The 72089-nt window shown below is 36.6% G+C and overlaps 4 protein-coding genes and 1 pseudogene across 8 annotated transcripts; 3 read left to right on the forward strand and 2 right to left on the reverse strand.

Moving 5' to 3' along the window:
* Nucleotides 1–10969: 10969 nt before the first annotated feature.
* Nucleotides 10970–13946, forward strand: LOC137712658 (zinc-finger homeodomain protein 2-like). Of its 4 annotated transcripts, none has more exons than XM_088686994.1 (2): nucleotides 10970–12022; nucleotides 13624–13946. In XM_088686994.1, exons 1-2 carry the CDS (start codon nucleotides 11200–11202, stop codon nucleotides 13635–13637), a joined length of 837 nt encoding a protein of 278 aa, XP_088543120.1. In that variant the 5' UTR covers nucleotides 10970–11199; the 3' UTR covers nucleotides 13638–13946. The 4 variants fall into 4 exon arrangements, with proteins under 4 accessions (XP_088543120.1, XP_068307882.2, XP_068307891.2 ...); XM_068451781.2 differs by lacking the exon at nucleotides 13624–13946 and adding an exon at nucleotides 12684–13083; XM_068451790.2 differs by lacking the exon at nucleotides 13624–13946 and adding an exon at nucleotides 12198–12537.
* A 2160-nt stretch (nucleotides 13947–16106) lies between these two features.
* Nucleotides 16107–18789, forward strand: LOC148690625 (uncharacterized; annotated as a pseudogene).
* Nucleotides 18790–23497: 4708 nt separating this feature from the next.
* On the reverse strand, nucleotides 23498–24912 carry LOC148690626 (uncharacterized). Its single transcript, XM_088686727.1, has 3 exons — nucleotides 24805–24912; nucleotides 24648–24709; nucleotides 23498–24384 (listed from the first exon to the last, which is right to left on the reverse strand). Exons 1-3 carry the CDS (start codon nucleotides 24845–24847, stop codon nucleotides 23881–23883), a joined length of 609 nt encoding a protein of 202 aa, XP_088542853.1. The 5' UTR covers nucleotides 24848–24912; the 3' UTR covers nucleotides 23498–23880.
* Nucleotides 24913–45656: 20744 nt separating this feature from the next.
* LOC137745928 (ATP-dependent 6-phosphofructokinase 5, chloroplastic-like) lies at nucleotides 45657–51177 on the forward strand. The gene is made up of 13 exons (XM_068485963.2): nucleotides 45657–46198; nucleotides 46287–46377; nucleotides 46711–46784; nucleotides 47433–47544; nucleotides 48063–48158; nucleotides 48317–48418; nucleotides 48522–48596; nucleotides 49046–49186; nucleotides 49304–49420; nucleotides 49510–49614; nucleotides 49883–49963; nucleotides 50333–50461; nucleotides 50611–51177. Exons 1-13 carry the CDS (start codon nucleotides 45903–45905, stop codon nucleotides 50776–50778), a joined length of 1587 nt encoding a protein of 528 aa, XP_068342064.2. The 5' UTR covers nucleotides 45657–45902; the 3' UTR covers nucleotides 50779–51177.
* Nucleotides 51178–67226: 16049 nt separating this feature from the next.
* On the reverse strand, nucleotides 67227–69816 carry LOC137712504 (cyclin-D4-1). 2 transcript variants are annotated; one of them, XM_068451587.2, is made up of 6 exons: nucleotides 69070–69816; nucleotides 68613–68699; nucleotides 68394–68492; nucleotides 68100–68301; nucleotides 67879–68006; nucleotides 67227–67692 (listed from the first exon to the last, which is right to left on the reverse strand). In XM_068451587.2, the coding sequence occupies exons 1-6, from the start codon at nucleotides 69391–69393 to the stop codon at nucleotides 67606–67608; spliced, it is 927 nt and encodes a 308-aa protein (XP_068307688.2). In that variant the 5' UTR covers nucleotides 69394–69816; the 3' UTR covers nucleotides 67227–67605. The 2 variants fall into 2 exon arrangements, with proteins under 2 accessions (XP_068307688.2, XP_068307682.2); XM_068451581.2 differs by having other exon boundaries at nucleotides 67227–67742.
* Nucleotides 69817–72089: the final 2273 nt, after the last annotated feature.

Consider the following 72089-nt stretch of genomic DNA (forward strand, 5'->3'; position numbering starts at 1 on the left):
TGGATTTTGTCATGCAAAGGTTTTTAAAAAATAATTTTTTATTTTTGTAAAGACTTTGCGCGACGAATTTTAAAATTTCGTCACACAAAGTAACTTCGAGCAAGGATGTTTGTTTCGTGGTTCAAATTTTCATCATGCAAAGTGACTATGCGCGACGATGTGTGTTTCATCGTGCAAAATTTCGTCATGCAAGGGCTTTTTTTTACTAGATCTTGCCACATGCATATGCATGTGACAATTGACCTTTTTATATAGTTTTTTTTTTTTTATGATTTAGGAAATTAAGTTTTTTATATTTATAATTTTTATCAAAAAATTATTCAAAAAATGGAAACTGAAGATGTTTGAAGCTTTTGATACTTCAGAAGTAAAACACAATGTAACAATAAAATGTCATGATTGATTAAAAATAAAACAAGAAAGGGAGAAAGAATTAATAAAAGAAGAGAATGCATCCATGGTGCTTTGGTGCCACCGCAACCACAATCGGCCTAGTAAAAGTTCTTATTGGATAATGCTTAGGTAATTCTTTCTACGTACTCACTTTTTGATTCGACCCAATTGAAATGTCATGTGTTTCTTGTTTTTTAAAGTCCAAGAAGAATTAATGTCATATTCATTATTGTTTTTTAAACAATAAAACATGTGTTACTTTATCATTGGACAAGATCAATAGATACTCACTCACTAGTAAGTACCCAAATATTATCCGTTATTATAACAGTAACCTATCTCATAGTTGTTTGGTTGGTTGGAGTGCTTTAATCAGACTTAACCTAATGGAAATGGATAAGTGAAATTAATTTCTACAGTTAAGAACAAAGCAGATGACATACAAATATGAGAAAGAAGAAAAAAGGGGGAGAAAAGTGATGAGGCGAAACCTAGCCGTGAGAAGTAGAACATGAAAGATCTAATTCTTGCAATTAATTCGAGAATTAAGAAATTATGTTTTTTATGGTAATGTTAGGAATGTTAGAGATATTAAGTAAATAGGTTAGATGATGACAAGTGTCAAAGGATTAAAAGTAGTTGTTAGCTTTGTAGTCTGTTGTGTTTGTTGTATAAATACTCAAATACAGTTGCTTACACATTAAGAAAAATAAGAAGAAATACATTTTGATACAGTTTTACTTCTCTTTCTTCTTTCTCTGTCAAAGCTCTCGAATTCTTCTATATCAGGAATGTTATAGAACTTCATCTACAAGGTTAACATGGTATCAATCACCGTCATAGCTAATGCTTGATCTTCGATCCTTCTGCTTCTGCTACTGTGTAGAGTTCTTCTTCTTCGTCTTCTCTGTGCTCGGTGTTGCTGCTCATCGTCTTTTGGCAACTTCGACTTCAAGTTCTCTCTATGCGATTCTAGGGTTTCATCAACTTCTGGAATTTGTTCTTCATATTCTCCGAGACTTCATCCTTTGCCTACCAAGTGTTTGTTATAATTCCCGATCACTAGTTCTTCTTCAATTCCAGAATTTGCAGCTTATTGATTTGCAATCATGGTAAATGCTTCTCAATTACAACTTCTTCAATCTCCAATCACTGCAGTTATTTCATCAATTTTCACATATGTGAGTGTTAAAATTGATGACTCGAATTATCGTAATTGGAATTTTCAAATGCAATTACTACTTGAAAGTAATGGGATTATGGGATTTGTTGATGGTACGAATCCATGTCCTGCTCGCTTCAATCCTCAATCTGGAGATTTTAGGGTAGTTTCTAATTCATTCACATCTGCTGAAACTGATGAGTATCATATATGAATTATGCATGACAGAGCTCTTACGCAATCGATTACTACTACTTTATCCCCTATAGCCATGTCGTGTGCAATTGGTAGTACTTGTTCTTAGGATCTGTGGACTCACTTAAAGGAACAATTTTCTACTGTTTCTCGGATTAGCATATTCCAAATGAAGTCTAATCTTCAAACAATCAAGAAAGGTTCTGATTCAGTTGCTCAATGCTTACAAAAGATTAAAGAAGCAAGAGATTATTTCTCAGCTGCTGGTGTTCCTTTTGCTAATAAAGATATTGTTATCCTTGCACTTAATGGCTTACCTGCTGAGTACAACACATTTAGGTGTGTTATTATAGGTCGTGAAAATGTGATCTCAATGAAGGAATTCCAGTCTCAGTTGCTTGCTGAAAAGACTATAATTGAATCTAATACTCAGGCTTCATTTATATCTCCAATGATTGCTAATAATTCCCCTCAAGTATCACAAGGGTCATTCTCTGGTGGAAATGGACAATCTCAAACACATGTTCTTCATACACCAGCTCCTGAAGTTCTTGGTCAACCACCAGGCCTTTATTCTTCAAGTTCTTCAACTCCCCAAATGGTTATTTGCCAGTTATGTAACACTGAGGGTCATTTTGCAACTTTTTGTGTTTCCAAACCACCCACAAGAACTTAGTGTTAAATCTGTGGTAAAACAAATCATGCAACTTGGTTTTGTTTTCATAATGATGGTTTTGTTTACATAATGATAAAGGCCCTAACTATATTGGTTCTAGTTCTGGAACCTCATATCAGGAAAAATCTTCTTCATTTTCTCCTTTCAGTGGAGTACAAGGTTATCAGTCTTCAGTGGCATCTCCTCAATTTCCTCAACAATCTATGCAAGCTATACATACTGTTCTTTCTCAGCACTCTTAGCCTACTCCACAGTCTACTCCTCAAATTTGGCTTACTGATTCGGGAGCAACAAATTGTATGACTGTAGATTTGAGTAATCTTGCTCTAGCATCTCCATATCCCTTTAATGAAGTCATTCAAATAGCCAATGGTGAATGTTTGCGTGTATGTCATGTTGGCAATACTACACTTAAGTTGAATTCTGTTCAGCCTATTAAACTAAACTCTGTGTTATATGTTCCTCAGTTAACTCAGAATTTGTTGTCACTGCATAAAATTTGCCTTGACAATAATTGTTGGCTCATTTTTTATGCATTTGCTTTCTGGTTTCAGGACAAGGCCACATGGAGGATACTATTCAAAGGGCTGTGTGGTAATGGAATCTACCCCATTTCATTTCTTGACACTTCCAATCTTGGGGTTACCAAACCAATTCACCAAGCTAAAGCACTTCTTGGGCAGCTAGTTAATTCTTCAATTTGGCACCAAAGATTAGTTCACCCTTCTAATCCCATTGTTACCGTAATGTTGAATAAAGCCAACTTATCCTGTATTAAGGATTCTTCACCCGTTATGTGTCAAAGTTGTTTACAAGGAAAGTTTTGTAAAATATCTTTTCCAGTCAATGTTAATAAGTCTGTAAAACCTTTTGAGGTGATGCATAGTGATCTTTAGGGTCCTGCACCTTGTTTGTTAGTTGATGGCTTCAAATACTATGTTACATTTGTAGATGAATGTACCAGATTTTGTGAATAAATCTGATTTTTGTGCCACTTTCATTACGTTTTATTCTTTTATCCTCAATCAGTTTTCAACAATCATTAAAGTTCTACAAAGTGATTTTTTTTTTTTGGGGGGGGGGGGGGGTGGTTGATTATATTTCTCATAAACTTCAAACCTTTCTTTTAAACAAAGGGATCTCACATCATAAATCTTGTCCTTGCACCCCTGAACATAATGGTTTAGCTGAGAGGAAACATAGGCACATTAGTGAAACTAGAATTACTTTACTTCAAACAGCAAGGCTACATTCTCAGTTTTGGTCTTTTGCATGTCAAAAAACCATCTTATTAATAAAATGCCATCACCTGTTTTATCCAATAACTCACCATTTCATAGTTTATTTGGTATTGATCCTGTTATCTCTCATCTTAAAATATTTGGTTGTACCTGTTACCCTATCCTTAAGCCATATAATACCACAAAGTTACAAGCTAAAACCATTAAATGTGTTTTTTTGGGATATGCTTCAAAACACAAAGGGTATATTTGTTATGATGTACTTCACAAGAAAGTGTATATTTCTAGACATGTGGTTTTCTTTGAACAAGAATTTCCCTATAAAGACTTATTAACTCTTCCAAAATCACAAATCTCATATCCACTTATACATCTTGAACATGTATCATGTCCTGTTCCTTTTGTGACTCCCAATAATTTAATAGTGCCATCTTCATTATCAAGTCCAAATTCAACATGTCATGTGCTTACAGAGATTTCATCACCTTCCCCAGCCTCATCTCATTCCCCTAGTTCCCCTACAACATCTACTAATGTTTAGTTCCATTCTCAACCCCAACCTACACCTTCTTCAGCCACTTCTATTAATGCTTCCTCTCGGTCCATTACTGATGCAGTACATGTATCTTCTCGGCCTCCTATTGTGCTTAATCATTGTCCTGAGGTTCTTCTAGTGGTGTTAGATATTCCACCACTCAATCTCCATCCTATGCAAACCAGGAGTAAAAGTGGCATTATTAAGAAGAAAGCTCTTTTGTTTGCATTATTTGCATCTTCTTCAGTTGATTTATCAGTCATAGAACTAGCTACATATAAGTCTGCTCTTAAGTGTCCCCTTTGGTTCAATGTTATGAAGGAAGAAATTGCAGCATTACATACACAAGGTACTTGGAGTTTGGTGGATCTACCTGTAAACAAGAACTTGTGGGTTGTAAGTAGGTGTTCAAGATAAAAAGACATGTTGATGGTCCTGTTGCAAGGCATAAAGCCAGATTGGTGCCCAAGGGCTTTAGTCAATAACCTATACTGAGACATTTAGTTCGGTAGTTAAGCCTATAACAGTAAGAATGGTTTTGGCATTAGCTACTCATTTTGATTGGCCTTTAAGGCAACTAGATGTGAAAAATGCATTTTTACATGGCATTTTGCAGGAATAAGTTTATATGGCCAACCACCTAGCTTTGAGGATCCATTACATCCTCATTTGGTCTGTAGGCTTCACAAATCACTTTATGGTTTGAAACAAGCCTCAAGGGCTTGGAATGAGAAGTACACTGCATTGCTTCCAAAATTGGGGTTCCAGAATACATATTCAGATTCATCTCTCTTTGTGAAAGTTATTGGTTCTGATATTGTAGTTCTCTTACTTTATGTCGATGAAATAATAGTAACTGGCAATGCTTCCACAGTTATCTCACAAGTGATTTCAGCATTGACTACTGAGTTTGATATCAAGGATTTAGGTTCTTTGCATTATTTCCTGGGAATACAAATTACCAAGACTGCCAATGGTTTATTTCTTTCCCAACAGAAGTATGTTTAAGACTTATTAAACAAAACTGAGATGCTTGATTCTAAGGCTTGTGATACTCCCTATCTTCCTTACAATAGGTTGCTTAAGAATGATGGTGATCTTACAATAATCCAATGTTATATAAAAGTGTTGTAGGTGTTTTACAATACATCACTTTCACTAGGCCCGATATTGCCTTCTCAATTCATCAAGAGTGTCAGTTTATGCAAACACCAATGAATGTTCACTTCACTGCTGTCAAGAGAATACTGAGGTATTTGAAGGGTACCATGAACTTTGGCACTACTTATACTAGAGGTGATCTAAGTTTGAAGGCATTTAGTTACGCTGATTGGGCTGGTAACCCTAATGACCGAAGGTCAACCACTGGTTTAGTGGTATTTTTGGGTAATAATCCTATTTCTTGGTCTTCCAAGAAACAGCAGACAGTTTCTCAATCTTCTACTGAAGCTGAGTATCGGGCACTGTCATCCACTGCTGCTGAGCTAGATTAGATTAAACAACTTCTGATTTTTCTGCATATTCCATTACTGTCTCCTCTTATTTTGTTTTGTGATAATCTTTCTGTTATAGCGTTGTCATTAAATCCTATTCAGCATCAAAGAACAAAACATATTGAGATCGATGTACACTTTGTTAGGGAGAGAGAGTTGCCAATCATCAGTTTAATGTGCAATTTGTTTCATCTCAGAAGCAGTTTGCCGACATTCTGACAAAAGGATTAAGTTCCACTTTGTTTTGTATACATTGTAACAATCTCATGCTAGGATTCTCTAAGCATGAGATTGAGGGAGGATGTTAGACATATTAAGTAAATAGGTTAGATGATGACAAGTGTCAAAGGATTAAGAGTTGTTGTTAGTTTTGTAGTCTGTTGTGTTTGTTGTATAAATACTCAAGTACAGTTGCTTACACATTAAGAAAATAAGAAGAAATACATTTTGATACAGTTTTACTTCTCTCTCTTCTTTCTCTGTCAAAGCTCTCGAATTCTTCTCTCAGGAATGTTATAGAACTTCATCTGCAAGGTTAACAAGGAATACCAAAATTTTAAATTAAATTGTGTAAATCAAATAATGTGATTGTTGATGATTAGATTATTAATCAAGTGTCGGTTAAGGTAATTATTTGTTATTGATGACACATCATTTAACTTATAAATTTGGTTTAAAAATTTAATCTCCCTAATATTATCCTTTTTATTAAAACGTAAAAAAGTCCTTATTAATCACAAATTCAATACAAATAAATCAGCCAAAATTTTAGGAATTGATTACTTTAGTAGTCATTTTAGGGGTAAATTTGACATGTTAGTATCAATAAGGAATTCCTAATCATTCGACTTATTTTAAAAAGTGGACTATTGTTAAAAAAAAAAAAAAAAGAAATAAAAAGTGGACTGTTCTTAATAGTAGTTCAAAAAATTGGACTTATTACATGTGCATTTTGCATGAAGTAAAAAAAGTAATTTTTCATAATTCACTTGACATTTGACTAAATGATTGGTTCCAAAACATTTTTACTAAAAACGATGTTAGGGGATTTTTAGGTCAAGGTGGACTTCGGCTTTGAGAATGTCCTCTTATCTCCCTTGGTTCGATTTCGTACCAAGTCTTGAATATCTGGAAAGAGTTAGCTCGTCTTAGGAAATATTCCGGTTAGATCAATGACTTGAAGATTAGCATGATTAAACAAATAATGGCTTGATCAAGAGAAACGTTCTGTGAAAGCTAGAAGTTCATCAGTTTTTGCATGAAAGAGAGAAAGATTGGGTGGTTGTATGGTGTTCTCTATTGAATAATCTGGATTCCCTAGGGTGGTAACAAGGCTTACAATGGCTCGAATACTCAAAGGGAGGTCATGGGAAATACTAAGGTTGTAGAGTAATGCCTCATAGGTTTCTTTGGTTGTCTATCTTATGCTGGGGGATTGGGATCACTCTCTAAAGTTCTTGACCTATATTTGTAGTTGAATGATTCATTCCCAAGGAATCTTTAGTTATGGCTTGTTTCTTTCTCCCTTCTCTCCCTAGTTCTTATGCTACCCTCTATTTGGGTGCAAGATGGCTAGGTGTTGTCGACCCATGAAATCTATATCATGTCTCCTTCCCAAGGCACTGTTTTCCAGGTCAACTTTCCACAAGCGTTACTTTTGGTAGCACGTCTCATGGCTTTCGCGTGTTGAACTTTTTTGTGAATTGGGAAGGGAAAGTTAGCCTCTCTCTTCATTAAATGTATGTTTTGCTGGGGTTTTCACATGAGCCTAGGGTTAGGAATTGGTTCTTTTCTGATTGGATCGGTTAGCTTGCTAGGAAAATGGGTAAACGAAGTCTGTTCTCTCTTAATGCTTGCCTATGTGGGCTACAAGAGTTATGGGCTTTGATTTTTGCCCTCCCCCCCCCCTCAAGCATCCTAAAGTTCTTTATAATCTTCACTCCACATGGCCCCATAAACTCCCGTAACCATCCACACTACAATGCACTTGACAAGCCTTGAGCATGTGACTTGGGCTTATTTTAGCGTGACAAATAGGTATAGGCATGACATGATTTATATAAATGTCTGACCTAATTACCATAGCATGGCATGGTCGTGAATATATTCCTTCCTTGATCCCGCACATTTGCATGTGTTTCGGCTTAACTTGGGGCTCTCATGGCAGTTGGCCTTGCTCATGACATTTTTGGGCCTCAACATTATCCCCTTGATTGTTTGGGCTATGAAAAATCTTGAATAAAGCAATCAAACCCAGGCCCAAATGAATATTTTAAAGATAGTCTTTCTAATGGGACTTTTCCCCTTCCCGCGTGCCTACAAATGGTGTCATGACAATGTGCGCCCTTGTTTCCCATGCATGTCTCATCATCTGAAGGAAAGGCTGGGTATTCGCTTACCTTTTTATGGTAATCATTTTAAACTTCCCATCTTTCTAAGACAGGCATTTAATTTGTCATTCCTTCTTCTTTTCTTATCCAACTCTTTTTTTTTTTTTTTTCTTTTCAAATTCCTCTATGCTTCATCTTTCTTCCTCTATCGCTCAACATCCTCTGCGTTCTGGACTTCTTGTGTGCTTTGCTTGTGTTTTGCCATCTTTTGTGCCGAGCTCCTTTCAGGTGAGGAAAAATTTTACCTTTTTCTTTTCGTATTTTCTTGAAGGCTTTGGTGGTGGATTTTGAACGCATTCCTGCCCATTTTCTCTTGCACACTTGGAACACTTTAGGGTTTTGTAGGTGAAGGGTATGATTTTTCCGCACGAAATATAATTCATATTCCTTAGCAGTTTTCAATTTTGAAACTTTGCATGCTTGCCTTTGTAGACTTCTTCTTGTTTGTCATGCATATTGTGCAATTGTCACTTAGCCCCGCTTGATTGCTTGTTGGTGTATAATCAAACATGATTAATTGATTGCATTGTTTGGCTTAAATCTTCATATAACATGCTTTTTTCGGCTAGATTTTCTATATTTTGTGGCTGGTTGGCATGGTATGGGCACGTTCTATGTGATAGCATATAGGGAGGCTAGTCCTATGTTAAAGTCTTAGGCTTTTGCATGTGTATGTTTGAGTTTCTAAAGATTATGCTTTCCTCTAGGCATATTTGCTTGTCTTCCTAGGCTAGATTCTCACATTTTGCCCTGTTGTGCTTCTCTTCCATATGTTTAGGTGCCTTATCTTACATGGCTTGGTGGATTGCAGCATTTAATAGTTTGACGTTCGTGTCCTATACGCGAACCATGGCTTTGGAATCCTCAAAGTGCTTGACTACAGTAGAGCCACCTCTTCCCCTTGGTCCTCAAAATAAAGCTTTAAGGAGGATGAGTCTTCCCTGGAGTTGGCGCCTCTTATCGATCCTAGATGTATTTCACGCTGCTACATAGAGAGTGTGATGTTTCCTGCGATCCGTATTCATTTCGACTTCTCGTGCAACGAAGCTACCGGCTGGGCTGAGTGGGTAGACGCCGAGCTTGGATTCTCGAATTAGTGTGAGGTCTTGAAGAGGAAAAAGGTATTGGACTCTGCCTTCTTGACAACGAAGCAGGTAATCCATGTGGAACTAGACTTCTTCAGGCATGTGGTTAGACGCTGGAACATAGAAGCCTACACCTTCGTCTGTGCTTAGGCGAATTCACCCCTACCTTGGAGGAATTGGCCAACATTATGCATTTTCCTATCTCGGGGAACAAAGATCCCTTTTGCTATACCTGTGGCTGATGCTAAGATATTCAAAGTGTTGCAGAATAAAGCCCCACCTTCCTCGAGTAAGGCCATTCATTTCAACAAATGGATTAAACATTTATGGTATAAATTCTAGGAATCAAACTGCAAGTTCAAAGCTATGGTATGTTTGTAAGGACATAGATGCGTGATTCCTTTGGCTCTTGTGATTACGCGAGGTCACGTAGTTCCATTAACCTTATTATTCCTTGGTTTGTTGTATCACGAGTTAGATGAGATCCATGCTTTCGAGAAGCAGGTTGCCAGCAGCGTTCCAATCAAAAGTTTCTTATGTGTGAGCTTCCTACAAATCTTTCTCTTAGATTAGATCCATGCTCAAGTTGTGGTACATGCTCTCAATTTTACAGTTCAACAAGACTACGTGAAAGTTATTTTTTTTAGTCTGATTCTAAGGAGGTAATCGAATGTATCAACACTAGATTGAAGTCACCACCATGGGTGTATTTTCCCTGCAGTTAGCCTAATTCGACTGAAGAGTCTCCTCCAGCACCACAAATGGGTGCGGGCTGCACGACAAGCTAACTATGTGGCCAACCTGGTCACCTCGCTAACTGTGAAGAAGACGTGCCTGAAAAATTGGGTCAAAAGACCCCCATCTTCTCTAATATTCATGCTGTCTAGTGATGGGCTGCCTTGCTTCACCCCCCCCCCCCCCCCGCGGGCGCTTTTTGCCTTCATAGTCGTTGTCGCCTTTCCCCTTCTATTTTCTATTTCCTTGTAGTGTCTTATGTTTGTTTCTGTCTTTTTTTGTGTTTTCGTGGTTTGGCGCTTTTGGCCTTGTTTTTAATGAAAGTTTGTTTGATCAAAAAAAAAAAAAAAAACAGAAGCTTACCAATTGGGCCCCGTGTGTGTAAAAACTTATGCATTGGGATGGGAAGGGGAAAATATGAGATAGAAAGAATGCCCCTCCTTTTCTAAGACAAAGATTATTTCCCTTTAGAAATTGGTTGGTGACAGGTCTTGTGGAACCAAAAGGGTACAAGTTCAACACACCAAACCAAAGACGAAGAGTAGTATTCTAGTGTAGTGTTTTTTGTTACAAAAACACCCTCCCAATATTTTGCTCTCTTTTCTCAGACAGAAACACATGAAAAAAATCCAATATAAAATGCAAAATTTTGACGCCAATAAGCGCGTCACGCATGTCGGAAACGAGTGCACGTAGCCCAGCTGCCTTAAATGTCGACAATCCCCCACCCTCTCTCCCCCGTATGCGACACCCCACGCGCCTCCACCTCTCTTCCTGCGGGAATGAGCCCAGCACCACCATCCCGGCTTCAGCGCGTGGGACACTTTTGAACGAAGGAAATAAATATACAATTAAATAATTCTCTTGTTTTTATTTCCAGAGTATAAACAACGCGTACGGGCAGCGGTGGTCTGTCTGACACTCCCCCACAGCTCTCTGAAACTTACCGCGCGGTGTAAAAACGGAGGGTGAAAGGTGAGAGTGACCGGTTCAACCGGGAGTAGTCGGTTGGGAGTAGGAAATGGGAAAGTATATCTAGGGCTTTCAGGGAGACAAGCTATTTTGTTCGCAGGGAGAGGTAGTGAGGGACTGAGTTTATACAAAAATTTACACCTGACACACACACACTCTCACTCTCTCTCTCTCTCTCTCTCTCTCCCCCTCTCTACTTTCTCTCGCTAAACTCACTCAGCCCTCTCTTTATCTTCTTCTTTCTGGGTTGATTCTCTTTCATTAATTGGTGGGGTTTTTCCGTTTTTCTCTAATTTTAATCAATATATATTAATTAATTGAGATGGAGTTTGAGGATCAAGAGGAGCACGAGGAGGAGATGGAGATGGCGGCTAGTTACGACTCGCTCGGCAACTCAGCCGGAGGCCGAGTCAAAATGTCGAGTTCTGGACCAGATGGTTTGGCGCTAGCAGCGGCAGCTGCGGCGGCGGCGGCGTCTGAGCAGCAGCAGCAACCGAGGAAGGCTGTGAGGTACCGGGAGTGCTTGAAGAACCACGCGGTGGGGATTGGAGGCCACGCGCTGGACGGGTGCTGCGAGTTCCTGGCTGCCGGCCCGGACGGCACGCTCGACGCGCTCAAGTGCGCCGCCTGCAACTGCCATCGGAACTTCCACCGAAAGGAGGGCGACCCGGCCGGACACGGTCTCGGAGTCATAACCGACGCATACGGGCAGCTGGTGCCACACCACGGGCAGCAACACCACCCGCAGTTCTCACCGTACTACCGGACTCCAGCTGGTTACCTCCACATGGCGGCGCACCACAGGCCGTTGGCTTTGCCGTCTACTTCGGGAGGGGGAGGGACCTACAGCGGGGGGCAGGAGCAGGATGACGACGTGTCAAATCCCAGCGGGGGCGGTGGCGGTGGCGGAGGGAGTGGGGGTTTGGGAATGGGAATGGGTATGCTCGGAACGGCGTCATCTGGGAAGAAGAGGTTTCGGACAAAGTTTAGTCAGGAGCAGAAGGAGAGGATGTTGAGCTTGGCGGAGCGGCTCGGGTGGAGGATTCAGAAGCAGGACGAACCGGCGGTTCAGCAGTTCTGTAACGAGACCGGGGTGAAGCGCCACGTGCTCAAGGTTTGGATGCATAACAACAAACACACTCTGGGTAAGAAACCCTAGCTAAGCTCTTAAGCTTATGTGCTTATAACTTAAGCTCGAAACAAAACAAACCCCCAAAACCAAACAATGAACATGAACAACAACCCTCAACAAGTACATCGTCGTCATCATCGACGTCGTCGTTTGATCTCTTCTGATGTTTTGTATTTATCATAATTTAGGACAACATCGTGACTTGGTTGCTAGCAAGCTAGCTACCATGTGGTAGTAGGATTTTATCAGTTATGGGGCATTCTTCTTCTGGATCACTGTGCCTGCAGCTGACTTTGTTGAGTAAAATTCTACTACTTTCTCCGGATTTTAGTGTTTTAGCTTTTTAGCTAGGGTTTCGTTTAGTTTAATTGATCCAGTAGCTAGCCGGTGTTATTTGAACACTTGATTTAGATAAATGAGGCCCATTAATTTGAACATTTTATCAGTGCTGCATGTAAAATATTTATCTTAATTTGTTCATCTAGCCACCAAATGGGTTGACATTATCAATGTTTGTTGAGTTTGCAATCTTTAGCTGCGAATGCTGATCAAGATCATATCAATGTTTGTTGATTTTACAATTTAGAGAAGAACTTGCACCATGACGTCGTGTGGTCCAATATAATACAATTTCATTTGTAAGTTTATTTCTATATGACAATATTGCATTGCAGGATTGCAATGTCACGTGCTTGTAAACCTGTTCCATGCATATTGTTCTCCGCAATTTGTGTGTGATGACTTGCTGCTCTCTCCGCAATTAGTATGTGTGTGATGAGTTGGTGGAAGGGAGGATCAATCGAGCGTGTGATGGATTTTTGCATTTTCCTGTTTGATTTAATGACTATCGATCATGCCCATCTTTTCTCCACATGTTTGTACATTTCTGCAGTGTGTCTATGCTGCTGCTTTTTCTTCTCTTCTCATCAATTATTCAATCCCCCAAACCTTTCCGTTTTGGTCCACGAATCAGACTTTCTGTATTGGTATTAGTAAATGTTGATAAGCATTAATTGTATGATTGTATGGATGTTCCTCATTGACTGCAATGCAATGCAAACCTTTTTCTCTTTATTCATACCTACATATACCTATATATGATGAATGCTTTCTATTTCCTTCCTTTTCCCCTTCAATTCTCTCTCTCTCTACCAAGTAGTACTCTTTGCTGTTTCTTGCATACATTGCATTTACTTTTGCGGTCATCATCTGTACTGCTGCAGAATGAATAAGTAAATATATATATATATATATATATATATATTATATAATACTTACATGAACGATGAATTTCTTTTTTCTTTTAATTTCCAAGAAAATTTATTTTTAAATGAAAGAGTATTTTATACACATTGATCCATGTAATCATATGAGGGAACTTGTCTGCTGCAGTAGAAGGTAAAACCCAGATGATGATGATGATGGGGTCACCTTGGGAAGGAAACAAACTAAGACCTCAAAGTTATATTTAATTATTTGAATTTTTTTCTTTGGACAATTAATTATCATATATATGTATTATCATATATATATGTATATATATATATAGATACACACACACACACACAGAGCTATATGTTTCTTACTGTTTTTGTTTTCTCTTGGGAATTGTAGATATAATCAGATAGTGAAACACTAGTTTTTGTTTTCATGGAAACTAACTCAAAACCAAAATGTGGAGGGGTTCAGTCGAAGATCGATAGATCCAAAGCTTGGTCCCTCTGCGGCCGATATATTAGTTACTATTTTTTTCATTAATTTCTTCTGCTTCTCTCTTTGTTTCCAAGTTTCAATAATCTGCTTCGAAGGGAACATGTGGGCACTCTAGCAGCAAAATAAATGTAAAAAAGAGGGACACATCTTTTGTCTGCACCTACCACAACTTCTACCATGTACATTCATCCGGAAGGAGGATCTTTCCCCTCCTAATCTCTCTCTTTCTCTCATCTTCTATTTGAACGGTTACAGTTTAGTCACGTCAACATCTAATGTTGATTTTTTTATAAAGACAATAGACAAAAAACAATATGTGAAAGGAGGGAAGGGAAGGAAATGGGAATAGGAGGGGAGAAGATCTTACTCCATTCATCTGTTGGTTGATAAAATATTTAATTATATGATTCCTTCCAAGAATCTCTAGTAATTAACCCCATTAGTGTTTAAGTATATGTAACGATGGAAACTAACTCAGATAATTAACAAATAAAGGGGCCTGTTGTAAGGTATTTGTGGCTACGTACTGAGTACATGTAATGATGTATGATATCCATGGCTTCTGCGTAAGCAAAGCCACGGATTGAATCCCGTGACCGAACCCTTAAGTCACGGTTGAGCTTAATTTTCCAGTTGGACCAAATTCTGTTTTCAAAGCTTGGGTCCTTTTACTTGTTCGACTATTTTTAGGGTTTGATGTTTCAAGATTACCAGCAAAACCAATATATAAAAAGAAAAAGATGAAATTTAGTTGGAAGTTTTGTTTTAATTTGTTTGCGAAATAAGAGCCAAGCTTCCCTAGATGACGAGTTCGTTTGAAGATGCTTTGCTTGTTTTGGTGGAACCCTAACGTCAGATTAAAGCTGCACTGTGGTCCATATACGTATATTTGGAATCTGGTCAAACTTCAATTTAGTAGATTCATACAGTTGTAAATCATCATCTTATATATCCACTATTCCTATCAATTTATGCTCATTAATTTTATGGACCGTCTTTTGGAGCTTTGGACGTTCAAAGTTAGGCCAAGAAAACTTTCGGCCAAAAATAAAATCGCGTTTTTGTTACTTTTTATATGTACTATATTATGCGCTCCGAACGATTGAGAATAACAACTCTTTACATTTAAGGAGTCAATCAAGCAAATATTCAAGTTTTATGTTCATGCAACAATGAAAGAGGTTGAGGTTTGATCATAAATCAATTGGTAATACAAAAAGTAGTTTAACTTCTCAGATATAAAATTCATACTCACAAAGGTGGAGTCTTACGTGATCAATTCAAAGATGCAAGGGCTTTTAGAGAGAATTGAATTCCAGATTGGATAAGAATTTCTATGTATTTATTGTACTTTTGAGAATTTGAGAATCCTGCTTTCGGATTATGGATGTTGTCATTTCTGCTACTTCAAAAAAAGGCCAGAGTGCTGAGACACAAACACCGAAACACAAAGCAAAAACTAATATTTGATGTATGTATGTATATACGTATGTGTGTCTGTTAATTAACCAAAGCTTGTATGATTATGTCGATTGTTAACTTAACTAAAAAAAAAAAAATAGACGATTCGGATCGTTAAAATTCGATGTGGTATGAGCTCCATAACTAATTTTATTTTAAAAAAAAAAAAAAAAAAAAAAAAAAAAGGGAGTTTTAATAAAACACTCCCGGTATGGTTTACTTTTAACGAAAAATCACAGTTTTAACTTTCTTTGGTACTTACTATTCACTACACCTTTATTTGTCATTTTTCATTAAAACTAAATTATTTTTTTTTTACTTTTCGTTAGTTTTTCTATAAAAAAAAAAAATGAGAATCCCTTTCTTTCAAGGCTTTTTGTATGTATATTACTTAACCAAAGCTTGTATGATTACGTCTTTTGTTAACTTAGCTAAAAATCAATATAATACGAGGAAAGAGTGAATCAATAAAACAAACAAAAATAGCAAAGTAATAAATGAAACATGCCCCCAAACCCTAGCATTTGGTGTTCGTGGTGAGATCATAATAATTCTGGTTTGATGGTCAAAAAAAGAACGAAAATAAGGTATTAAAGCTGATAACTGACGTTGACTATAATGGTTGGGTGTAGGCCTTGTTAGAAATCAAAGTCAACATGAATCAAAGCTTGATTTGTGGATCAAATATTAGAGAACAAATCAAACTGTAGTAATTAGGTCTTAAAGTTTAGTTATTTGTCTACTAGTTTCCTTTTTTTTTTAAGCTAAATGTATTCCTATATAAGTATTGTAAACAAGTTGTATATATACATAGAAATATACAAGAAAGCCTTTTCTTCATTATCAATTTCTTTATGGTACAAGAGTGCCATCCTGGTGCCTAATATTGCCCACTTTTGCTTTCGCCAATATCATCGACCATCATGTCTGAAACTCCACCAAAGAAGTCAACCACCATCACCTTGCCTACAGAGGATATGGATTTCAATGATCCCTATTATATTTACCACTCAAACCACACTGGGCACTCTCTTGTCACTCAACTCTTGGATGGTGACAACTACGTGATGTGGAGTCATGCCATGATGATTTCTCTTGAGGCCAAGAACAAACTCAGCTTTGTCGATGACTCAATCAAAGCGCCGTCAGAGGATGATCCCAAATTTGGAGCTTGGAGAATATGCAATCAGATTGTGAAATCATGGATCCTCAACTCAGTTAGCCTAACCATGAACAATATTGTGATATTTTCCAATACAGCCTCTAAGGTCTGGTCAGACCTTAAAGATTGGTTCTCACAAGGTAATCTTTCCCGTATTTTCAAACTTAAACGAGGGATCGTTAAACATTGTCAACAACAACAGTCCATAACAGCCTACTACACAACACTTAAGTCCTTTTGGGATGAACTGGGATCGTAGAACCCTCTACCTTCATGTAATTATGAAGGGTTGAAGAAGATTTTTGAAAGGTCCAGTTCCTTATAGGATTGAATGACACATATTCTGCTGTTCATGGACAAATCCTTTGGATGCAGCCACTTCCAAATATCAGAAACATCTACTCCCTTCTACTCCAAGAAGAAAAATAGCAGCAACTTGATGATGCTTGTGACGCAACTATTCATGCTATGAACGTGACAAAACGCACAAAGAACACAGGAAATAAGCAGCTAGCAAAATCACAAGACAAAAAAGGAAATCTTTTCTTTGCACACACTGTGATGGTGATACACACACAGTTGATCGTTGTTTCTACATTATCGACTTTCCACCAGGGCACAAGTTCCATGGCAAGGCAATCAAGCCACCAAATGTTTCCTTTCATCCTAATAAGCATTGTGAAATTTGCCCGATGGCAAAACAAACTCATTTACCTTTCAATTTAAGTTCAATTTCAACACATGCGCCTTTTGATCTTATACATCGTGACATTTGGGGTCCCCATCGTACTCATTCACATTTCGGTGCCTGTTATTTTTTAACTATTGTGGATAATTTCTCCCGCTACACTTGGATGCATCTTATGGCTTTTAAATCTGAAACACAAAACTTACTAAAATCCTTTATAGCCTTTGTTAAAACACAATTCCAATGCAACATTAAACAAGTCAGGGCAGACAATGGAAATGAGTTTCCTTTGATGCATCCTTTTTTTAATGATTTGGGAATTCTTTTTCAACATTCTTGCCCAGCAACACCACAACAAAATGGAGTCGTTGAGCGCAAATATCGTCATCTCTTAAACGTTGCTCATGCTCTACGATTCCAAGTTCACTTACCACTTACCTTTTGGAGGGAAAGCATTCTTATTGTTGCTTATATAATAAATAGATTACCCTCACTTGTCATCTCCAAAAGCACACCATATGAAAAGCTCTATAACACCCACACCCTATTACAACCACATGAAAGTCTTTGGCTGCTTGTGTTATGCCACCAACACTAAACCTTCACACAAATTTGATCCAAGGGCACGCAAATGTATTTTTGTGGGCTACCCTTGGTCAAAAAGCATATCGCCTATATGACCTCTCTACCAAAACATTCTTTGCCAGTCGTGATGTCACATTACATGAAACAATATTTCCATTTTCTACCCAGCCACGAGACACACAAACAATATTTCCAAGATTACCAGTGCTCCAACGCTGTTTTGCTTCCCTCCGAGTCGTCAACTTCTCGTCGAGGTACGCATCATCCTTTATCTAATTTTATTTCCTATGATCATTTGTCTACTTCTTACCGTTGCTTTATCGCTAGTCTTTTTGCCCATAACAAACCAAAATCCTTTGCACAAGGTGATTCAAACCCAAAACAGAAATAGGCTATGCAACCAAAATTGACAGCTCTTGAACAAAACAAAACATGGGTTTTATGCCCCCTATCACTAGGAAAACGAGATACTGGGAGCAAATTGGTCACTCTCAAATGTTTACTTGATGTTGCTGTTGCCCGACATTGGTCCTTGCATTAACTCAACATCTAAAATGCCTTTTTCCACAGCAATTTGGATGAAGGGGTCTATATATTGCCTCCTTCTGGCCTTCGTCGAAAGGGGGCGAATATGGTTTGTTGACTTCAGAAGTCATTATACGGTTTAAAATAAGCATTGCGTAACTGGTTTTCCAAATTCTCCATAGCCATCAAGAGAGTCGGATTCCAACAGTCCAAGGCGGACTATTCCTTGTTTACCAAGATACGAGGTAATTCATTTACAGCAGTGTTGCTTTATGTTGACAGTATGATTATAAGAGGAAACGACAACATTGCCATTGATGAGTTTAAAAGCTTTTTACACAACAACTTTCGAATCAAAGACTTAGGGCATCACAAGTATTTTCTTGAGGTTGAGGTTGCCCATTCGAAACAAGGTATTGTTATTTCCCAACGTAAATACACTTTGGATATACTTGAGGATGAAGGTATGATTGGGGCCAAACCAACTAATTTCCAAATGGAACAACATTTGAGGCTTACACCTTTAGATGGTGAACTACTCAAAGACCCATCACAATACAGACTCCTTGTTGGTCACCTTATATACCTCACAATCACAAGGCCGAACATCACCTTCTCAGTTCATGTTCTAAGCCAATTTATGTAACAACCAAAGAAACCCCACCTTGAGGCAGCGTATCGTGTCTTACGTTATTTGAAGAAAGCACCAGGCCAAAGTGTTTTATTCCTAGCACATGGTAAGCTACAATTGAAAGGATACTGTGATGCAGATTGGGCAAGTTGCCCAACAACCAGGTGATCAGTTACCGACTTTTGCGTCTTTCTTGGAGGTGACACAATGGATTGTTTCTTGGTTTTCCACTAAGCCACTCAGCAGTCCATTATTTCATACTCTCATTCGCAAGTTAGGAACCTTGGACATCCACGTTCTAACTTGAGGAGGCGTGTTAGAAATCAAAGTCAACGTCAATCAAAGCTTGATTTGTGGATCAAATGTTAGAGAATAAATCAAACTGTAATCACTATAATTAGGTCTTAAAGTTTAGTTATTTGTCTGCTAGTTTACTTCTTTTAGACTAAATGTATTCCTATATAAGTATGGTAAACAAGTTGTACAGATACATAGAAATATACAAGAAAGCCTTTTCTTCATTATCAAATTCTTTAGGCCTGGCAATTTCTGATACAACTTGTTAACTCGATACGACACGACACAACATGAAATTACCAGGTTATCGGGTCGACACGATAACGAATCGGGTCGTTATCGGGTAACCTGATAAACACCTGTTAAGATAACGAGGTTGGTCTGGGTATACACGTGGGTAACCCAATACACGATAAGCAAAATATTAATTTTATAATTTTATACCTCTAAAATACTATAATAATTATATATATAAATATATATTATATATGAGATAGGATCAAGGGACAAAGATTTTGACAAATATTGTTACACTTCTTCCCAACCTTTAGATCTAGTTTAATCTAGCGGTCCCTAATTAAAACTTAAATTGTTCTCGTTGACATGGCAGTATCATGGAAATAGATAAATAAACTAATTTAAGTAATTTTATTCTTACCAAAAAAAAAAAAAAAAAAAAAGAATCATGTAAAGAGAAAGGGAAGTGTTATTAGCACTCCAAAAATCTCATTCTACACTCCTCACAAGTGTATTTTTCTTTCCTAATATAGAAAGTTTGGAGTGTAGAATGAGATTTTTGGAGTGCTAATAATAATTCCCAAGAGAAAAACCTCAACAATCCTTCTTCTTCCTCTTCTTCTTTCAATTTCCATATTTCTGAAACCCCATATGTCGTAGATTATAATTGATTAATATATATATATATATATGCACAATGAAACCAATAGATTTTTCTTAAGAAAAAAATAAGAGTAGAATTTAATTATAGAAGTGCTTATGGTTTTAACTCTTGAATTGCAAGAGCACCGTCCAAAAATTACTGAGGATATAACTTGTTCATCAAAACCTAATCCCAATGTCATGATAAACAAGTTTCCAATGCCTTTACTAAATGCTAGTTTAGTTCGATTCATACAATATTCTGAAGCACACAAAGCATATCAAGCTATCACTCGATCTCTTGAATCTTTTGTTAAATAAACAAAATTAAACCCTAAATTAAGTCATCATTCTTACTATCTTTGGGTGAGAATTGGGGTTATGGTAAAACTTTGATATTTTCAATTTTAGATAGTTCTTAAGTTGTAATTATCACCCTTTATTCCTTTTGGTCAAATTGTCATGAAGAAAGACCAAATTCGGTTGTTCTGGGCAATCACGAAATCAATGGAGGTCTTCATCCCTCCCTCCTACGTTTTGCAGATTTTATTTATTTATGATTATTTATATTCCATGTCATCATTCATGTCATTTATTGATTTAAATCCTCCACATCACTTTTAATTAGGACCTTTGGATGATATAAAATCTAAAGGTTAAAAAGAAGTGTAAAAAAATTTGTCCCTTGATCCTATCCCTATATGTAATATACATATATATATATATATGTGTGTGTGTGTGTGTGTGTATGTATGTATGTATAATATTATATATATATATATATATATTAAACTAAATTGAGAAAATTTGGAAAAAAATGAGGGAATATATTTTATATGGTATAGTACTATTGTTTTATTTCTTTTCATAATTATTTTGGTAAACTTCTCCTAATTTGAATGGTTCAAAATGTTTGGTATTTCTACACTTAGTTTATGCGAAAGAGAGTTCTAATGTGGAAAACCTTATTGAAAGCATCATCAACATAACTCTTGAAGGCAATAAATCAAGCGAAAGTTCCAATACAATTTCTCCATGATGATCGATGAAAATTGAATGATTTTGTAAAAGGAATGACATGCAAGCTTTGAGTTTCATTGGCAAGGTTTTAACTTCTAAGAAAGGCTTCACAACTTTGAAAAGAAAAACTCATTTATTTTTCATATCCTTGCACCTTTGATATTTTGTAGTAGACTAATAGTGTATTGATGCTTTCTTATTAAACTCTTATTTTAGAGAATAGGTGTAGTACTTAATGACAAATGTGTTTTTATGTTTTGAAGTAATATTTATGTGGCAATGTAGTATGTGGAAATTTAAGAAAAAAAAATTATTTTTCTTAATGGGTCATAACGAGTCGGGTCATTTTACATGTTGGGTAAAGTGACCCGACCTGTTAAAGACCTGTTAAGATAACATGTGTGATACGACACAACCCGTTAAGATAACAGGTGTTACACGAACATGACACGAAACATGACAAACACAACTTGTTGCCAAGCCTGACTTCGATCTTTGACTCTTTGACAACGGCCTGGCGAGTTTGAATTGTTAGAAATTCTATGACATATCAACTACTATTAATACAAGCAATTTATGAAGAGAGTGATTCAAATTTAAGATCTCGGGTATAAGGTTTTTGGTCCAAATTACAATAATTTTCGAATTTAATTTGTTTTTCAAGTGCTTTTCTATAAGTTTACGGTTGTCATGGTGTTTCTCCAACTTCTAGCTTATGTTTCTTGTATTAGGAACTTTTTTGAAATGTCATGAAGTTTCACACAATTTTTCAATTTGTCATATGAATTAATAATTTAGGCAAATTGTCATATCTATTTTCTTAAATATTTATTAAAATAAGTCATATGCATATGTCTTGTGTTCGGGGTTATTCCTGACATTTCAACATAATATGATGACACGGAAAAATCTTGAACAAATTTCTTACCAACTATAGTCCTCATATGTACACATGTTCTTGAAGTATAGCTGTCCTCTAAAACAATGATAAATATCAAACTTGACATTGCTTTTACTAAGTGATTACTCGTGGCAAAGCAATGAAATGAAAGAGATAGCCATTATTTACCACGTTAAATTCTCAAATATTGCAATAAGCCACAACTCCGTGTTTGTGAATGAGTCCTATGTACATTCGTAGTTGTTCACCAAAAGTTTTTTTTTAAACAAACACAAAATTAATATCTACACTAGTAAAAATTCATGGTTTCAAAAGTAAGGAACTTATGAAAAAAAAAAGTTGAAATGTCCAAAATAACTCTAAAAATAAGTCATGTGTTTACGCATGCCTTATTTTGGATGAAAAACTTAACATAGTAAAAGTCAAATGACGAATTAATAATTTCAAAAAGTTCATATGACAGTTCGCTTAAAATCTGTATTCATGTGACAAATTAAGTTTACAGGACATTCAAAAAATTTCCCAGTTTGTAAAGTTTGAAACTATTCAGAGTGGTTTCATCAAATCTCAAGGTCTCATTGCATTTTTTCGGTGGCTTGAAACCGAACGTATTGCTTTGCAACTTTATTTTAACACATGCAGCTATAACGTTTAAAGAGTACTGTAGCAAAATATAAAGTCGCAGAGGAGTGAAGCAGGTGCACACTTATAAGACATTGTAGGGCCTCCTGAGATTCTTTTGGATGATCCAACTTTTGGAAAGCAAAAACTTGATGAGGATTGGAACAGAAAAGCTTGAAAGAAGTTGGCTTTGGCACCTTATTTTAGAGACACCTTTTTGACAGTTCAACGATTAGGACTATTCAATGAAAAGTGAATACGGGTATACCATTACAGTGACATCTCTTGTAAAAAAAAAAAAAAGATACGTGTAAGTTTTGTCTACATATCTTTGTTCCATTGGCGTAGTACGCTCCGTGACAGTGCATTCGTGTCATGTAAGTTGTTCTCCATTAAACGATTCTTGAGGCCTGGAGGCTGACCAATTAATTCTTGTACCTCCTCAATCCAAGCTCGGAAGAGTATTCTCTGTCTGTTCAACTTTTGGAGGTGTTGATTCTAGTAGTAGTAGTTGCCTTAAGGAGGTGCCAGCCCCACACACTACAAGAAAATTAAGTGAACAGAAGTTACCATTTTATGAGACATTTAAGGCCTTGTTGCAATTGCTCATCTGATGGAGTGGCAGTACTAGTATGAGATAGGTGAATAGAATTTCCCTTTAAAAAAATTTTAATTGTTTTTTATTCTTAAATTTTTTTAATTGTTTTTAAGGAATTATTATTAGCACTCCAAAAATCTCATTCTACACTCTTCACAAGTGTATTTTTCTTTTTAATTATAGAAAATTTGGAGTGTCAAATGAGATTTTTGAAGTGCTAATAACAATTCCCTTGTTTTTATTATTTTCATATCATATGATTAATTAATAGTTTTCTATTTCAAAGTTTTAATTAATCAATAACTGTCAATTTGTTCAATACCTTTGGATCAGTAAACAATTTTCAAATTAAATAAATAATTCTCAAATGATGATAAAAAAAATAAAATAAAAAAAAACTAATAATGTAGATGGTGAAATAATGTCACGTCATAGTGACTCCTTACATATTAGGAGCATAGTATCCATGAGACAACCCACTAGTGTTCCTTTTCCTTGCAAAACAACTTCATTATTTATTTTTGGGGTTCGGCAAAACATATAAAAAATCACAATTACAGTCACTTACAACAATTGATGTTTTCATATCTCCCAAAACATTCGCAACTTACTCATGTCTCGTATAAAATCACACTGGTGAAGCTACCTGTGAGTAACAACACTAGCAGTGGTATTATTGTCATTCCCACTACGTCCAGGGTTTGAACGCTCTTCCTCCCGTTGGTGTAGCTTAAGCCTTAAAGATGTAATATCAGTCATAATTTAAATATATAAACAAACCAAGGAAATCTCAAACTTTCCAACCCAGTTCACGTGGGCCGCTATTTTTGTTAGTGACGAGTGCAGGCCCAGCACTCGAACGCAGCGACTTGGCCCAATCAAACTTCTTGGTATTTCTAGCCATCTTTGTAACTGGTTGATAACATTTCTCTGATATTCCTGAACTAGTCCAATTAGGGCAAACCTTTTCAGGCGCTGGTTTTTTGGTCTCTTTAATTTCAATCTTGGTTCCTCCTTCCATTTTGATGTTAATATTAACCTCACAAAATGCTTTGTTATTATTACTCTTCCTTCCATTCGTAGCAGCACTTCGTCTTTCCTTTTGGTGTTGATAGAGCCTCTGCAATCTCAGAGCAAGATGGCAAATCCCATCTTTGATTTCTTCCTCCATGTTTTTTTCGATCTCCATTTCAACCTCACTTCGAATCTTCAGCTCTTCTTCTGATATAGCCCCGGCGAATCCCTTCTTTTTGCTCGGTAATTCCTCCCATCGATCATCATCGTTCATATTTAACTACACCATAATACAACGATAGGTTAACACACAAAACAAAGACTACTACTATTCTCTTGTTCAGACTTGCCAGACTAAAATGAACGGTGTTTTTCTGGCAAGAATCAAAATGACTCTTAATGATATCCATATATGTGATACTGTAACATAAGCAGCTTATATTGCTAGACAATTTGATAAGATAATATTTCCTATAAAATTAATTTACTAAAAATTAACCAAACAATAACAAACAAAGGAAAAATTAGTTGTTTATGTGTCACCAGCCAGTTATTGGTGTCGTTGATTAAATTTGTAGCCTCGCCGGAATCCAAAACTGAAAAATCTGCAAAATCCCACATAACAATAACATATGAAGCTGAAAAACGACGACTTTGAATGCCAACTTATTACTATAATCTGGGAACTGATCAAAAGTACCTAGTATATCTTGTGCTTTGTTGCATTTTCCTTGCTGATCCATCACTTGTACTTTATGCTATTTCCTTCACATGTCTTGTTGTGCTTCAAAACCGACCCATTTTTAAACCCTAGGAGAGAGATTAAGACTGCTAGGAATGGGACCTCTGCTATGGACGTTTATAGTTGGAACGAAGACGACATGACTGGGTGGTCTAGTTCCAAATGACCGTTAGAGACGTTATTTCGGTTAATATATTCGTATTTAGGCGCCAAATATCTCAGCCCAAATTAAAAGTTATTGGGAATTATTTGGTTATGTTTGGACTAAGAAAAGAAAGATTGTTTCCCGAGAATTCAATAGTACTTTACTTGGAAGGAAACAAAAGTTTAGGTTGGCCTTGAAGCATAATTAATCCAGTCACACATGACGGGACTATATATGGATAGTTACCCTTCCCGTGGGCAAATATATAGGCTTCTTATACTCTTAGTTTTGAATTCGACCCGTAGTGCCTAAATGTTGCAAACAACTAATCCATTTTTTATTTTTTATTTTTTATTTTTTATTAAGGACAAGTAATAAATGGCAGCAAACCTAAATCAACAATTAAATGTACGTAGATCAAACCTAATTAGCAAGAGGCTTGTAGCTCATCTTATCTACATGGATGGTGTATGAGGTGTGGAGTTCGTGGAGCTTGCATAAATTGAGCAATTGTATTGACGACAATATCAGGGCATGTAAGAGTGAGTTACTGCAAGTTACCAACTATTGATTTCCTTTGATTGATTTGAGTGTGAAGAATACATTATAAAGACGTACAATGACTCTTCATATTCGAAGATACAAAGAATACTTCCAATTGCTAAATACAAAGAACAAAAATAAATAAAGAACTATACAATTAACTACATTCATTGTTGGGTTGTATGTTCCTCGCATAATTCATAGTTTCCCAACCCTAACACTTCCCTTTCTTGTCATCTCCTCGCAGGTCTGCTCCCTCATCATTTCTCTTCCTTCTTCATCTCCTCATCCGTTCACATCTCTATGGCCCTTGCCACTCTTTTCTCCATCTCCTCATCTTCCATGCTTCCGCCCTTGGATGCTGCTCCACCTGCCTAACAGGCTCATATCAGATAAAATTGAAAGCAAATTTAACCTGCTAGCTAGCTAGTTTCGACGTAGTTTGGTTTTCTAACAATCATGATTTTGTCAGAGAACCAATTTAATTTGACCATTTTAGGGCTACAATTCAAGTACTGATAATGTTGTTGAAAAGGACTAAATGGATCTCTGCCAACCCTTAGTTGTATACTTGTAAAAAGTTTTAAATTCAAATATCATGTACGACAATTGTTGAATATATATATATATATATATATATATATATATATATATAGATGTATATGTTGTTGAAGAGTATCACATCGGCTCTATGAGAAAATAATATACAAAATATATGGGAGTTTCCACCTTTAATATCACTGAGGCCTTTTATAATAAAACTCAACACCTAGTAATAGGTGGCTAAATTTGAACAATACCTGCAATATTTGTGGTAGACTATACTTGGGCCTACAACATTCATCATATATACACAGATTACAAATATGATAATAGGGCCTACATCTAGACCTGGCAATTTATTACACGACCCGTTAACACGACACGAAAATAACGGGTTTCGGGTCAACACGATAACTAATCGGGTCACACGATAATAACCCGTTAATAACGGGTCCTTAACAGGTTTACACGAGAATAACACGCGGGTAACCTGTTTCGACACAATAAGAAAAATGCTATTTTGATGATTTTAATTTTTTAAACTACTAAAAAAAACTTACTATAAAATGCAATAGATATAATGAATATGTATATATTGTTTATTAATTATTATTCTATATAAATTTTAAAATTTAAGTTTTATTTATTTATTTTTATAGTATATTATAGGCAAAGATTGAGATTAAAAATCATAAAACACATTAAAAATAAAAATATCAAGTAATTTAAAAATACCAAAAACATAAAAAAATTATAATAATTAATTTCCCGCCTAATGTTTGGGAAATTTTGTAGCCTATACCCATCCATTTCCCGCCTAATATAAATAAATAAACTCTTAAGTGTTAGTTAATGTATCGTTTTAATGGGATACGCATCCTATGAAACTAATTTAATGATCCAACCGTCAAACTTGTTTATATATGCTTCGAGATCGCATACACCAAAAATTGCAAAAAACAAACATTCAGAAATCAAGTAACGGGAAAAAACTTTTCGACGGTTATAAACAAAAAATCACGATTTAACGGTTATTTTAACTTTGATTTTGATGATTTTTTACCGCTACACTCCTTGACCTTATATGAATACAATGAATGAATTCGATCTTCAATTTAAAATATTACACTAGTGGATACCACAAAATCTTATGTTATACTTGATGAAAGTATAAATAAACTCTTAATTGTTAGTGAATCTATCGTTTTGATGGGATACGCATCCTATGAAACTAATTTCAACGATCCAACCGTCAAACTGGTTTATATATGCTTCGAGATCACATACACCAAAAATTGCAAAAAACAAACATTCAGAGATCAAGCAATGAGACAAAACTTTTCGACGGTTATAAACAAAAAATCACGATTTAACGGTTATTTTAACTCTGATTTTGATGATTTTTTACAGTTACACTCCTTGACCCTATATGAATACAATGAATGAATTCGATCTTCAATTTAAAATATTTACACTAGTGGATACCACAAAATCTTATGTTATACTTGATGAAAGTATAAATAAACTCTTAAGTGTTAGTGAATCTATCGTTTTGATGGGATACGCATCCTACGAAACTAATTTCAACGATCTAACCGTCAAATTTGTTTATATACGCTTTAAGATCGCATACGCCAAAAATTGCAAAAAACAAACATTCAGAGATCAAGTAATGAGACAAAACTTTTCGACAGTTATAAACGAAAAATCACAATTTAACGGTTATTTTAACTCCGATTTTGATGATTTTTTACAACTACACTCCTTGACCCTATATGAATACAATGAATGAATTTGATCTTCAATTTAAAATATTTACACTAGTGGATACCATAAAATCTTATTTTATACTTGATGAAAGTATAAATAAACTCTTAAGTGTTAGTGAATCTATCGTTTTGATGGGATATGCATCATATGAAACTAATTTCAACGATCCAACCGTCAAACAGGTTTATATATGCTTCGAGATCGCATACGCCAAAAATTGCAAAAAACAAACATTCAGAGATCAAGTAACGAGACAAAACTTTTTGACGGTTATAAACGAAAAATCATGATTTAACGTTTATTTTAACTCTGATTTTGATGATTTTTTTATAGCTACACTCCTTGATCCTATATGAATACAAAGAACTAATTTGATCGTCAATTTAAAATATTTACAGAAGTGGATACCACAAAATCTTATGTCATGATGATCTATGAAAATTGAGGATTTTGTAAAAGGAATAACATGTAAGTTTTGAGTTCCATTGGCAAGGTTACATGGTCGTTTAGATTTTTAAAACCCTCCAAATCTCATGAACAATGTTATTTATTTGAGTGAAAAATTAATAATAATTATTGTAGAAGTGTGAAAAATGTAATCACTCGTAATGAAAAACTTTAAAACTTTCATTAAGGGGTCAACTCCGAAATTTAGTATGTATATACTAATTTAGTATTATATTTTACATTTTTTTGGTTTTTCATTTTCATTTTTATTGATTTAAAATATAATTTTCTTAACGGGTAGCGGGTCGGGTCATATTACCTGATAATATTAACGGGTTGATTTCCGGTCGGGTCATATTACCCGTTTACTTTAACGGGTATTACACGACACGACCTGTTAAGCCACGGGTATGACACGAAAATGACACGAACACGAAAAATACGACATGAATGCCAGATCTACCTACATCGTTCATCATATATACACAAATTACAAATATGATAATAGGAAACATTTTATCATCAAACACTTTAACGATACAAATATTTATGTTGGCAAACTGTTATTACAGAGACGTATGATTATAATCTTAGCGACTTTACATTTCTGCTTTTGGATGTGGGAATAATTCCATTTCAAAAAGTATATTTGTAGAGGTTGATTCAACAACCCTATCCTCCATTCAGTGCACTCCTCTTGTTAGGCTTACGATTACAAGCACGCGAACTCATCAACTACGCAACTATTTGTATGGTTGTTGTCAACTCTTATTGATCTTATAATTTTATCCTTTTTTAAGCATCAATCAAAAGAATCTTATACTATAAACTATATATACACACACACACACACACACGCATGCCACAATGTGTAACAAATTAACTAGGCACGTCAACGTCAAATACTGCACATGATTGAGTCATCCATTTCACTTTTCTTGGACATGTAAAAAATTCGAACACCATTTTCTTAAGATTTTCTTACCAACCGAAGATTGTGGCTATTTTAGTAACAAGGAACTACCCGCTAGAAGTAAACTAAAACCAAGTACGTTTAAAGATAGCTGCGAGCTGGTGCTTGAAGTAGGCAGCTTTGACAGTTTGATCGAAAGACAAGAGATCGAGTCATGAGTTTGGTACGTGTTCACGTGTCTCTGGATTGCTAACCAACCCATGTGTTTGTGTCATTGGAATATATACAATTAGCTTAGCCGTTAAACTTGGGCAGTCGTAGTTACAATAACATATTAAACATTGTTGTAAAATCGATGGTGTGTGCAGTGGAATAAAATAAACAAGACACAAAATTTACGAGGTTCCTCTACAGTCAATGTGACTGGAGTACGTCATCGGAGCAATAGTGGTGCTTCCATTATAATTTAGAATAATAAGATTACAAAATAACTCTCTCTCTATTATCCCCTCTCCTCTTCCTCTCTTTTCTCTCTTCCTCTTCCATGAACTTCTTACTTTCATCCTTAGGTGTGTTGGTTCCATAAGACTTGCTTTTATAGAAGCAACGAGCAACATAGTGATTAGTGGCCAGCTATCCAGTCACCTTTACAACACTCCCCCTTGGATGGCCACAAGTCTTCGATTGACTCGTTAAAATCTTGATCTGTTTTTGGATGCTCCCCCTGATTTCAAATCATTTAGGCTGATAGTTGATCATTCTGCTTCAGTCTCTTAGCGAGAAGAGTTGCCAAAAGAGGTGCTTTACTTGTTGTTAACTTTCCACAGGCTTGTTTTTGAACTGGGCTGGAAAGTCTTATGATTCCCTCCAAAAGTCTGAATTTACTTCATTTATCTGGAGCTAAATTTGATTCAAGGGTGGTGGACACTTGATCTTGAATCGGACTTGTGATTTCTTCAAGGGTTGTCTAGGGTTGATCTTGAATGAAATTAGACCATGAGGAGCTTCATGTGACAAGTGATCTTAGGCTTTGTTGGGGATGAACTGGCACGTGTTTTGTTGTGCTTGTCTCCACATGTTTCAATGTATCATTTTCACTTGCCTTATCTGTTCCCCTTGCAGAAGTGGTATTTTCCCTATGCAGGTTGGCATATTCTCTTGTAGTATTTGTCCTTTGATGCAGGAGTGGAATGCAAACCTTGCATTTGAATAGTCCTTCATTTCTTGGTGACTCATCCATGCATGGCAGCTTTAGTGTAAAAAGCCAACAACGAACCAATTATTCTGTGGTGTTGATGACTTGAGGCCCAACTTCATCAACAGTTGAAGATGAGTACTCGAGAGCAATTCTAGGTAAGCAATCAGGAAAGGTTCCAAGCAGTCAGTTCTTACCGAAAGTTTGAGTGGAAGTTCCGACATATTGCTTTCCTTTGTCCTTGTTCTTATAAGGAAATGACAGGGAGATTGCATGATATGAAATACTCTTGCTCTCATCCCTGATGATATGAGGTAATCTTACTCTAGTGTGACTGGTTTGAAGAGGTATTCTCGGAGGAAGAAAACTGAGTATTTCTAGATGCTTTGTTGAAGATGCATTCTCGAAGATGAGGAAGAGTTAGGTATTCTTGCAAGTCTACCTTGTTATGGAGAACGAAGGTCGACATATATAGAGATTTTTCAATAGCAAGTAGTGGTGTTGTGCTTTTACTCTTGTCAGCAACTGTGGTGTAATTAGAACAGTAAGATTTACGCTTTTTCAACTTTGTCAAAGATCTTTGACAAAGTTGTACGCGATATCCGAAAAAGCTGAGATTGCGTCTGAAAAATGCCAATAAACTTTATTCAGGAAAATCTGGGCGGTGCCTCTTCGATCTCTGAACAAGTGGCTCTGTTGCCTCTTCTTTTATAGAGACATCAATTGTGTTCAAGGGTATGCTCAGAAAGTTGATGCCTGTAGAAATTTTCCCTTTCTTGCACTTCTGAGATTTTATTTGACCTCATTTTTCCTTCATCATTTCTGAAAATGGCTTGCCCATCTAACATTTACTTAGATTTGAGTCCTAGGAGTGATATAGACGAGCAACATCAGGATCATATACGGCGCCCGTCCTTCTTATCTTCTAATGGTCCTCTTACGATTGGGGACTCTGTGATGAAGAATAACATAACCACTACTGTGGTGGCTAGGAATCTTCTCACTCCAAAGGATAACAGAATCCTTTCAAAACGGTATGATGAGTCGGCCGTTCAAGACTCATTGGCTCTGAGTGTTCAATGTGCGGGCTCTGTATCCAATATGGGCCAAAACCTACTTGCTCGAACTCGCGAAGTTGAATCATTGATGGCTGAGGTGGCAAGTCTTAAACAAGAGATCAGAGGGCTCAAGCAAGAGAATAGAGTGTTACACATGCTTGCAAATAATTACTCGACGAGCATGAAAACAAAGCTCGACCAACTACAGGAATCTGAAAGTCGGATTCAAAGTGATCACCAAAGGTTCGTTGCTAGATTTCGAAGGCAACTGATGTCTTCCCCTTGTGGTCTTTTGCCAAGTACTGGGGCGTCACATGATCAATCTCTAGTGTCTCCCCCTTCTGAGGTATTGCCGAGTAATGAGGCTTCACATGAGCAACCTTTGTGAAGGCTTCATCCTATTTATTTTTAACTCATGTGTATGTACATGTCTGTAATTTCTCGGAGATATTAATGGATAAGCTTTATTTCATTCAATGTATTGTGTCAAATACAATAAAGCATATACTTCACTAAGATGTGGTACTTCTGGAACAAATATCAATTTATCATTACCCTCTCGAAGATAAATGATTGTTCTTAGTGTCTACATCATTTGAGTATTCATCTCATAATCTTAATATCATAAACATCATGGATAAGATTCGTGTTGGCATATTGTACGATCTGCAGTTCGAGACAATATTTCTCTCAACAATTTATACTCTTTCTAAACTCGTCAGGAGTTTCAATTTAATATCATCAACTATTGCAAGAGATTTTAGTATGTTGCAACAATATCATAATGAAAGTACTCACTAAGACAATTTATACCATCCATTGGTATTGAATACATATTTTATCCTTTACGCTTCCGGGGCTTACTTCAAGCAATTTGAATCCTTCAGGGATTTTCTACACTTCATGACATATTTTTCTTTGGAATTTGTACAGAGCAAATTGCTTCCATGTATACTTGAGGGATTTACTTATGGAGATATGATGTGGGCGACTCATAGCCCTTCATATATAATTCTCCATTCATATAAACTTGTTTATAACCTTGTGTCATATCATGTGAGTGTATTTCACGGTATTACAAATGCCCATATGTAACCTTCTAGGTTCAACATCCTTTGGCTATTTGTATTGTATTCAAGTATATAGGTCTATTTTTCCACATTCTTACAAAATTGTAATGGAATTGCCTTTCTCCATTTTGGTCAATAATTTTGTTGATGGAAAAAGAAAAGGACTCAATATCAACACAGCTTATTGATGAATTTAGTAGCTACTTGTAAAAACCAAAATTACCATTGGTTGTCATCAATCATTGATCCCATATTCTTATGTGCATGCACATGCACATGCATAAAAGTTTTTCATTTCTTTGGATATCCATTGCCTCTTCAAGGGCATTACACTCTTTTCCAGGATAGTCATAATTTAGAGAATGCAGATCATAACCTCGGCTTGAGCATTATAGAGCTTGGATAGTAATCTCCACTTTCGGGAGTTGAGTCATTGGAGCCTATACGTCTATCATGCTTCTTGCATAAGACATCAACATTCCTATGTCCGCGGATTGTCCTTTCTGGGACGTATATCCATGCGACGACTGTCATGCTTCTGGCATGCAACAGTTATGCTTCGGGAATGCAATAGTTCAGTAGTGCCATATTCTTCTTCTTTCAAATAACTAAACCTTTTGAGTCTGAAGGTTTGCCACGCTTCAGGCGCGCAATAGATAAATCATTTATTGCCTCATTATATTGTCCAATAGGGACATTAATTCTTATAGGCACATTTGTAGCAAGTATATGTGATTTCATCACTTTCGTTGCATCATTAAATGCATCTGGCATTTGATTTACATATCGTTGCATCATTCAATTATTCTCACTTCGTTTTTATATTGATTGCTTTATGAATCAAAATAAGACAAATTCTCTTCGTTCTTCTGGAATAGTTTTTTCTCATCATTCCTCTGGAATGATATTTTCTCATCGTTCTTCTAGAACGAAGTTATTTTCTCCCCTTAACGGCGGAAAAATTGTCTTATCAAAATGATAGTCCCCAAACCACGCGGTAAACATATCCCTAATCAAGATTCCAAATGTTGAATGATAGATGGTGAATCAAATTCAACATAAATTCCCAGTTTGTGTTGATGCCTCATTTTAATATATTGTGGCAGTGCAATAGGCGCATAGATAACACAACCAAAAACTCATAAATGTATAATATTTGGCTGGTTCCCAAACACGAGTTGTATTGAGAAGTATTGATGGTTGGCAACAAATCTCAACCGAATTAATATTGCATCATGTAAAATGACATGTCCCCATGCAGAAGCTTGGCAATTTCATTTTCATGAGCAGAGCGTGGGTAATCAATTTCATTCGCTTAATAAATGCTTCTGCTAAACCATTTTTGGGTATGGACATAAGGAACATGGCGTTTAACATCAATGCCCAGTGATATGCAATAATCATCAAGACTTTGAGATGTAAACTCTCCAGCAAATATGCATTATATCATCATATACATACATCAAGGAACTTCTGGTCCTTATTTAATAGCCTATGGATTGAGACTCTTATGTCCTTTATTACAATTAAGTTGTGGTACTTCGACTCTTCAAACTTAAGGCACTCATCAAGGAACTTCATGTTCGATCTTGAGGATCTAGGAACTTTCATGTATGATCTTTTTGCATGATGGAACTTCGGGTCCAATCATTTTATGTGATGAGGATCAAGAAACTTTAGGTTCTGATTTGATCAAGAAACTTCGGGTCCAGTACGTACTCATCATAACAAAAAGAAGTACAATAAATAAATTAAAGCAATAGGCGGTAATTCCAACCATGGTAAATAAATTGCTTTTAAGTAAATAGAGCTTATGACAAAGGCTTTGATTCAGCACCATTCACATAAATATCAAAGCTTTAAAGCAAAGGGTAATAATTCCACCCATTGTAAATAAATTGCTTTAAATAGATAGAACTTGTGATATGGATTTTAATCCAACACCATTCACATAAACATCAAAGCTTTAAAGCAAAGGGTAATAATTCTACCCACTGTAAATAAATTGCTTTAAATAAATAGAACTTGTGACATGGGCTTTAATCCAACACCATTCACATAAATATGTCAAAACAGAAAATGCAATGATTAAGTCCTCATCTTTTGCTTTTTCATTTTCTTGGTATGCCACTTCTTTTGTTTCATTCTTTTTATTTTTGTTTTTATTTCACAACTCTAAGTCCTTTTAGTTACTCAGGAAGTAGTAGTAACAATAAGTTCCAATTGGTGTTCCTCCTCGATGAGTTTCGAAAAAATCGAAATGGTTCCCATAAGTTTAGGAGACAAGAGTGTCAACAACTTATAAGAAGATCAAACCGTTAGATTTAACTCAAATTTTAGTATGATATGGATAAGAGGATACCGAACAACTTTCATGAAGAAATAGTTTCGATCTGAGCTACTGAAATAGAGTTTTGGTACTCATAATGTGCCTGTCTAATTTTCTGCGGAAATTAGAAACTGGTTTGGTATTTCAGGCATCTGCGATGATCGCACCGTTGGAATTTTCTGAAAATTTGATATGTTGTAGGTACTGGGCGGATGAACAACTTTGGAGAAGAAAGTATTTCAATCCGATATCTGCAAGTTAGAGTTCCGAGGCTGTTTACATGGCTGTCGGATTCTTTACGAATATTGAGTCTGTACTCTTTTGCTTCTGCAAAGGATGATATACAGTCATACAACAACATATATATATTTTCTTTAGGAAAATCAGTAGTACAAATATTTTAAGATGAAATGAAAAGATTTTCTTATCTGTGAGATTCCAGGCGACAGAGGTGAATAGGATTTGTGGCGTTGTGCTTTCTACTGACAAGAGAGCTTCTCGTGCTGATAATGTGTTGTAAAATCGATGGTGTGTGCAGTGGAATAAAAGAAATAAGACACAAAATTTACAAGGTTCCTCTACAGTCAATGTGACTGAAGTACGTCCTCGGAGCAACAGTGGTGCTTCCATTATAATTTAGAATAATAAGAGTACAAAATAACTCTCTCTATTATCCCCTCTCCTCTTCCTCTCTTTTCTCTCTTGCCCTTCTTCTCTTTTTCTCTCTTCCTCTTCCGTGAACTTCTTACTTTCATCCTTAGGTGTATTGGTTCCATAAGACTTGCTTTTATAGAAGCAAATCACGAGCAACATAGTGCTTAGTGGCCAGCCATCCAGTCACCTTTATAACAAACATTTGATTATATTTTTCAGTTTTCATCCCATTTGGTGTGGAAAAACTTTGGAAATGATCTTAGAACTTTGAGATTTTATTCTATTTATTTTTCTGAACTTTCAATTTGGCTTTGAACCCTTTTTAAATTTTTAATTCTTGCCAATATCTTGTTAATTGTCAATTTTGTCACAATTTTCCATTAATTTCACCATGCTCAATGTACATGACCAACTTTTATTTGCAACACATCAATGAAATGCTACATTTGTAAAGTAAAATTATTAAAAACTTAGATTGTGATAATATTGTTATATGAGGACAAATTGAAAAGGAATTTAAATTTAACAAATAGTAACCAGTCATAGTGTTTCAAATTGGTAGGGAAGTGTCTTATTAAAGAGTTTAAAATTGTCCTTACCATGATTCTAATTTAAATATTGTTGAAATTAGTGATTTTGGATTTATGTAAGATAAGTTTTTCCGAATAGATTGAGACTATGCTTTGATACATTTTTCCAAATGAATTGAGACCATCTTCTGATACACAAACTGTTTGCATAATGGTGTGATTATTCTTTATTTCAAATTGAGTTTAAGTACTATCATTAGGTTGTGCAATGCCTTCAACTTATGCTCAAGTGAGAGAATCAAGTGTTCGAATGTGAGCATAAGTCTGACGGTATTTAGGTTGGTTAATTAGTTTTGAATTATAATTCTTATGATGTTTTAAAATCATTTCTAACTTAATAAGGTAGTTGGTGGAATTGTAGGATAATCAATCCTAGTGTTGCTTATGAATCTTTTTTAAGATTTAAGTTTAACCATTTCTAGTTAGATGATGATCATGTTATTTAAGGGCCGTCTCTAAGATTTCAGGGGCCCCGTGCCAAATTGATAAAAGGGGCCCTTCTTAAGACAATCTTAAAAAAAATAGAACAAAGTATTGATGCTAAAAAGCAATATTGAAACAAACTTTAAAACTCAAACTAATCATCGGTTTCCAAATATCATTAAATGTAAAGAAAGGTACAAGACTAACCATATTACTAAATAATCAACAACCAGTTCAATCTTAAGAAACCAAATGATCAAAATTTAAAAAAAGTCTAGCATTGAAGTTTCACTTAAAGATGCTTCTGCAAAATCATCAATTAAACATTCATAAACAATTTTTTCTAAAAAACCACTTTCAATCGATATCAAAGCAAGTCCATTCAACCTTTCCTGCAACATGATTGATCACTAGTATGACTTAAACTTTAACTTTGAGAAACTTCTTTTCGCATATGCAACGGTAATAGGTCCAGTCAACAAAATTTTGTATGTAATGCTTGTAGTTGGAAAACAACACATCCTTTTTAAGTAGTTCAATATCTCAGTGGATGTCTTCATTTCTTTCAGCAAACGCTCTCGTAAAAGCTTCAACTCTACAAAATAATACAACCCCATCAACATCAAAGAAGTCACCTTTCTTGAGAAAGTTTTGAAGATGATCACAGTAATCTTTCAATTTATCATTGTCCATCGAATTCAACATTTCTAAAGTGAACAAAAACGTAAATATATCATCATATGCTTGATATTCTTCAAATATTCCATTTAGTGAACCAATAGCTTGATCTATAATATATAAGAAGTAATGAACCATAAAAGATGTTGGACCAATATTAGAAAAAATATGAAAAATAACAATATAATTCCAATGATAATAATCATAAAGAAAATCACAACATCAATAGTATACAAGATTAATATAAACAACTAGAGAGAAAATTAGAACAATTGACAAACTTGGAGATTGAGGCTTACATAAATGCAATGTCCTAAAGACAGAATTTTGCCCTTACTCTTGTGATTGTAGTTCGGTAGGCGTCCGTCTCCCAAAATTCAACAATCTATAATCCGAAGTCGAAGCACTTCAATCGTAGGACTCTGGCGAACTTTATATATTCCGGACTCTCAAGACATGACTCGGAATTTGACAAACGAAGAATGAGAGAAATAGAGTGGGGAAACCCTATTTCTCAAGAGTAAAAATTAACTATAATTTTGTATATTAATGATGATGGATTCATGAGTTTATATAGCACCCAAATACTTCTTGTTAAAGAGACATAACTTTTCATCTATAAGTATATATCATTTGACAAGGGAATGTACCTAATTAACATAACCTTTCTAAGAAATATGGTAAACACTATTTTCATTCAATTATAAAAAATTTATATTATAATATATAATTTCCAACAATCCCCCACATGAAAGAAAAATTCAGAAGAATTTGAGAGTACATGCGGACAAGAGATGCATCGGGAGATGTGTCTTTTGGACTTAAACCTACCTAGTGAATACTTATCGAATTTACTTGGTAACGCAGTGGATGTGGAAGATCTTGAATTGTTCATTGCAACAGTAAACCGAGACAATAAGCAACACACATTAGTAATCCTAATATATTACAGTTCATACGGTTGTGTTCATTTTGATCTTAAACAAATCCTGGATTCATGAGAGTTTTAGATAATTTAGCCATCTCATTCTCATAGAAGCAACCAACTTGTACTCTCACATAGGTGACCACTGATTAAGAATAGTCTGTTTTATTCCTCTTATTTGTAAGATATCATTGTCATTAAGCATAAATATACACCCTAAAACTTCTGCAGACAACACACTTCTTCCATCATAGGAATGAGGTATATAGTGTCTTAACTTCTTTGAATCATGCTCAACCAGTATGCTTATTGAACTTAGACCATAGGATCTCCAATTAACTAAGTTAGGTTTCCACTTGACTGATTCATTAGTTATGTTGGCTTTAGCCTCATTCCGCTTGATGATCAACTTACTCTTTAGTTCAACCTTTAATAATTGGATCCACTACTAGGTTGACTATCTATAATGGTGTGCACAATTCATCGTATGAAATTATATTTCATATGAGAGTAGTTGTTTTACAATGTCAAATCCTCAAAAATACATCTTTGGACTTTAGTAAGTAATTTGCAATCCCTTGAACATACTCCCCCACATTTAAGGTATTTGTAGGAAGGTCTCTAACCTCTTTATACCTTAGAAATCATTTATCATAAAATATGTTGCTTATGATCTCTTTTATCGTGCAAATTACTCTTTTCAATTTAGACATTGTTCTTTCCCATATTCGATAGAGCATCACATTATATGCATTGGACTATATCTTCTAAAAAATATTTTTCATGTCATTGCATGTATACCCACCTATTTACTTTGACGTCACATTGTAAAAAATTCAATTATCTAGCATCTTGAATCATTCACGTACATGTGGATCTACTTTGCGTATTGTAAATTACACTCCATGATAATGTACCTTAAGTACCTTAAAACCATGGCTAACTCGTCAAAACAACCAAACCTAATTTTGCCTACTAAATAAGCCATATTTGTTCTAGTGCACTTCTATAAGAAATCCCCACAGTTTCAATGTCTTATCTCACTATTTTGGCTTTTCTAGACAACATTAGGTTATGTTATGTCTCTAATCCAAATTCATTGACTTTCTTATCGAGACTTGGGTTATGGCAACACTCGATTGGTTTGTAGTTTCCATCACATAACTTCCTTTTAAGAAGTTATTGCCAATCATTCTAGGCTCTACCAATGTTCCATTCATCTCTGTAACTTAATTATGGCACCATACTCTAGGGCATTCGTGCCTCACTAGCCATTATAAGAAAAACTCTTCTTGGCTTGCATCCTTGGGCAGAACCCCCACCATTCACTTGTTATTTTTCTTTTTAAGACAAAGATAACACATCCCAACTGAGTTTATACGCTAATATTCTATGGACAACAATGTCAAATTCATTGCCAAACATGACTAAATCATGAGCCATGGCAAAACTCTTCTTCATTGTGTTTTGCTCAAATGTAATAAAAACCATGTACCTATGGTTCTTAAATAAGGCATAGATCAATCTGCTTTACAAACATGGTCAGGCCTTCCAATTATATCTTTGGCCTTTGATCTCATCTATGGATATCGTCATACTCATTTCATTTCACTTGTATTTGATACATGCTACTGCCACATGCCATTGGGATATTAATTCTAGGTGCAATGCAGTGATCAATCCAAGTTTTTATTTTGGCTGAGAAATTTCAATATGTTGCATACTTGACATATATTCAAGCATCATCTAGAATCCAAACAAGATTTGGATTTGCCACTGAAATGGAGAAATCCATTCAAACTATAGCCATTTCTGGTTTCAGCCTACATACATATATATGCTTCTACTCACAAAATCAAAGTTTAGAGGGTGGTGGTGCTGAATCGAAACAGTATACCCTTTCATTGCAGACATTACAATGGTTAATGAGTCAACAATAAAGTCAAGAACCGCTAAGCGGTTTCCATGCACATTATGCACATGCATTATTTATCCCTACTTCTACCCAACTGATTGGTTAAAGCATCGAATGCCTTCTCATGAAGATATCTAGGCCACTTGTCACTAACTCGTGAAATAATTTAATCTCTCTATTTATATCAAATTTTCAAATGAAATATTCATCCCAAAATAACACAAGTATATTGTATACTGTACTACAAAAGTCATTGACCCCCACATAAATTATGTCAGATGTGCATTTAAGAAAAGTGAAGACAATCGTAAAATTCTTAGACCATCAAACACAAACCAAATAACATCATGGAAATATAGTCCTGCAAATCATATGCAACGCTTCATTTCTACCCAGACATGCATAAGAATGTTAAATATCAGTACCGCAGTTTTATGAGAATTGCTCTATGGGGTTAACGCTTCATCTCTACCCAATTAAATTGCATACATTCATATTTTTTATTGTTCCAAATAATAACTTATGTCTTTAGATTGTTGGAGCAATATTAGAAAATATGAAAAATAACAATATAATTCCAATGATAATAATTATAAAGAAAATCACAAAATCAATAGTATACAAGATTAATATAAACAACCAGAGAGAAAAGTTAGAAAAACTTACAAACTTGGAGATTGAGGCTTGCATAAATACAATGTCCTAAAAACATAATTTCGCCCCTATTCTTGTTCTTGTAGTTTGGTAGGCGTCCGTCTCCCAAGATTCAATAATCTATAATCCGAAGTCAAAACACTTCAATCTTCGGACTCTGGCGAACTGTATATATTTTGTACTCTCAAGACACGACTCAGAATTCGACAAACGAAGAATGAGATAAATAGAGTGGGGAAACCCTATTTCCCAAGAGTAAAAATTAACTCTAATTTTGTATATTAATCATGATGGTTTCATGAGTTTATATAGCACCCAAGTACTTCTTGTAAAAGAGATGTAACTTTTCATCTATAAGTATACAACATTTGACAAGGGAATACACCTAAGTAACATAACATTTCTAAGAAATATGGTTACACTATTTTTCACATCCACTGCGTCACCAAGTAAATCCGATAAGTATTCACTAGGGTAGGTTCAAGTCCAAAAGACACATCTCCCGATGCATCTCTTGTCCGCATGTACTCTCAAATTCTTCCTGATTTTTCATTCATGTGGGAGACTGTTGGAAATTATATATTATAATATAAAATATTGTAATATATAATTTTAATAATTGAATGAAAAATAGTGTTGACCATATTTCTTAGAAAGGTTATGTTATTTAAGTGCATTCCCTTGTCAAATGATGTATACTTAAAGATGAAAAGTTACATCTCTTTAACAAGAAGTACTTGGGTGCTATATAAACTCATGAAATCATCATCATTAATATACAAAATTATAGTTAATTTTTACTCTTGAGAAATAGGATTTCCCCACTCTTTCTCTCATTCTTCGTTTGTCAAATTGCAAGTCGTGTCTTGAAAGTACAGAATATATAAAGTTCGCTAGAGTCCGAGATTGAAGTGCTTCGACTTCGGATTATAGATTGTTGAATCCTGGGAGACGGACACGTACCAAACTACAGGCACAAGAGTAGGGGCGAAATTATGTCCTTAGGACATTATATTTATGCAAACCTCAATCTCGAAGTTTGTCAAGTTTTCCAACTTTCTCTCTAGTTGTTTATATTAATCTTGTATACTATTGATGTTGTGATTTTCTTTATGATTATTATCATTTGAATTATATTGTTATTTTTCATATTTTCTAATATTGCTCCAACAAAAGATTCATCCGCTAATTATTCAGTTGATTGGGATGATTCGTCATCACTTTCATCAAAATGTCTTTTTCTACGAACTTGACGCTTTTTCAAAAACACAGAATCAATTTTCATTTCAATAATAAGTTTTTTGGCATTAATCATGGCCTTCGCAAACCCAGTTTCTCTGTACTTTTTAAAATAAGCAATCAATCATTGTACTTGTTCTATAGCAACATCATTTAGATTGCAAGTCTTTTCTAACCTCATTAACAGAAACCGATATTTTGTACCAAATAGTTGTGCCCAATAAAAACTCAAAATTCCTAATCTCATATGCTGCCAAAGATTTAGATGCACTTTTTGTTACTAAGTCATTGTCACTTTCTGCTAGTTGGAGTAAAACTTTTTTTATTTGTACAGGATTGAATTGAATTGCTTTAACACTTGCAACATGGCTTTTCCATCGTGTGACCGATAATGATTTGAGAGTTATTCATTTTATATTTTCTTTCAGAATCTGCCATCATTTTATAGAATTAGCGAACAAGCTGTAAATACATTGTACTGTTTCAAAAAAGTCTTTAGCTTTGCCACAAGAGTTTGCCATATCACAAAGTGTTAAGCTGAGATTATGGAAACTACATAGAGTACACATTGCCCAAGGATTTATATCCAAAAGCCTTTTCTGCACACCTTGGTGTTTCCCTCTCATATTTAATCCATTATCATATCCTTCCCCTCTCACATCACCAATATCAAGATCAAGAGCTTTTAATACATTTCGTAACTCTTCATACAATCATTGTCTAGATGTGTTAGTCACATTCAGATACTGCAAAAAATATTCTTTTACTTTTACTGGAGTACTATTCACATCCACACATCTTAAGATCAAAGTCATCTATTCTTGGTGGCTAATATCAGGAGTACAATCAAGTATATTTACCTTCTTTTATTTTATAGAATGATTGAAGCTTTGATTTCACTTGATATCAACAATATCAATTCATTATGTATGGTATAACTAAGATAATGGTAACGAATCTCATTATTTTGAAAACATTGAAGATGCTTCTTTATCAGTGAATCAGATTTAGCCATCATTTGAACAAGGCCCATAAAATTTCCATTACTTTCTCCATAGAGCGTATCTTTCGTTCCACGAAATGCCAAAGTGTATTTGGCTAGATATTTCATAATGGAAATCAACCTTTGTAGTAACTCCCTCCAATGCTCTTTTTCTTTCTTGACCTGGTCTTGCAGAACTTTGTCAATTGTTTCATGTTTTTCCAATCTAAGACGCAAATCAATCCAAGTGGTCATGTTCGAGATGTGATCAGAACTAGTTTCATGCTCTTTAAGTCTCACACTAAAATGTGTCCAATTTTTGTAGCCCTCATTTGCTATTTGACATTTGAGAGGCCATTGCTTGAACAATTTGCAACAAAAATAGAACACTTTATCAATATCATTTGAATACACTAGCCAATCTCTATCATGTTTCTCTCCATTGGACAAGTATCGAGTGTAAAATGCTGCATTAAAACGCCTATTAAACTGATCTTTAGGACCTTTCTCAATTGATAGATCTCTTACAAGACCTTTTTATGCTAACAAATCAATCCATCTAGGATCAAGGCTATCCCAAATTTGAGGATCATAAATGTTCAAGGGAATGGACTCACTCGGTTGTCCAGTGAAGACATTAGGAGCATCCTCATAACTATCATTCTCTTCAAGATTGTCATCAATTTTATCAGGGCTCAAATCATCAACTAATTTCTCATTGTCAATGTATTGTTCATTAACTAAATCATCTATTTAACTTTGTGGTTTTTTTTCTTTAACAAAGAACCTATCAATAGCTCATTTTTGAGACTGAGTCAATTGTTCAACCCTTCTTTTTCTTTGACGCTTTAAGTAGACATATAGATATTTTCTAGTAAGTGTCATCTTTTATATCTCAAACAAGATTAGTAAGTATGAACAATAAAACTTGATAGTCTGCAATGCGTGCGTCTAGTAGTTTTTATGATTACTCCCTCTTGTTGTGATGATTACTTGATTAATTTCTATCAATTTTGCCTTGAAAAGTATAAAAGAAAAAATTTATTATAGATGAGAAATACCTAAATTTTCAAATTCCAACTTCAAATACTTAAATTTGTAATTACTTATTTTAATCGAAGTTTGCATCACTCTGATCGCTTAAATTGTCTTTGTAATTTGAAAATTTTTATTCAACTAGATGAAATTATGATGTAGGGTTTAATGAATTGTGGGAAGAAAAAAAAAAACAAATGCAGTGGACAGAGGACTCAAAAGTAGCAAGAAGGGATGAGGTGTCTGAGAGAAAATAGACTCTGTTTGGACTTTGGCGTGAAAATTAAGAAAACAAGTGACATCCTAGTTTTGTGAAATTATATAATTTGTACGGAATTGATGGGTTGGGATTAGAGACATGTTAGCCTTGTGGGTCTACACCCATATATATATATATTTTTTATTTTTTTATTTTTTTATTTTTATTTTTATTTTATATTACTACATTTAATATAAATTTGTTTTGGGGCCCCCTTAAATTTTGGTGCCCTGTGTAAAGGAACTTGTGACGCTCACCCTAAGTTTGACATGGATGATTGTGAGCAAACAATTTTGTTTTTGTTTTGCTAGTTGGTTCTTCTTGTAAAGTTATAATTTATTTTTATGCTTATAAATCAAATTGTGTTTTGATTAAGCAATTGGTTGAATTATTATTGTATTATTTACTGAGTTTGAGTAATGTGAACGCCATCATAATTTGTTATTAACTGAAGCTTAACAATATTGTTGTTAAGTTTGGCCAAATGAGTGGTAGCGAATAATGTTGGTTTGCTCTATAAGTTCACATTGTTATGTATACAAATTGGAAATAGTAATCATGAACCGATTCTGTGTTATGTATAGTAGCAGAGATTTTTAGTTTTATGTTTTGAAATGTATGGATAGCTTGTATGTGATAGAGAACTCTTTTTATAAGACATAAGCAATCACTTCTATTATAATTTGAAGATTGTGTATCTAACTTGTTCATACTCAAGTTGGAGAATGGTAGAATATGAGTATGATAATGGGAGTTAGACCCGGTCACTGTGTTTCAAATTAGTATGAAATTGTCTTATTAAAGAGTTTCAAAGTTGTTTTAATTAGTTTCGGATTGAAACTTTAAATGAATCTTGATACTTAGCAATCATAGTAGGATTGGAATTGTGTGTCAGTTTCTTACACTGATTTTAATAGGGAAATCACAATATTTGTTTCAATATAAATAGTGTTCATTGCTTTTAGGGTAATACTAGAGATACTAAATTTGTTAGCAAAATTTACAAACTAAATGATGTGTCACCAATAGGAATGAGCACGTTAATCAACATTTAAGTAATAATTTAATCATCAACTTCCATTTCATTTAGTTTGCAAATTTTTGTCTACAAATTTAGTCTCCCTAGCATGATCCTTAAACTTAAACCCATTGTAAGTCGAGCATATAATTTTAGAAGAGGAAAATTTTAATATTGAAGTTAGCTACGACTTCATCTTTTTCGGTTTCCAAATAAAAAATGCTACTTAACAAATTTTTCATACCATATCTGTACCACATTTCTCAATTTTAATAAAGATGAGACCCACATTTATTGATAGTTTCAACACTATTAAAAAAAAGATACAAATATAATATAAAAAATATGACAAGTGTAGCAATACTCTTCCCGAAGTTCAAATTATTGTTACAAGTAAATCCTAAAAAACAAAAATATCAAAAAAGAAAACAAAAAGCCGGCTTTTCGCGAACGTTGAAAAGAGACGTGAAGGTGGCGGAGGGAGTTAGGTGACCAAGGCCCCACTCCCTCTCTGTTCCTGCTAATTAGTCAGCTCGTACGGCCCTCCCTCGTTGCTTTCGATTTTCCCTCTTTAATTTATTTCACTCTCCGTCTCTCTGTAAATCTTCCAACAGTCGCATTGATCGAAGAAGCAAACTCGGAACTTCACTGCACCTCAACATCTCCGTTTCATGGGCACTCTCTCGCACGCGATCGCCCCGCCGGGACTCGCCGTCCACCACCGCGCTTCTCACCGATTCTCTCCGCCGTCTCTGAGACTACTGACTACTTCCGGGGGAGTCGCCAAGAACAGCAACCGCATCTTCGCCCAGAGCAAGAGCCAGAGCCGGCAGCAGATTGATTTCAGCGATCCCGACTGGAAATCCAGGTTCCAGAGGGATTTCGAGAAGCGGTTCAACATCCCTCACATCACTGATGTTTTCCCTGACTCCGTTCCCATTCCTTCCACCTTCTGCTTAAGGATGAGGTCATTTTTTTTTTTTTTTTTTTTTTGTTTGATTTTATTTTTGAATTTTAGTTGGGAGGCCCTTAAATTGGTTGATATTATGTTGCAGGACTCCGGTGATCGAAGACTTTGCAGGTGGGTACCCGTCGGACGAAGAGTGGCACGGGTACATAAATAACAATGACCGGGTACTCCTTAAGGTAAACAAAGCACCCCCATTTTCTAATTTCTTTCAAATGTTGTAAAGTTATATTGTAATTTGAATTTGTTGAATCACTATGGAGCACTATATGGTGTACCGCTCGGTGTTAGTCATTCTATTCAGTTAATGACTAAATGGTTGACTCTTAATCTTGAGAAGTTGTGGGAAACTTATTTATTTGCACCTTCACTTGGTTACGAGATTACTCATTTCGGTTTTTGTTACTTGGATTGAACCCAGTTGAATGGTAATGGTATGTATGACTCCCATGCCAAAATCTCTAAAGACTGCTCTTTGTGTGTGTGTGTGTGTTTTTGTTCAATATGTACAGACTATATACTACTCGTCACATACGTCTGCTGGTGCTGAATGCATTGATCCTAATTGTACTTGGGTGGAGCAATGGTAAATATTTCTCTCAACTTTCTTTTGTTGTTTGTGTATTTCCCCATGTGAAGTGCTGAGTGTGAATAAGTTGAAGATGCTTTTAACCATACGGATTTTTAGAGAGGGCATATCTTTGCCTTGGATGTTTTCCAATGAGAAATGAAAAACAGAGAGTTTCTGTGAGTTCTGGTTGTGAATGGGAGACTGCTAGGTCAATGTTTCTAATGGTTTATGTCCCTGCAAGGCCATTTTGACAGGGATTGGTAGTCCTGTTGCAGGGTGAAAGCTCAAAAGGACGTTTGGTGAGTGAGCCATTGGACTAGTGGTTTCCTCATTCATGTTGCTTTTTTCAATATGTAGGATTTTGAAGAAATAGTCTTCATCCTTTTCAAATTACCATGTTTCTTTAAGTTAACCTAGTGTAGTACTTCTCTTTTCTTTGGCTAATACTATAGTCATCTTTTTAACTCTTTACGTAAATTCAGAATGGAGCGTAAATGCTTCCATCCATATTTTTCAAAATTTTCTGCATTTAGGCTGTGATAGGTCTTTAAAAAATTGCAACTTATATACTACTTATATATTTGCTTGCTTAGCATAGGTGATTCCAGTTTTTTTAATTTGAAAACTTCAATATATACTGAATATGATACTGAAAGTTTCCAGGGTTCATCGTGCTGGGCCTCGGGAAAAAATATATTTTAAACCAGAAGCAGTGAAAGCAGCAATTGTAACATGCGGAGGGCTCTGCCCTGGTCTTAATGACGTCATCAGACAGGTTATTATAACCACAAATAATTTTAATTTTATAGTTTTTCTTATCGTTTTTATCAGCACTGGCCTTGGAAGTATTGTTAGTAAATTTAATAATTCATGATGTGGAAGAATCTGTAATATAAACTTCTGATAAAACACTGTTTTCCATTTTCACATACTGATATAGAAGTATACGACAAACTAGGCGATTTAGGATTACAGATGGTATAAATTTTGGTAATAAGAACTTTAGAGAAGTGAGGAGAAGAGAGAGGAGAAAAGTATAGATGGAGCAGTCAATGCATAAAGGCTTTCAAAGATACTTAATTGTCATTCACCAAAATATCTACAAGCTACAGAGAACCTCAAAAGATTCATAGCAGTACTAAAAGACTTGTTAAAGAGTAAAAGACTCTTGAAATCTTAGAACAGATTTAGTCAGAGACCCATTCATACTTTATCTTGACGTTAACTATTAGTTTGACCTTTTGACTAACGCTTATGACATTCACAAATGGATCAATCGTATACGTTCTGCAGATTGTCATCACACTTGAAATATATGGTGTCAAACAGATTGTGGGGATTCCTTATGGTTACCGTGGATTTTCTGACAAAGAATTAGCTGAAATGGCAGTAAGTTCTTGTTTTTGTCTTGCAAGTAGCTGTCATATATGAATTCAACAATCTTCTCTTGCAGCCTTTCTATGCTTAAATATAAATATATGTTTTCTCTATTTGGAGAACACGTTTATGTTGTAGACTAATATGTTGAGACCGGATTTGATTCTCAGCTATCAAGGAAAGTGGTTCAAAATGTTCATCTTTCTGGTGGAAGCTTGTTAGGAGTTTCACGTGGAGGTCCCAGCGTTAGTGACATTGTGGACAGTTTGGAGGTGATTGCTTGAAAAGCTTCTTTTCGGAAGTTGGTAATATTGAAGCATCATGGTTCCCCTATAATTCATTGTCATGATCTATGTATTTGCGTGTTGATATCAGGAAAGAGGAATCAACATGCTTTTTGTTTTGGGTGGAAATGGCACACATGCTGGAGCCGATGCAATACACAATGAGGTTAGTTAGCTTGAGGATCTGTACTAATGGTACATTATGTCATGTTGAATCTGGTATTTATTCATTATTAAAAATGAATTTCCTAACATTGCCCTCCTAGGACTTGCATAAGGTATGGTTCTTTTGATTTTAGTACAATGCCATCTCTTACATGACAATGACCAAAGAAAATAATAAGGAAAACTTTCGGGCAGGAATGAGTGCACTATGCTATAGTTTGGGATAGTCTGTCTGTTTATTACTATTAAAATGTGTTAGCCAATACTGGTAGAGGCGGAGAAATGGTGTACTGGACATATATTCTGGGAGTATTTTCATAGGGAGTCTCATTTGTGACAATCTTATAGTCTTTGCAAGTCGTGAATGCTTGGTTTTATCATTTTCCTTAATTTTTGTAGGTTCTAATTGTTTTTTTTTTTTTTTTTGTCTTTTTCCTATTTTGCTTTTAGTGCCGTAAAAGACGGTTAAGAATGGCTGTAGTTGGTGTTCCGAAAACCATAGACAATGATATTTTGCTGATGGACAAAACTTTTGGTTTCGATACGGCTGTTGAAGAAGCTCAACGGGCAATAAATTCAGCATACATCGAGGTATGTGATATTTTTCTGTCATGTGTGGGTTTATGTTTCTGCAAGGGTTCTACATGATAAGCTGATCTGCAAGGGTTCTACATGATAAGCTGATCTTTCTCCTCAATCTTGTAATAGGCACATAGTGCTTACCATGGCGTTGGAATTGTTAAATTGATGGGTCGTAGCAGTGGGTTCATAGCAATGCATGCATCCCTGGCTAGTGGACAAATTGACATATGTTTGATACCTGAGGTACTTTGACTGCCTCCGTGCTAGTGATATATGCTATTTTCATTTATTTTCGACCCTCCACTGATGGTAGGGATATATGCACATCCAAGGTTCCTTTTCAAATACATGGCCCTCATGGTATTTTGCACCATCTGAAATACCTAATTCAAACAAAGGGATCAGCTGTGGTCTGCGTAGCAGAGGGAGCAGGGCAGGTGAGTCGGAATCATTATTTCAAGTCTTATTTTATCTTGTAGGTTATTGCATATATAACTTATCATGTTAAGAAAAAAGCTACATTTTTTTTCTTTTGGTTATAAAAAACTTGTGTATTTAACCTATCAAGGATAATGATCATTTCTTCCCTGGATTTCATGTCCAAATCTTTTTTTTTTTTTTTTTTTTTTCCGATTTTTATCTGGTTGATGTTTTTCTGGATTACATGGTGAGATTGTTGACTTCTATATGGTTCTTTTCGTTCAGAATTTAATACAGAAAACCAATGCTACTGATGCATCTGGAAATATGGTATTTGGAGATATTGGCGTGCATATTCAGCAAGAGGTTAGTGATTGTGTTTTAATGCAATAATGATTTCCATTGCATTTGAGAACTCAATTTTAGACTCGCATACTATCATTGGATTTTTTAATTTTTAATTGAATTTTTTAATTTTTATTTTTACCTCAAATATGAAAAAGCTATACGCGTATATATCATGATTGCTTCCAGTAGGCAATGAGTCTTATTAGGACTACTTGACGGACAAAAGTAGGATCAAGACTCGGAGCAGAGTAATAATAATTGACCATTTTTGTTTCTTTTCATAAGAAATATCTGATATTCTGATTATCCAATTCCACTGATTTAATTGTTTTGTTCATAATTTGATGAAACATTTTTGGTGACTATAACCATCTATTCTTCTGCCAGACAAAAAAGCATTTTAAAGAGGCTGGTGTTCCCGTTGACGTGAAGTATATAGACCCCACATACATGATCCGGGCATGTCGTGCAAATGCATCAGATGGAATTCTCTGCGCTGTGCTAGGACAAAATGCTGTGAGTCTCTTCCTCTCTCTCTCTCTCTCTCTTTCTCAAACACCCACATCTGCATGCCCATACACACGTAAATATATTTGCACAAGACCATTTCTTTCCTATTTTATCTCTTCTGAAGTACATTCAATATGTGTGCATGGCTACGACAGGTTCATGGTGCATTTGCTGGATACAGTGGCATCACAGTTGGCACTTGCAACACTCATTATGTATACCTTCCAATTCCAGAGGTCATTTCTCATCCCAGGCTGGTGGATCCTAACAGCCGAATGTGGCATCGTTGCTTGACTTCCACAGGCCAGCCAGATTTTATCTAGCTACGTAGGCCTCATCAGCCTCAGTTTTGAGAAATCTAAGTTTCGAAGAGTAAGTTACAATAAAAAGGAAATAACCAGCCTCAGAAGGAATCTGGTTTGCTCACGCATGCTGTAGAAGAAATAATACAAAACGATGATGACATCCCCTCCGCTAAATGTCTAGTGTATAGCGTAACAGCTTCAGAGTCCACTCCGTCGTTTTGAACATTAAAACTCGCCAAGTAATTGGTGCTTGGTTCATAATGTACATCATTTGTTGTATCCTAGAATCCGAATGAGGTTACTGATAAAATGAACCAGACCAAGCATACTGGATTCAAATATTAAAACTTGGGATGCCTATATTTACAGTTCTTCAATTTAATTTAGTTGATCGGATGTGGTGGGATTTCTACCAAATACTGATATTTTCTCACATAAAAGGCAATTTCTGTGTGGATGGAAAACCATCTCAGCTATTTGCAAAAGCAGCAGTGCACATTCAACATACTACTATGGTTGAATGTTGAGTGACTCAAATGTCACATGTATACTTTCATATAAGCGGCGACGCCATTATTTTTGGTGAAAATTTAAAAGTGCTTATAGTTTTCACAAAAGTTTTGATGTACTTCTAAAAAGTGTTTCTGGGAAAAACGAATGAGCAGAAGTGCTTTAATGTTTGTTGAGGCTGCATTGCGCATGACAGCCAAATTAAATATACTCATCCAACAAAGATATACTAGTTAATTATAATTAGTTTCTTGGTTTTGACTGGTCAATAAGATGCGCCTCAGCTCCCCTACAACTGTGCAATTTCAACATTAGCTTATTGTTTGATTTTGATTGGCTATTACCAAATGATTGTGAAATGACTCGTTTCGATCTAAAGCCATCTCCTACGTGCCAAAAAAATTGGAGTAAAAAATCATATTTGATTTTAAATTTGATACAATCGCTGTTCAGTGCCTTAAAAATATTTTAGTTATATATAATTTTAAGGTTAATTATTAAAGCATATTGAGGTTTAACTTCAAAGTTAGAGTGAGATCCTATTGAATTTCACAAAAAATTATTATTATTTCAAAATTTGTTGGCCAATTTCAAGTATTTAGTGTCATCATTCAATAGTAAACTTGTTGGAATTGTGCATTAAAAGCCAGTTTTATAATTTTTTATTTTTTATTTTTTTTTTAATTAAGTACGATATTCATTTCATGTGGGAACAACGTACAAACAACGAAAATGGTGCTAACAATGGGTCTCAATAAAAACCTTCCTGGGAAATAACTCCAATGAAGGAGAAAAGAGTGTTCCGCACCAACAAAATTAAGCATTCAAATTATCCTCCAAAATAAAATCAGAAATTACATCGGAAGGTTCCTCAAACCAAGAAACTGACCATGCCAGAGTTAAACTATGTCGCGCTAGCCGATCAGCCACTGTATTGGCATCTCTTCGCACAAAACTGACATTCCATTGCTGAAAAGATTGTAAGAGCCTACGTATATCAGTCAATACATGCCCAAAAGGTCCATGATTAACATCCAAATTATTCTGAATGGCAGCTATCACCATCAGCGCATCACCCTCCAGTATCACTTGTGCATCTGCCATTGTTGAACAAACAGCGCAGCTTCACGAGCTGCTGCAATTTCAAGCCAGTATAGCCAAGGCAATCCCATCCAGTTTTAATGCCGTGGCAGCAACAAAGTCCCCAGCCGCATCCCTAATAACTATTCCGACTCCTCCCACAGCTCCCTGTTCATCCCACGCACCATCAAAATTGCACTTAATCCACCCTTCCTCCGGCTTCTTCCATTTCTGTGCTTCGACATTCTTAGACTTCAGTTGCACCTCGTTCCACTTCTTAAATTCCAGCAACTCATGCAACAACTTCATATTAATTAATTAATAATAGGGCAAGTATTATTTATTCATAAGTTTTGGCTTTATATTAGAAAGATAATATACTATGAATGAGTATGTAGGATTTAAGATATGTAAGTAATGTCCTAAATGAGCTTAGGGCAGGGAGACTTGCATTCCATAGTCACTTAGTCCTTAAACAAAGTTCTTGGCCATTTGAAAAGTCAACTGGATAATGACTATTTGGTAAGCTCGGTGTTGTTATTCATATGTGGTGGGATATGTGCATTCTCTCCGATGAAGGGGAATGCAATTATTATTCTTTACTCTACAGGAGGTGAGATTTGAGTTAAGTCATACAATAGCTAGCCATAATAATTCAATTCGAACTCTTTATCTACGAGAATTAAATCAAAGATCTTGTACTTACAAATAAAAGAATAACTAAACTATAGTACTAAAGGACTAAGATGATTTATGTGGATGCAAATTTCCGTCTTCTTCTTGTTGGACAAAATTGCACGTACAAAACAAATAACTCCTTAGTTCAAGGCCAAGAGCCTCACGCGCCTGCGATGAATGGGGGGGCTTCGGCCGAAGAACCTCTAATGCCAATGTTAGAATTTTGAGGGAAAAGTGTTTGAAGAATTTAGAGAATTTTGCAAGAGAGTTGAAATTAGGTTTTGGAGAAAATGAGGGTGTTTATATAGGGGTGTGGCCAGCCCCTTTGGGAGGATGGGGACTAGCTTTTTTGGGTGAGATTCATGATCTGTTAGCTAATTAATAAATTAATTGGGTAATTAATCAATTAATTAGCTAATTAATTAATTAATTAAAAGGGAATGATTTGGGGGTTACCTTGTGGAGAAGATTTAATTTGGAAGGGTGAAATAGGTTTTGAATAAATACCTATTTTGGGCACTTTTGACTTGATTGAGGGATGATTGCTCATTGCTTGCGTGTAGAAATCCCAGTGTGTCTCGAGGGTAATCTTGTCTTTTTAACCCAAAAATCCACTTGTCGCCTCCATATTTTTCTTGATTATTTTTGCCTCCACAAATGCCCCCACACCTGTTGGGCTGCTCGCAGGAAAATGGTAGCAGGTGTAGAGATTCCTCTTGCTTTAGGAAACATATGATTGTTTCCTATTTTGATGTAGATTCCTTCTTTAATTGGAAATTAGATCATTCTAGGAAAGGGAAATAAATTACTTCTAAAGTCTATTTAAGTCTACCTTAAATAGATGATTAAATCAACTTTAGAGAGCAATTTATTCTACCTACAAGAGAGAGAAAGCTAGAGGATATTTGTTCCCCCTCCCCTAGCAATCTTCTACACTTGCCCATGCAAATGACCTTCTTTCTTTGCTTTCTTCATCTTCTCTGCGTTGCACCGAGGTAAGAAAAATTTAATTTTCCTTGTCTTCTTCTTGGACAATGCTGTCGTGGGGCAGTCGTTGAGGTAGTGCGGCACGTCAGCTAGCAGGGGCCAGAAGTCAGCTTGGTATGGGGCGATGAGGTGTTGTGGCAGGAATCACTACTTGGGCTGCTCGGCTTGGCTAAAGCCAATGGTAGCTTATGCGGCTGGGGTCGCGGATTGAGGCGCTGGGGTGTAGTGCTAAGTGAGCCGCATGGCTCATGTCCTTTGGGCTCTTGGACCTGACGGGGGCCAGGCCGGTGATTGAGAGAAATGAAGAGGTCACGAGCCTCATAGGCTGCTGGAATGCTGGGCATGCAGGCTTCCTGCCTGTTGGTCTGAGAGAAAAAAATGAGGAAAAAAACAGTATGGGTTAAGCTCCCCTGCTGAGTATCGTGAATGACGTTGGTTGCTTAGTTCTCTTCGCCAGGAAAAAGGTGGGCTGCTCTTGAAAGATGAGGTAAAGAGGATCAAGGCAGATGCATTGGCTCATCTGATCGATGTCGTGGAGCCTACTATGATAGAAGGTGGAAATAAGAGATCTTCCTCGCTTGCTCAAGAGATGCCAGTTAAGAAAAAACAAAAGACTTCATTCGTTGCTCGTGGGGGTCCACCTGTTGCCGAGAAGCCTATGAATAACATGACTTCTTCCCATGGGAAGAAAAAATAAGGCTGCTAAATCTGAGCATATGGCACTTGCCATGTCAAGAATGGCTAGTACGATTGCTAATAGGATTGCTCAGCGTAGAGGTCTTGTCATGCCCCCAGTGCCAAAGTATGTACCAAGATGTCCGTTGGGAGCTAAGTCTGGTTCACATTTGGAGAGGCTTGCTGTTATGAAGAGCGATAAGGTGGACTTTGCTGCTAAAGTGGCGCTAAGGTCCACTCCCCTTGCTGTTGAGATTGATTCGCCTACTGGGACAGAGGAGACTGCTCACGTGGGCAGTTCTGAGAAATCCACTAAGCCTGTTTCAGGGAAGGCTACTGAGATCCATGCACTTTTGAAACTAGATCTATTTGAAAACATGAATGCTTGTGCCAAGTTTGTCGATGGCGTTAGAGGGGTTGTTTGCCCAAATTTCCAAAGCATACGATCGAGTAGAGGAAGACTGCCCTACTTGCCATGATGCAAAAGACGACTATTTTGGCAGCCGAGTCTATACTCTTTGACTAAAAGGATACCAAGGTTGCCAAGGAAGTGGCAAGGGCTATGGCAGTTGAAGCTTATTCTTTTGTCGAGAATATCAAGAGGTTAGAATCTGAGCTCATCGCTTTAAAGGGGTCTAATATCTCTGCCCTTACTTCTTTGCAGTTTGAGACCGCTCACTAAGAGATCATTGACTTGAAGACTAGGCTTGACACGATCCAACTTAAGTATGAAAGTGCAGAGAAAGAGATCATATGTCACATATCTTAGATTCAAGATCTTAAGCGTGCCGTTTTTTAGCTTCGTTCTGCTGCTTATGCAAAGGGTGAAGAGTTGATTGCTGCTCATAACCAAGTGATCCATTTCAAGAAGGTCGTTGACATTGATAGGCTTGAACCCCAACTGTTGGAACTTCAAGGTGCATTAAAGATCAACGAAAGTTTGAAGAAAGAAGTGGATGAGCTGTAGCGCGTCCGTGTTGGTCTGCTCGAGGAGATCGGGCAACTGAAAGGTGAGAAGGTTGGGCTCGAGGCTCCTCTTGTTTAGAGTCAGGCCAATTTCTACAAGCTGGGTTATGTGATCATCTATTTGGTAGGCTGTCTGACTTCGAGTTTGCTGGGAGAGACTACGAAACCTTCTTTATTTCTCCGGAAAACTTGCTTGCCTTTACCTTTGTGGCCTCCATTGGTGAAGTAGTTGGAGATGTTGGTGCCCAGGCTGGAGCAGTCGGGGGTGAAGTAGCGGATAGTGACGCTGCTGAGAATGTCACAACTGCTAAAGGTGTGGCGACCAAGTAGTCGTGGAGTGTCCAAGCTACTGAAGAGTAGTCTTCTAGGTAGTCTTTAGGACTTTCTTTGTTTCCCTCGTTGTTTTTTGCTTTGCTTGAACTTCTTCAATCTTTGCTAGTTGTTTATCAATTTTTCTAGAAAATTTAATAAACTTGCTTCCTTCGCTTTTCTCTATCTTTGCTTCTTTTATTCATACCCTAACCTTTAGACTTTATAGACCAGTGGCAAACGTGCTACTTTTCTATAAACAGACAGGCCATCAGCTAGCTATAGGTGTTGGTGTAGAACTTTGCAAAGTTGTTAGCCATAGGGTCGGTAGCCGGACTCCTTACTTACAAAAGCACACAAGTCCGCGTGACCACTAGGCTGTTAACCTTGGCTTTTTCCAATTTCATGGGTTGCATAGCAAGTATCACAACACTTTAAGACTTGGTGTAGGTTGTTCCGCGCTTGGAAGAGGTGAAACTTATTGACTACGTAGCATGTCGGCAGTGAATAAAGCTTCGTTTATGCACGCTAGCTTGTTTAACCTTTCACAAGAATGTACAGTTGTATAAGTCTAGCGTGGCTTTACTACTTGAAGGGCAAGTAATAGGTTATCTTCTGGAAATCGTAGGTTACCTTAATGCACTTGGTAGCAGCTTTAGGGTTTCTGGGCAGCCGTCAGTAGGGCGTACTACATAATGTGCCCCTCCATCCTTGGGGCTTAATTCCTCGCAGATTAGGCCAAAAGACCCAAAATCCTTCAGCTAGCTAAGCCTTGGAAAAGGCTAATGTGGCTACTTCTAGGTATCTCGGCGCAAGCCAACATGCACCTAGTTATACTAGGGTAGCTCGGCTTATCCACGTCTGGATATTCGGAGTGAAAAGTTTATCCTTCCGCCTTGGAGAGCAAACCCATGTGGATGTTAGTAAATTAGTTTACCCTTTCGCACTGGAAAACAATTAGTTTATCTTTTTGCATTGGAGAGCAGACCCAGTTGGGTGTTAGGGAATTGGTTTACCCTTTTGCACTGGAGAGCATGGTTAGTCCCTCGAAGGGCGTAATTCCTGCGATGAGCCCCTAAAAATGGCACAGTCTTATTTTGAAGTGTAGAACTGATCAGTTGTGTAAAAGTGATCAGTCTTATTCTGAATTCCTTATTGAAAAACGAGTGAAATGAACAAGAACTTAGCTGTAAGGTAGAAACTGCATAACAACTGGATAGTCCTCGACTTGTGAGGTGGTGCCCGTCGAGTTGCTTGAGTCTTCGAGCTTTGATGTAGCGGAAGGTCACACATGGTACTTCCTCAGATTGTAGGCGTTTCACTATTTTTCGATCTCTTTGTCGTTCATGGTGGCGGTGGTGTAATTTCCTTTGCTGCCTACTCTGCTGATCTTGTACAGGCCTTCCCATATGAGATTCATCTTTTTGGAGCCTTCTCTGCGGGCAATGATGAAGGTTTTCCTTTAGACTAATCTCCAAGTTGGAACTGTTGGATCTTGGCCTTTTTGTTGTAGCTAGAGAGGAATTGCTGCTGGTAGGCTGCGATGCGGGTAATGGTCTGCTCACGTTTCTCCTCTGCCAGATCTAAGCTTGTGGCTATTTCCTTACTGATCCACTTGATGCTTGGTAGTTGAGTGCTGATACTTGGCACAATGACATTGCGAGAAATGATCGCTTCTGAACTAAATACCAATAAGAAAGGAGTCTCACCGGTGGCTCGTCGTTTAGTGGTGTGATACGCCTACAAACATCCAGGGAATTCATCTAGCCATTTTCCCTTCTTGTCTGAGAATGACTTCTTGAGGCTGTCGAGGATCGTCTTATGGGATGGTTAGGCCTGCCCATTGCCTTGAGGATATCTCAGCATGGACATGTGCTACTTGATGCCATACTTTTGGAAGAACTTCGCCAAATCTTTGCCTACGAATTACGGGTCGTTGTATGTGATGATAGATAGAGGGATACCAAATCAGAAAATAATGTTCCTCCATATGAAGCGCATTATGTCCATCTGTGTCGTGGTTGTCATGGGCTCTACTTTTACCCATTTGGTAAAGTAATCGTTTGCCACGATCATCATGCCTGTGCCCCCAGTAACGGGCAGCATTAGCCCTACCAAGTCGATTGCCCACTGTATGAACGGTAAATGACTCGTCTGTAGATGTAGCTTGCTGGCAGATAGTGTTGTTATAAGCTTATAGTGTTGTAGCAGTTGCACTTTTTCATTTACTCTTTAGCTTCTTGATGCATGGTAGGTCAGTAGTAGCATGCGTTAAGAGGCTTTTGCGCTAAGGATCGGCCTCCGGAGTGATTTCCATAAACGACTTTGCGGATTGAGCTTAGAACCTTTAGGCCGTTGGGAGGCACCAGGCAACTAAGATGTAGTCTAGTGTAGGATCTTTGGGCAAGAAGGTCGTTCCACATGTAGTAGCGTGCTACCTTTATTTGGAGCTTTCTAGACTCTAACTTTTCCGTGGCGAGTGTGCCATTAACCAGGTAGTCTATAATAAAACTTTGCCAGTTTGGAGTTGTACTAACCTGTGACACTTCGGTTGCCGACTCCGCCTCTATGTTTGGCTTGTCTTCTAACGGCAAATAGCATTTGCATTGGTGGTCGAGGGCGGAGCTTAGGCTGGCTAGTGCCTTTATACGGGCGTTGTCTACCTGCAGAACTTAAGTGAGGGTGTAAGTCTGAAATGCCTCAAATTGCTTGTGTATTTTCTCTAAGTATTGCGCCATCCTTGGATGTTTTGTTGTGTACTCCACAATAGTCTGGCTGGTGATTAACTAGGAATCGAAATGAATTGCGAGCTTTTTCACCACCAAGTTTTTTGTCATTCAGAGGCCTGCTAGTAGGGCTTCGTACTCTGCTTCGTTATTGGACGCTTTGAAGCCTAGAGTGATTGCCTGCTCGAGCATCGAACCGCCTGAGGTGACAAGGGCCACACCTGCTTCTGAGCCCTTGTAGTTGGATGCATCGCCGACGTGCAAATGCCAGAAATCTTCATCGAGTGAAGTAGGTGTGGCTAAGGCATGCTCGACTGCCTCTGGAGGGTTGTTGGGTCATTCTGTTGCATCGCCTAGGCTAGGCGTGAAGGCGCGGTAGGAAGTTGTGGAGCAGAGGCCATGTTAATGTAGCAAGATATGCTTAACTACCGGTATCGGGCCATTTTAGAGCTGAATTATGGAGCAAGGGTTAGCTGGGGCTATGTGACGTGCAGCAAGAGATGGTGTTCAACTGCTGGTACATGTTGCTCCTATGTAGAATCTTCTGGGACGACGAGGACAAAACTCATTTCCAAGTGTCCTTCTAGTGTTCGTCTACCTTTGGCGTGCCTTTTGGACTGAGATGTTACGTTCATAAAAAAAACTTTGCACCGTCAATGTCTGCGCCTTTATCGTCGCCCTTCTGGATTAGGCAGAATAGTGCATCATAAGGATGATTGTGTGCGTTTGAAGGTATAACTTGAGTTTTCGAGTTGCAACAACTATCGCCAAAGTTAGCTTTTGAATTTCTAGTTGCTAGTTTCCACATCGATGAAAGCTTTTGAATTGTGGAATACTAGTAATTAAGCCCCCAACTCTTCCCATATGAGGGTAGAGCTTATTGCTGCTTAGATGCGACTACTCGTCCAATCAGACCTTGAATCTCCTTCAGAGTAGTGGGGGACTTCATATTCAAGAATGCTTAGATTTGCCTTGAATGTGCATCAGCGAGCCTTGTCCCAAAGTGCATGCTTCTCTACCAAAACGAAAGAGTCTGTCAGGGTTAGATTTTCTTTTATGATTAATTCTCTAAATAGCGAGTGGTCTGTTGAGGGTCCATTTTGGAAGGTTGCACTAGTTATCGAGTTGTTGAATCCGACTATCTTTGCCTTCTCTGCTTTGAACTTCTTCATATAGTCGAGAAGCGATTCCTTTGTGTTCTTCTTGACGTTGAACAAGTGGTCGAACTTCTTCTTGATCAAGCGATATGATGAATATTCCTTGGTGAAAACCAAAGAAAGTTTGTTGAAACTCTGGATGGATTACGGCGGTAGGGTGTGGAACCAATCTTGCGCCTCGTCTTGTAGAGTGGTGGCAAATATCTTGCACATGAAAGCGTCGTTGTTTCGATAGAGGATCATTGTGCTTCGGTAGTGCTTTAGGTGTTTCTCCGGGTCTCCATCCCTTTTGAAGGATGTGAAACACGACATGTTGAATTTGCGTGAAGGCTCTACCTGCTCGATCTCATCCGTGAAGGATGACCTGCTTATGTTGGTTATGTCTCGTCCTAGTGCCTTGTCAGTGACCTTGTTGTAGTGGAAATCGCATAATCGCTCATTTAAGAGCCTTTCTACCTCTTCCTGAATTTACCTTTGTTAAGGTAGCAGAGCTCTTGGTTGCCCCTGGTCGTGACCTACTGGTATAGACTGTTCTTCTATGTGCTCTGTTTATTTATGCTACAGCAGCGATGCATATGGTTTGTTCCTAGCAGGCGAGGAAATTCTTCACTGGCTGCCAGTTGAAATTAAGCCGGATTGAGTGACTATTTTTCTTTGTCCATCGTGCTGCCTACTCTGATGTGATATGGAGGACTCCTTGCAGGCTTGGCCGCGAATAAACGCTTCGCCTAGAAGGCTGCTCATGTTGATTATTGGAGTATGGCCCCAACCATGAGTGTATGCTTGTCTGTGGGCCTAGCCGAGAGTGCACGCTCCTCCGCGCGCTAAGACGGGAGTATACGCTATCTCGGGGGCCTAATCGGGAGTGTACACTGCCTGAATGCTCGGTTTGTGGCTGCTTACTGGGACGCTGCTGGAGAGGTTCCTCGTTTGCCTTTGTCCTACTTCGGGACACCTCATCTAGGGCACGTTGGATCTCGGTGCGCTATAAGAGCTGGTTCACCTAGGTCATCTACTGTGCAAGGGCACTTGTCAACTCTATGACTTGTTGAGACAAGTGTTGTTTTCCATTTGGGTTGGAAGAGCTTGGAAATAATGCATCTCCTTGGGTAGTGGAAGTGTGGTAGACTCCAAGCGTGAGATTTGAGTTAGGAAATGTTAAATCCGCAAAAAAAATGTAGTGAAAATGCTCCCGGTTTGATCGTCGGTTCAGAAATTTGGAGCCAGAACGGTTGAACTAACCTTGGACCTATTTGGGCTGCTTGGAATGCCATGGGAGTAGGCTGCTCAGCGTGTGGCTCATATGAGTGTGAGGCTAGGGCTCGGCTTGGCAATGCATTGGGCTCGCACTAGGTTTGGGAGGCTCGGACCGACTCGGCTAGGGCCCTTGAAGGTTAAAGTGCACAGCTTGGACTGTGGCCTTGGCGCCGTGGGTTTTGCTGAGTGCGGCCATCGTGGTAGATGCCATGATGATGACCAGTGTGGGTGGTGCCGCTCCACTCATTGTTGTGTTGAGCCCTATAGATCGCCGTGGTCCTAATTCTTAAACGTTGGAATTTCTGTTCGTTGAGGTTTACGAATCTCTTACCATTGTACTTTTCTTTTACGTTTTATCGAAGAATTTTTAGGAATAAAAATTCCAAGAATAAGAATGTACGAAAAATCTACAAATGAACAAGAAAACGAAAAACCTTGGATGCGAAAGTCTTCTACAAGTGTGTGACTTAACTCTCAATGAAAGCACCAATTTATGGATGCAAATTTCCGTTTTCTTCTTCTTGGAAAAAATTGCACCTACAAAACAAATAACACCTTACGTCAAGGCCAAGAGCCTCACGCGCCCACGATGAATTAGGGGGGGAAGGCCTTTGGCCAAAGAACCTCCGATGGCAAAGTTAGAATTTTGAGGGAAAAATGTTTAGAGAATTTAGAAAATTTTGCAAGAGAGTTGGAATTATGTTTTGGAGAAAATGAGGGTGTTTATATAGGGGTGTGACCGGCCCTTTTGGGAGGATGGGGATGGGCCACTAGGATGGTTTTTTGGGTGAGATTCATGATTTGTTAGCTAATTAATAAATTAATTGGGTAATTTATCAATTAATTAGCTAATTAATATAATTAGAAAGGAATGCTTTTGGGGTTACCATGTGGAGAAGATTTGATGAGGATGAATGAAATAGGTTTTGAATAAATACCTATTTTGGGCACTTTTGACTTGATTGATGGATGATTGCCCACTGCTTGAGTGTAGAAATCTCGATATACCTCGAGGGTAATCTTGTCTTTTTCCCTCAAAAATCCATGTGTCGCCTTCATATTCTTTGTGATTATTTTTAGCTCCACAATTTAAGTTTATGAATTGAAAGCCTATTCGTGCAGGATCTTAGCCCTAGTCAAATGTACCCTTCAGTAGGATCTTAGCCTATTCGTGCAGGATCTTAGCACAAGCATTTTTCATGAAAGCTCCCTTATTTTAATTCATGATCTCAACTTTCTATATTTTATATTAAATAATTAGTTAAGAATTTGTTTTAATCATAAGCTATTCATATCAATCATTGTAGAGAACGACCTTACTTAGAGCTATCTATACAACTATTACCTTGTCCTCTTGAAAGTATTTTTAGGTATTTTAATCCTATTTGTGCAGGTGATAAAAATCCTATTACTTTGCTTTAGATGCTTTACGATTTGCCTTAACGATTACACTTAAAGGTTTGGGATATGGGTTAAGCTATATGACGAGTCATCCATAATAAATTAATATCGAAATTGTCATTCACGAGAGTACAAATAAAAGTTTTCTTATTTACAAGGAAAGAGTAACACCATTATACAATAGTACTAAGATTGATATCGTTAAACGTGTAATTGTCAATAATATATGCTCATTTCAAGCATAAATAAATAAACATTAGTTACATAACCAAGGGATCTAAACTCGTGATCTACCCAAGCTAGATGAAAACGATATAATTTAAGAAAAACTAATGAAAAGGGTTTGAAAACTTTGAGTTTTAACGATAAAGACCAAATAAAGGATAAAGTGAATAGTACCATAATTGACTTTTTAGTATAAAAATATGATTTTTTGTTAAAGTGAACAGTACTGAGAGCTTTTTGTTAAAGTTCTCTATAAATTAGTGGACAAGGTCAGAATAATTACGATAGATTTGATATTTAAGTGTGCAAAATAAAAAGGTTGGTGCTATGCATACAACTTTTTTTACCTCCCACATATTTTTCTCAATTTTTAATTGTCAAATCGAATAAATTGAAACATATCAAATAATAAAACTTTAACAAAGAGTATATGAAAGATTTTTTTTTTTTTTTTTTTTTTCTAAAAAGAGTGTAAACAGTATCACCCAATAAAAACATTATTACACTGTATAAATACACATAATGATATCTGAGAGATGGACAGAGAGAGCACTTGAATTTCTGTGTTATGGTTGTCATCAAGGCTGTCAAACCTCTACCAACCTAAAGGCAATTTGCAGTGGCACCACACATGCACACATCAGAGAGAGAGAGAGAGACTGAGAGAGAGAGAGAGGTGATTTGTTTAATAGTTTCAAGAAAATTGCCTGTGTAGGTTCGTCTCGTTAATATGCCATGCTTATCGGCTGGTGGTGTATCTGATTGATTAAATGGGATCTTTGATACTACATTGTTAACTTCCCTTAATTTTATATTATAACTGACCATGCTTAGCTTTTGGTAATTAAATCAGTCAAAGGTAACTCATTACCTTATTGTTTCATGGGACTTTTAGAGAAAATGACTTATCAAAGATGAGTTTTAGAATATAACCTAAAAGGTTTTCAATGTTTAAAAAAAATCTTTCATTTTAATGAACCATGACATGTCACTTATAATAAAACCATAATATTTACTATTATTTACAAGAATGTAATTATTATTGTCTATAATGTAACATGCACCATCAAAATTTTAAAAATGTAACGGTTAAATTATTAACACCCATAAAAGTAACCTCTATCTTCATTGTCTAAAAAATGCCATCTTTATTGTCTATAACCACCTACTTTTTGTTTTTTGTTTTGTGTTTTTTTTTTTTTAAATATATTTATTCAAATTTATATTGTGCGAAGAATGCACTAATTTATGTCTGATAGTTTTGGTACGGTCAATTAAGTTCCTTAAATAGTTTAGGTCCAATAGATACGGTACGGTCATTTTGTTACGATTTGTATTGTTTATGTTTTAGTTCACTAGGTCTGATAAATTAGGTACGTTATATAGTTTAGGTCCGATCAATTAGGTACGGTTAATTAGGTTGTGATTTCACATTCCATTTTCGCTACATACAAAATTGTTCTTTTCACTTTCTCAGGATTCATTTTTAATTTATTGAATCCAAAATTATAAAAACAAAAAAAGAATGCATTGAAGAATATAGTACACTATACTATTCTACATACAAAATTGTTCATTTAGGTACTGTCAATTAGGTCCTATCCATTTGGTACGGTCGGTTAGGTACTATATATTGTAGGTCCGATCAATTCGATATGGTCAATTAGGTTGTGATTTCACATTCTATTTTCTCTATTTGTATATATATTTTTTCATTTATCTCTGGATTCACCGTCAATTTAGCATCTAAAAGCCCCTTTTTCTTCTTTTTTTCCGAATACAACGAGATTTTTGGTTTCGAAGTTTTCTGGCTTTTTTTGTTTCATCATGGTTTCTGAGTTTTATGGGTTCTTTGATTGGAATAACACATGGAGGTTTATGGTAATGTTATTGTTATAACGAACATGTTAATTATGGATCTAGTTAATTAAGCATTCTTGAAAATTTAATTATATATTTGTTTCTCTAATTGGTTTTAAGAGAGTAATAAGGGTAAATAGGGAAACTAAAAATGCAATAAATTTATTTAAAAAATGATTAAATGTGACATGGAATACTATAATCGGACATGGAGGACTATTTTTAATTTTTAATCTTACATACGGTATTATTGAAAAAGCAATCTTATTTAGGGATTAAAATGAAGTTTTCTATTGTTTTATTTATGAGTGCGTAGTGATAGTAAGATATACATTCATGCTTTGTAAATTTAAAATAATGACAATGTTAGCTACATAACCTTTTTACTTTTATTGTTATATGACGATCGAAATCGTTCCAACCTTATATAAGTTGTTAAGCATAGTTCTGGGAAGGGCTAAAAAATCAATATAATCGAAAGACGTTTAAATATTTGAATAACATGCAGTGTGATAACTCGACGTTTAATTGAAAACTTGAGTTCGTCTAGTCATTTTGTAATAGTTCAACGGAAAATCGATTTCATAGTTTTTGTTATGTTTTTGCAAAAGAAGAAATGGATTAGTAATTATCAATGGTTAGATATTTTAAACTTCCTGATAAATTTTGAAATGGTTAACACCTTGAAATTATCTGAACTGTCCAACCTTTTGTTTATCATGGTATTTTTAATGTTTTGTTTTAATGAAGTGACAGACATAAAACTTAATCGTATGTGAAAAATAGCTTAGATAGACGTAAAGAAACAATGACCACTTTTGAGTCTCCACTAAAATAATGGAGCAATACACCGAATTTGGAAGTCAGAATTATGTTACATTCCTGCCAATATCCTTTTCAAATGATATTCGTACCTGTTTGCCAAGCAAATTACGAACAAATCATAAGCCTATTCTTCTAGAAATATCACAACAAATAGCACAAAATTTAAATATCTTCCCTTCAGAAAAACCTCAATTACAAATGTGAAGCCTTAAAAACCTAGAAACTTACCTTACCAATTCCAAGCAAATGAAAAAAATGGACAAAGAGATTGAATGAAAAGTACATGTTAGAAGTGGAATTATACTCCTCCGTTAATTACATCCTAATTTCAGATTTTACCCAAAAACAAGAGGGAGAGAGAGATTTGATGAATATTCTTTCCCTTACCTCGTTGGAAACTAAATATCATAGTTGGTTCCAACTAGTTTTTCTCCTTTGGTCAAATTGGCAATATTTTTGGCAGCTATTTCTTTCTATAAGAGTGAAATAATTTATGACATTATTAATTACACATGTTACATTTATTTATCTCAAAAACCCATCTTTGACACCCAAAGTGTCTCCTTAAACTAGTGTCAGAAAAAGGGAGACAATTGGTAACAAGGTTTTTCCTAGACACCACATAAAGTAAGAAGTGACAATAATTGAACATCAGTCCAATTTTTATTAATTAGGTAATCATTTTTAAATATTCTCATAAAAATATTCCTTTCTAATTTAAAATGCTCAATCAACATGGGCAAATTTGATCGACATTATCTCTTTTTTACTTTCCTGAAATTTTGGCATGTGTTGGATACTTTTATCTTAAAAGAAAAAAAAAGGTTATATTAAAAACGTCTCCTTAAAATTAGTAAATTAAAAACGTCTCAAATACCAAAACTAAATATACACCTACGTAGGTTAGTAAACCGCAATGATTTACTCCTCAGCTATGTCCCATAAACACGGCCCACACGCCGCCTTGTGGCAGTCCAATGTCGTTCTATTGAACTTCGTTGGATTGAGCTCCCTGAGATGAATCCTATAGTGTAGCTAACATCCCCGAAAACCTAGCATTCTACTCGTACTTGATCAGGTCGAGAGTGGAAGAGTTGAACCAATGTTCATCTTCTTCCATCTAAGAATTTTAGAATTTTCGGATTTTTCACTCTCTTAGGACTTAAAAATCGTTAATAAGTTGACTTCAATCTCTTAAGACTTGAAAATCTCTCACCCAATATATGGCACGTTCTCATTAATATTGTTAGTCAATAAGGGAGATATTTGAACTCAAATCCGGATCCTTGCCGTATTCTCTTTGTGAGGATTCCGAGAATCCCTGAATCATGTCTATTCATCGTACATCGTGCAGTTAGAAATCATCTTAAATATTTTTATTTAAAATTTGGTTTGAACTCAAGTCCAATGAAACACTCGAACACTACTTCAACCAACCAACCTAATCCACAATTGTTTATCTAGGTTTGCAAAGGGTTCATTCCAAAGATTATGTTTGGATCAATCTTTCATCATTACTACAAATACCGCATGATGCTCAGATTTTGACCGGTCACCACTCAAAACAAATAATGGTGGCCCTCCAAATACAGCCAGTGGGATGGGATCTATCAACACCCCATTGCCACATTGCAAATCCCAATAGCAACGGACACTGCTCATCACTCCACAACACTTGCCACCATTTTAATATCCAGAATTGGACACAGTTTTGTCAAATTTTAAATTCATCCATCTAGTTTTTGCTTGTTTATTTATTTATTTTTATATACAGGCATTACTGATAAATTGTAAAAATCAAATTCGAGACTTCGGGTGTAAAATTTTATTGATCTAGAGTTGTCACTGAAGGGAAAAGGTCAAAAACAGAACTGTATTTCCCTAAAGACCACCAACATATCTTTCAAAATGTTGTGATTACGAACCCTTTGGATGATTGGATCTTCACCACATTTCAAATCTGTGGCGCTCTCTCTCTCTCTCTCTCTCTCTCTCTCTCTCTCTCTCTCTCTCTCTCTGTTTATTAATGCTATAGGGAACCTCCAAAACTTCCCTTCAACCAAACTGATTGGTTGGGGTGTGAAGGAGAAAAGTTCATATCTCATGACTGCTTGTCTGGTTTCCTCCTCTTAATGTCTGGACTACTATGTGAAGAATTTGCACATGATCCAACTATAAATTCATCACTTTTACAGCTCAAGCATGCAGCATCCAACACCCCATTCGGACTTGGGGGCACCGATGGACCTGAGGTGCTTCCCCGATTGGCGGAACCGCTGATCAATGACAAATTTTTCATCAGTTCAATACACTTCAACACTCTTTCCTGAAAGTCCCACAAACAGAAAACCTTCAAAAACCATTACATTGGGAAAAAGATCAAATAATATCCAAGAAACTTTCTAAGAGCTAAAGCAAATTTGTCCTGTTAAGGGTTTGCATCTCTGGAACAACCTTTTTACCTTGTCTACATGTACGAAACAAGAAATGGCCTTATCGACGTCTACTGATTGTGCTTGTATTTCTCCTGAAATACAAATTGCGACTGCTGCAGCGATTTCCGAAGGCCTGAATTCCAAAAAGTCAATACCTGCATTCATTCCCATCCAAAGTTCATTGAATTCAAATACTCAAGAACATCAAAGTACAGAATATAGCTCATCACAGAGTAAAAAAAAAAAACCTCCGATTGTGCGCAAAACGAGTTGTCCTGATCTACCGATGGACGATGTCAATGGATGTTGATCATCACTTATCTTGCCGAGGAAGTAGTCAATGAAAGAGTAAGGAGTACAAGCTTGCATTCTCCATTTTAGGGTGCTCATCACAAGTAGTTCCATTCTTAGTATAGTTTTTGCTTCAAACACAAACTTCGGATCTCCAACCTGTGCACAATCAAAACACATAATCAATACCAGCTTCCGAATTTTCAAAATGCAAGTCCAACCATAGTTATCGAAGCACATGATTTCTATACCTGTAAGTCCACAGACTGAGGTACATTAGTCTCTTCTACTTTGGCTGCTATTGATAAACAAGCCACGGCTAGCAATTGCACCGCCCAAGTTTTACCTCTCTGTATTGACACGAAAAGTGGAGTACAAAATCAAGAACAGGAGCAGCATAAATGAGAACACATTGTATACAAAGGAAATGAGAAAAAGAAGCAAATTTTCGGTCTAATTCCAAAACTTACAGGCAATTCATAAAGCGAAAGGAAGCGATCCCAGTAGTTCATAGACAGCCAAACACACAATGGCCCAAAACTGTAATGGGAATGAGCCTGTTGATCACAACACACAACAATTCAACCTAATTCAGTAATCATGAAAACCGAAAGTCTATACATTGGCAATCAAAATGAGAGGAACGTAAGCCAACATCCAAATTTAGAACACAAATGAGATGCCACAGAAAATCAGATAAGGAACAGACGCCATGATCATTGATCCCACAACAACTTAGATAGACTCGGGACATATCGAAAACAATCAAACAAGTCACACTGTAAAAAAATGTTTTAAGAAGCTCCTGAAGAACAAAACCCAATTGCAGAAACCTGAATAGCAATCGCAAAAACCAGTAAAAATGCAAATCATTGGAAGTAAATACAATAACCCAATGGAGCAGAAGAGGGTAAAAACTCCACCAACCTTCCAAATCCAATCAAGGGCCTCCCTTCTAGTGCTTAAGTCTAATTCCCCAGAACGCAGTCTCCTCAGATAATCGTGTGTGGGCAAATGCTCACTCTCCCTCTTAACCATTTCAGTCACACCCTCTTCACTCTGTGATGGAAAATCTATCGTGGACTTAGATCTACGGTTGTGATCAAAATTGGGGTCTTGATTGTTTTTGTGGGAAATTGATGGGGAGTGCCCCAAGTCATCTGTGGCATTAGAATCAAGATCATCAAAGCAGGTATTCGAGTTTTCTGCACATAGAAGGTTTGAGGTGGCAGAGTCAAAGCTGTCTGCCATTGGAGCACCTTGAGACGCCCTGTAAAACCCAACAAAATCTCATCAAATTAGAGCCTGGGTTTTATCAAAGATGGCATTTTCATTGCACAACAGAACCCAAGAACAAGTGAGAGTCTGTCTATAAACCAAGTGTGATTGTGGTGTACAAACAGAGTGAATAGGGGAGGGAGAGAGAGAGTCTGTCTATAAACCAAGTGTGATTGTGGTGTAGATACAGAGTGAATAGGGGAGGGACAGAGAGGGAGAGAGAGAGAGAGAGAGAGGGAGGGGTTTGGGGAGAGTAGGAGTATGTAGGCAAGAGAGTAGCTTTATGTAGGAAATGAGCATGCGTGTTTAGGGCAAACGAGAGATTGTGGGGAGCGAGGGGAGCGAAGGCTGTGGATTCGTAGATACAGAACCAAAAATGAAAAGGAACAAAAGCCCAAATGAGAGAACCAAACAACTTGCCCTTTTATATATTCATTTTTGGTTTGAGAAAATTCAAATATTATGGAATTAATATAAAAACATAATAAAAACAAAATTCATACTAAACTTTTATTGATGTTGTTACTTATTATTATGATCTAGTAATATGCTTCTCTATTTGTATGTCTTAGGTCATAACTTCGATTCTCATTGATGGCAAGTTGACCATCACATTATTATAGTTGACACACTTTGAGGCCAAATCCAAATTCCACACCTTTAGTGTAAATATTATTTGTATTAATAAAAAAAGTTTCAATTGACGTTTTTGCAAAACTAATTACATCATTGTTAAATTAATGACGAAACAAATGTGTGATCTAGTTCTAGGCTTCATGTAAGCCACACTTCCAGTTGTGCGACCAAAATGTATGATTGGACATCGTTTTGGGAGCAGGATAGGTCACATGATTGTTGGCTCATCAATTTAATGAAGATCAAATTATCGGGAATTTTTTTTTTTTTTTTTTTTTTTTTTTTTTTGCCAAAAGTTGGAGTTATATTAAATACGAATCGCAATGTTTACATCAGATGCCAAAGTGTTAAACAACCACTCTGGTTCAAAACCATCCCAAGAATGACTACCCCCCCTACGCACGACATAAGATGCCACCATATGTGCAGCCTCATTACAAGCACGAGGAGCATATAAAAACTCAATAACTTCAAATTGTTGCTTTAAAATACTTATATCCCACAAGATACCATCCAAAATTGCCTCCGGTTGTATATGGCCATGAATCATATCAACAAGAACCTGGGAGTCAGTCTCCAATTGTATAGATGTATAGAGGTAAAGTCTCTCTCCACACAAGCCACCTAAGCCACCCTCATTGCTTCCGCTTCTGCCATAAAACTTGAGACACAAGGAATTTTTCCAATACCACCAACACCATTGAAAATGCCCACAAAATCCCTAGCCACCCACCCAACACCACCTATACCCGTCTGACTACACCAAGCACCATCACAATTAATTTTAAGAGTTCCAAAACGTGGCTTGATCCACCCGTGAAAGCCCTATCTTCTCACTTACTGCCCACGTGGAGATTGCTGCACCTATGCTTCGTCACATATCACCAACTCCTCCTATTGTTGTTTAAGTAATTGTATGGCGAGAAGGGGTTCTACTGCAACCTTCTCAAACACCAAGCTGTTACGACATTTCCATATCCTCCATAGACTAACAACGACCCATCGCATTAGGTCACAAGCCTCCCCCTCCTTACCATATTTGCACATAACCACTTCCAACATTCCAAAAAATACCCCCTGCCACCATAGCTACATCTAATTAAAGCGGGGAACCAAACCAAAAAGCACGGGCAAATGGGCATCGAAAGAAAATATGTACTTGTGTTTCCACCTCATCTTCATAAAAAGGACAAGTATTCTCCAAACGAATCCCCCGCCGCTGTAAATTTATACGCACTGTCAAAATGTTCCTACACCCCTTCCAAATAAAATGACATAATTTGGGTGGAACCTTCAATCTCCAAATGTCCCTTCAAACCACATCCTTATTATCAGCCATACTAAACTGACCCATACCTTTCCGTCTGAGCTCACTATTCCTATTCATTTCTTGCGCCACCATATACCCAGACTTCACCGAATATACTCCATTTCTTGTATAAGCCACACCAATTGATTCGGACATCCAAACCGACTAAGTGGCATACTTAAAATTGTCCGAGCTTCGTCTTCACTGAAACATAACTTAATCACCTCCCGCTTCCATTTACCCCCCATATCCACCAAATCGGCAACAAGAGTAGGCATCTCCTCATGACGTGAGTTGGATAAAAAAGTCCTTGGTATAGGTAACCACGGGTCCCGTACAATTTAAATACACCTTCCATCCCTCATCCGCCATCGTACACCCGCCTTCAAATTTTCCTTCCCTGTAAAATCTCTTTCCAACCCCAAGATGTACCTCTCCCCACTGGTGCATCCATAAATGATGAAGAAGGATAGTATTTAGCTTGAAGTACTCTAGCCAAAATTGAATCTGGATTGCAGATGAGCCGCCACCCTACCTTAGCTAGCATAGCTAAATTAAAATCAATAATCTCCTTAAACCCAAGACCACCAAACACCTTTTTTGTGACTTTGTTCCAAGTCATCCAATGAATACCCTTTTTTGTCCTCTGATCCCTCCACCAAAATCTTGCAATAACTTGTTCAATTTCCTTTGCCAATTGGATAGGCAATTGAAAACATGACAT

This window comes from Pyrus communis, chromosome 15, assembly GCF_041283825.1.
Source record: "Pyrus communis isolate YQ-2024b chromosome 15, ASM4128382v1, whole genome shotgun sequence".
In the NCBI taxonomy this organism is placed as follows: domain Eukaryota; kingdom Viridiplantae; phylum Streptophyta; class Magnoliopsida; order Rosales; family Rosaceae; genus Pyrus; species Pyrus communis.

What these genes read in the sequence shown, in the direction of transcription:
- LOC137712658 (XM_068451781.2), top strand. Translation starts at nt 11,200, where the DNA reads ATGGAGTTTGAGGATCAAGAGGAGCACGAGGAGGAGATGGAGATGGCG. An exon ending in TAACAACAAACACACTCTGG is followed by an intron (nt 12,023 to 12,683) that starts GTAAGAAACCCT and finishes ATTGCATTGCAG; the next exon opens with GATTGCAATGTCACGTGCTT.
- LOC137712504 (XM_068451581.2), bottom strand. Translation starts at nt 69,393, where the DNA reads ATGGCAGACAGCTTTGACTCTGCCACCTCAAACCTTCTATGTGCAGAA. An exon ending in TTTCGCTTTATGAATTGCCT is followed by an intron (nt 68,493 to 68,612) that starts GTAAGTTTTGGA and finishes GTGTCAATACAG; the next exon opens with AGAGGTAAAACTTGGGCGGT. An exon ending in CTCAGTCTGTGGACTTACAG is followed by an intron (nt 68,302 to 68,393) that starts GTATAGAAATCA and finishes GATTGTGCACAG; the next exon opens with GTTGGAGATCCGAAGTTTGT.
- LOC148690626 (XM_088686727.1), bottom strand. Translation starts at nt 24,847, where the DNA reads ATGGATCAGCAAGGAAAATGCAACAAAGCACAAGATATACTAG. An exon ending in CAAAGCACAAGATATACTAG is followed by an intron (nt 24,710 to 24,804) that starts GTACTTTTGATC and finishes GGGATTTTGCAG; the next exon opens with ATTTTTCAGTTTTGGATTCC. An exon ending in ACGACACCAATAACTGGCTG is followed by an intron (nt 24,385 to 24,647) that starts GTGACACATAAA and finishes ATTATGGTGTAG; the next exon opens with TTAAATATGAACGATGATGA.
- LOC137745928 (XM_068485963.2), top strand. Translation starts at nt 45,903, where the DNA reads ATGGGCACTCTCTCGCACGCGATCGCCCCGCCGGGACTCGCCGTCCAC. An exon ending in TAGCAGAGGGAGCAGGGCAG is followed by an intron (nt 49,615 to 49,882) that starts GTGAGTCGGAAT and finishes CTTTTCGTTCAG; the next exon opens with AATTTAATACAGAAAACCAA. An exon ending in GCGTGCATATTCAGCAAGAG is followed by an intron (nt 49,964 to 50,332) that starts GTTAGTGATTGT and finishes TTCTTCTGCCAG; the next exon opens with ACAAAAAAGCATTTTAAAGA.